General features: G+C 42.4%; 1 long non-coding RNA gene, 2 other non-coding genes and 1 pseudogene across 3 annotated transcripts; 1 reads left to right on the top strand and 3 right to left on the bottom strand.

The window, feature by feature from the left end:
- Nucleotides 1–24,926: 24,926 nt before the first annotated feature.
- Nucleotides 24,927–46,032, bottom strand: LOC113265889 (60S ribosomal protein L10-like; annotated as a pseudogene).
- Nucleotides 46,033–51,907: 5,875 nt separating this feature from the next.
- On the top strand, nucleotides 51,908–70,811 carry LOC130543517 (uncharacterized). The gene is made up of 2 exons (XR_008958905.1): nucleotides 51,908–57,800; nucleotides 70,006–70,811. It is a non-coding gene; the product is annotated as an uncharacterized LOC130543517 (long non-coding RNA).
- On the bottom strand, nucleotides 60,484–60,591 carry LOC113266010 (U6 spliceosomal RNA). Its single transcript, XR_003320213.1, has one exon. It is a non-coding gene; the product is annotated as a U6 spliceosomal RNA (small nuclear RNA).
- Nucleotides 62,159–62,264, bottom strand: LOC113266005 (U6 spliceosomal RNA). The gene has a single exon (XR_003320207.2). It is a non-coding gene; the product is annotated as a U6 spliceosomal RNA (small nuclear RNA).
- Nucleotides 70,812–72,089: the final 1,278 nt, after the last annotated feature.

The raw sequence follows: 72,089 nt of genomic DNA, 5'->3' as shown, positions 1-72,089 counted from the left end.
ACTCTCCCTGCTTGTGTTCCCTCTCTTGCTGGCTGTCTCTATCTCTGTCAAATAAATAAATAAAATCTTTAAAAAAAAAAAAAAAAAAGAAAGAAAAATCTATCCTCTGGACAGAGCAGGCCTTCTCTCTTGACTTGAGAGAAGGTTTCAGACACAGAGACACAGAAGCTAGCCATCGGAAGTCAAGCCAGGGTGCACTAAGATTGCTTGAGCCTAGGGGAACATGAAAAAGACATGGACAGTCTTTGCTACAACTGAACTGATTCGGCAAATGTGCTAATTTTTCAATGTTTTAGAGATCATTTTTGGTTGTGGAGCATTTGTGGTGGATAAACTCTAGGATGGCCCCCAATTTTCCCTGCCTCTCGATATTCACATGTCTGTGTGATGTCCCTCCACTCTAGTGTGGGAGAGACCTGTGCCTTTCTTCCAACCGATAGAGTGATTGGTGGGATGTCACTCCCACGATGAGGCCACATATGATTGTGACTTCTGTCATCCTAGCAGGTTTGCTCCCTTTCTGGCTTTGATGAGGTAAGCCACCATGCCAGAGAAGTCCATATAGCGAGGAAACGAAAGTGGCCTCTGGCTAGCGGCCCCCAAGGAACAGAATCCCGTTGCGACCACACATGCTTAGAAGCAGACCCTTCCCCATTTGAGCCTCAGATGAGACTCTCAGCCCTAGCCAACACTCAGGCCTCACGAGTGACCCGGATGCATTGGACCTACCTAAGCCACACTGGATTTCTGATCTATAGAAACTGAAATAATAAGTAAGTGTATGTGGTTCTAAGCTGCTAAATTTGTGGTACTATTGTTATATAGCAATCGATAACTACTGTAGCATCCAAGAGGAGGCGTGGCTAAGAAGGTTGGTGAGGGGACAAGATGAGCCTCTGGTGAGAGTTAGGAAGTATCAGTGTAAAAATAAAAGGCTCTGGAGAATAGAACAGGCTGGAGATCAGGTGCAGACATGGTGATCTGGGCAACAGGAAGGGCCTTGAAATCCTACTGCCAAGTTCAAAGATATTTTTAGGAGATTGCAACTGGAAATGCTCAAGGACAAGAATGTTCAATGCAAATGTGATTCACGTGTTAGAACCAGAGTCCACAAGACACTGAAGAAGAAACATGTTTGCACAAAGTTTTGCGTGTAGTAAGACTTCCCCAGATGGTTTTGAGTGGCCTGTGTCTTTTTGCTTTCAGGAATTGTATGGTTATGATAATGTGTAGCTGGGTTGGGAGTTAAGTGAAGCGAAGATTTCTCCAAGCCCACACCCTCTGTGAGACACGGAAGAAAGGGAAGTGCAGTCGTGAAAGTAAACTCTATGTTTGCTACCTGTGAAGGGAGAGAAGATGGAAGACTCCCACAGGACACATGGGGTCCAACCTCATGGCCCTGAAAGGAGATGGTACGATATTTGCAGTGATCTTTTCTGCATTCGAGAGTAAATCACTGGTCTCAGAAAAATGTGTCTGGTGGTCAGGATCATGAGGGAGTATTGCTTTATTCCGGCTTCCTTTAGTCATAGAATCCAGTAGCGATAGGTATTTTATGTGTTCAGAAGGAGAAAGAGAGAAAGGGGAGTTTGCCCATCTGTAATCCATGCTTTCTACATACAGGCTGAAGCGTCCTCTGGTCTCCGCCATGTTGTGATGGCTAGATTTCCCAGACACAGTTCTGATGCGGAAACTGCAAAATCGTTGTTTTGTGGCTAAACGGAGGATTTAAGAATGACTGCATATGGTCTCCACGGTTGACGTGGGGCTAAGGGAGTGGACTGAGGTGGAGTGTTCTAAACCCCAGAATACAGTGCTTTATTCCTACCTCTAAGACGGAGGCTGGAAGGGCCTGCTGATAAAATATCTTCAAAATTACGGAGTTCCTTCTGTATTTGAAAGCACTGTCCTGGGTCTTCTAGAACAATCAAAGAAATAGCTCAGGAAGAAAAAAAAAAAAGCTTAGCACACACCTGAGGCACTGAGCTAACACCATCAAAACACTTTGGGATAAAACAATTGGTGGGGAAATCTTCCCCAGAACAATTGATTTTTCAGTGCATTCAACAACTGCCTAATAGTTACACCCATCAACTTAAGGGGGAAAATATACACTACCATATCAACCTCTGAATGTGCTTTACAATAGCTACAATTGCAGAGAAATGAGACCTTATTTTAAAGATGGATTCTTAAAGCTGTTGCAATTTTTGAGTAACACTAATGGGCAAGGCAGGGGCTGGCTTCGGTAACAGTGCTTTACTTTTTTTGTAAAAACTACTACTTAACAACCTACACCCTGTTGCTCATTCCAGATGATTCTTGCTACCCAAGGCTGAGTGCAAGGGGAGAGGGGGAATTTGAAAAATCAAGCACAAAGATCGAATCACAGAGTGCCCCAGCAAACAGGACCCTTCCTGACACTCTCGTTAGCCAGCAAACTTCTTATCCAATATTATTTTTTTTAGTGTGAACCATGTAAAAATGTCTAAAAAGGAAAAAAAGAAAAACCAGTCCAAAGGCTTCAAATGTTCCCTTTACTATTTCTTATTATGTTATTTAAATATGTAGGGACAGAATGCGAGGTTATGATAAGCCACTCACATGTATGTTACTGCACAAATATAAATCAAAACAGGCTTACAAATGAAACATGAGGAAAACTACAAAGTGACAAAGTACAAATTAACAACATTAATGTGGGGACGGACACCTGGGGGGCTCAGTCGGTTAAGCATTTACCTTTGGCTCAGGTCAGGATCCCAGGGTCCCGGGGTTGAATCCCACATCAGGCTCTTTGCTCAGTGGGGAGTCTGCTTCTCCTTCTGCCTGCCACTCCCCCTGCTTGTGCTTTCTCTGTCTCTCTCTCTCTCTATCTCTTGCTCCCCCCCAACAAATAAATAAATAAAATCTAACCCCCCCCAAAACATGAATGTGATAAATAAGGTGGATGTGATAAAATTAAACTAGTACTTGCAGTATAAATATTCATTCATGTATGCATTTCTTTATTCAATCCACGTTAGTTGAGGGCCTGTTATTTTCAGTGGCACTCTTCTAGGGGTAGCAGATACACCAGTGAACAAAACAAAAGTCCCTGTCTTCCTAAAGCTCACATTCTACTGGGATGAGACAGCTGATAACCCAAATGCCTGAGTGAAATGTAGAGTGTGTCAGATGATGACGAGTGCTAAGGAGAAAAATCTAGGGAAGGAGAGGTAAAGACTTTGAGAAAAAGGGAATTGCAGTTTGTAATGTAGGAAGGGCCTCGTGCAGAAGGTGACATTGGATAAAAGCTTGAGTGAGTATTTGGGCGTTATTGGGGGTGGAGTATGGCGAGTGTTCCAGTCAGAGGGAACAGTGGGTGCAGAGGCTCTGAGGCAGGGGTGAGCCTGTTTCTAAGTGGTTCTTCTACAGGGCAGGTTCTTCTGAGTTCGGCAAACTTTTACTACCGTGTGCCATTTGACAACTCAATTTTCCCACCATGTTTCCCTCTTGCAAACTATTGTGAAACTTCTGCTCCCAGCCGTGTTGGCTGTTAGGTCATTCGTCTTTTACTGGAGACTGAAGACATCTTTTATATATTATATCTACCTCCTTTTGTTTAAATTCTGTAATGTGATGGTTAATTTTATTTGTCAACTTGACTGGAATAAATAATGCCCAGATAGCTGATAAAACATTATTTCTGGGTGTGTCTCTGAGGGTGTTTCTGGAAGAAATTAGCATTTGTTTCAGTAGACCGAAATATCCACCCTCTCCAACGTGGGTGGGCATGATCCAATCCACCGGGGCCTGAACACAGTAAAAACTCAAAGAAAGGGAAAATTTTCTCTTCTTGAGCAGAAACATCCATTTTCTCCTGCCCTTGGACATCAAAGCTCCTGGTTCTCCGGTCAATGGATTGGGACTTAACTGATGGCCTTTTTGTTCTCAGGCTTTTGGAATCAGACTGGATTATACCACTAGCTTTCCTGGTTCTCTGGCTTGCGGATGGCAGATTGTGGGACTTCTTATTGGTTGGCTTATGGCCATATGTTTCACTAGTGGGTACAGACATACAGGATATCTCCACTTCAGCCTTTGTGATGTGCCTGAGTGATTGGACACACGCTTGGGGAATTTGCGGGGCGCCTGGCTAGAAAATAAATCCAAAACAACAGTCTTCAGTCTTTTGTTGTCATACCCACCTGTGAGAAGTGCTTCTGTGATTTAGACTGTGTACCGCCTAGACCCTCTGCCCACCGTCATCTGGGCAGGCAACAACTTTGTCAGTTTTGCAGTATAGAGAGGAGATTAGAGTCTAAGCAAGTGACATCTGTGCCATGTCTGTGGTACCTGGAATCTTCAGCTCAGCCAGAATGGAAGGCCCGAAAGCAAATTTTATGATGCTGTGTCCTCAGTCATATGGCAATGGAGCTCAGGCAAAATGGCTTTCTGCCCATGTCTTAGGGCGTTGCACTGCTCTCGGTGACAGTTCTGAGGAAGCCCTTTTTTAAAAAGCATAACACAAGAGAGGTAAATAGGGCCCTACCATCAGAAATGAATGTAGATGGCATTATCTGTCATAGTAACTGGCGTGCATCTGACATTTAAGGTAAAATTGGAAGAACTCCAAGATATTTTGTAAAGGAATGGAGCATAGCAAAAAAAAAAAAAAAAAATCTTACTATGGTCTGGAAAAATGATTATATATTCCTGACCAAAGTTGTTTAGTTAATCTCTCATGGAAAAATAGATTGCTTTGGTAGGCTCTCCTGACTAAACTGGACTGGATGGAACAGCTTTAGGTTTCCATTCTTACATTTTTCTCATCAGGAGTAATTTTAGACCACCAGCCCAGTCTTCCTAACTCCTGGTGTAGACTTCCATGATAATCTAGGATACAATCTTGGCAGAATAATATGATTATTGCCTCTTAGAATAAGAACATTAGTTTCCTATGTACAAAAATCTTTTCTTTTCTATTCATACTTTCTGCTTCATACCCTTATGACCATGGGCAGCACTTCCCTTTCAATACACACACACACACACACACACACACACCCCATATATGTATACATATTTAAGAGGCAAAACTGTCTGGAATTCCATGGGATTAATAAATTGTTTAGGCAGCTTCAAGAGGTGAGAAATGGAGTTTTGACCCCTAAGATCTCTTACATCATCCTTCATGTGGGGTTTTGGAAGACCCATGGCATCAGCATTTGATATCACAAGGGAGCATAGCTTTGGGTATAAGGAGCAGGGACTCTAGAGGCCGGACTCTCTGGGTTGAAATCTTGGCTGTACTAGTAACTGGTTGTGTGAGTTACTTGACCTTTGTGCCTCCATTTGCTCATCTGTAAAATGAGTTTAATAATTTAACCTAACTCACAGTGTTGTTATGAGAATTAAGTGAGTTAATATTGGTGAAGCGCTTGGAACGGTGCCTGGCACATAGGAAACACCGTAGAACTAGTAAATGGGAAAAATTAGCAAATAAATAAATGAGGCTTATTTTAGAAAAAAATAGCAAAGGGATTATCATGAATTGTGAAGACATGACAATGAGGCCGTCAGAAAGTGTTAGAATCCTAAAATAATAGCAGGTCTTCATTTTCCAATTTGTGTGGGATTTTGGCTATGCAGATGACATCGTTTTTGAGTAGAAAGCAATCAATGCCTCAAGAACTATCTGGCATTTTCTCCCCCTTAGGTGAAGCATGAGTTGTAAGGAAAAGTAATACATATTCATGAAAACGCACTGATAGGTTGAGAAATCAACAACTGCTTGACATTCCTGAAACGTCTTTTTCAGTATTATCATGAAGGAGCTCAGGAATGAGCGCCATTTGTAGAATAAAAACTCAGTAGACGTTAATAACTGGAAAGACCCAAATGTCTTTAATTGTTGCAGGAGTGCTTGCTTTATATATTCCGAACACTGCGGTGGGTGCTGCAGGTTGAAACACTCATTTCTTCAGGGTGTGAGAGTGTTGGCAGCTGCAAGCCTTTTATCTGTTCACCCTCTCTAGAAATTGTCCTCTGCTGAAAAGGACTGCTTCATCCAAGGTCATACCTCCCCTCCCATGTTGAACACATATCCAGTGACTGCTCAATCTGGGTATAGAAAGACCTGCCCCATGTGGCCCAACTTGAGACAATTTTCAGGGCCATCCCAGATCTTTGTAGTAATTCTCAATTCAACTTTTCCTCTACAAATCCTGCTTCTTTCACTCTCCCATAGTTATCAATCCCAAAAGCACCTCCCCAATAAACCTCCTGCGTGCAAATCCCTGCGTCAGAGCCTAGTTCTTGGAAACTTGACCTGCAACAGGTACACGCTGAGTAGAGTGTATACCAGCTACAATGATATGAAACCATGGGCACTCTGATATCTCACTTCCTTTTGCATAGGAAGACCTTTATGTGTTGCCATCTTCTTTAAGGGCTTCCTTAATTTCTTCAACAAGGTCATCCTCTGTTGGTCCCTGGATCAGACTTCATCAAAGCACCCGGCTACAGTCAGAATCCAGGAATGCACTATCTCCATAGAACAATGGCCAAGTCCAGGGCGAATAGAATTGTCCAACCAAAAGTCCTACACTTAAACTGATCTTTGATGAATGGGTGCTTAAATGATTCCATTATAATTGTTAAAGAACAGGTGAAATAATATCGGGTGAAGTCAAATCATGTAATACTTTCCCCTCAGAAAGAGAACCAAGGAGTTTATGGAACACTAGAGGAAGAATGTAAGTGCTGTTTAAATGCCTTGTTTTTCAAAGTACTCGTGTGATTGCATAATCGGCGTAGCCAAGAAAGCTTCGACAATTTGTTTTGTTCAAATATACCTTGTCTGATTAGATGGTAAAGATCCTCTTTATTTTTCATCTTAAGCTTAGAGGAACAGGTCCACTTTTATCCTTAATGTGAGGTGGGTCAAGATCTGGATCCAGCTTAAATGTTTGTTTATCTTTGTGAGTTCCTAAGTTCTCATACAGTGCCTTGAGAATGCTGTTACAAAATCCCTGATGATATGTAATTCTAACAGTACTAATGGCTTGAACACGGATACCCAGTATGATAAACCAGCCAGGTCCCAAGTTTTCTTGCTGTGCTTTTTTTTAAAAACACACAGTAGCAAACAGTATGGCTATATTGGATCAATACTCACTGAGCAGATAAAAGAACAGGGATGGTAGCAGTTAATTATGCAAATTTGGTGTAGATTGTAGCAGCATGCTGCATTCATAGAAAAGTTATCGTTGTTATTTTGATGACTACTCGGTAATTCTAACAACATTGGCAAATGGCATTTCAAAAACAAGATCGGAAGTGTTATTACCAGTTATGGATTCCACACAACAGAGACACCTCCATTTTGAATTCAGGGCCATACTGCACATGGCCGCAAATGCCACATGGCGGAGAAACATGTTGATCCTGAAGCCAGGTCACGTGACCTGCTCTTGTGGCTCCTGAGCTGAGTTTAACAGCCTTTAATTGCCATAGTCTTTCAAAGGTAGTCCAAGTTCAGGCACAATGTGCGTTTAGCATCCTCGAGTGAGCGCACCTCCACGTACTGTGATGGTTGACGTGTGCCCAGGATGATCAATAGACCTCCCTGTGTTAGGCCAGTCCAGATGACAAAGGGTCCACGTCTGTGCCTTCTGTACCATGTTTATTCCACAAAACAAACTGTGTCTCATCTCTGATCCCTGTCCTCAATAGATTTCGTATTATTTTGAGAGTTATTTCAAATCTTGGTGAAGAATGGGTCTCTCTTGATGGATACTTTTCTTGGGCATCAAAAATGATGAAATTTTATTCCATCAAGAACCACCATTGGCCTGCTTTGTTGTAGACTCAATGCATAGGACATGTTTTCATATATTATGTAAGGACACTCTCTTAAATTACAGTGCTAAAATAAATGACACAGTGCCATGAGGTAAACAGCAATTCCTTTACCAGATTGATTCTGTTTGTGACATTTAAGTCTCTAAACCATGACTGATTGTGCTGGGAAAGGAGGGTGTGGTAGATTACATTTTTCAAAAGTGGCCCACCCCACATGTTGTTCTGCGATGTGAGCTTGCTACCACCCCAGCGACAGGTGGAGTCTCTTTCTCCACCTTTTAAATCTGCGTAGGCCCTGCAAATGCTTTGACCTTTAGAATATGGTAAAAGTGACACAGTGCCAATCCCAGGCGTAATCATTAGTTGGCTTGGCAAATTCTTCTTTCTGCGTCTTAGAAGCCAGCTGCCAGGTTACAAATGTAACCACCCTGAAACTACCATACCGTGAGCGGCCCAAGCCACACAGATGGTGAGATTCCATAGGAGGGGAGACGGAGGGAGGGAGGAGGGGAAAGAGGAAGAGGGAGAGAGAGAAAGAGAGAGAGAGAACAGTGCACCAAGCATGTATGTGAAAAAGTCACTTTGGCAATAGCCCACCCCGCCTGGCGGGCTCACCCAACTAGGTGTAGCTGAGGCCCTTCCTGAATTCTGGACTCATAAAATCAGGAAGAAAATAAAACGATTTCTTCCATCCACGAAGTTTTGTAGTAGTCTGTTATGTAGCCATCGATAACTGAAACAAAGGAATTTGCTAATAACCTGACTAAAGAATCAAATATGCTGGCGAGTAGAGGAGGTCAAATGCATTTTCGAGACCGTGAAGCCATATACCATCTGCCTGTAGAGACAGGCTCTGCCACTTAAGAGCTCTGCGATACTGAGCAACGCATGACTCCGTTCTCTCATCTGTAAAATGGAGGTAATAATAATCACTGCCTCACAGGGGGATCCTGAGGGTGGAATTAGTGAAAACTTACAACAGTGCCTGGAACTTTAGGAAGCCCTTGCGTAGATTTCAGTCATTATTACTGTGACGCGGAGCTGGGCCTCAGCAGTGTTGACGGGTGCACTGCCCTTCTGTTCCACACAGTGGGAGTGAGCCTTTAGAGGCAGACAGAATGGAGACTAAATCCTAGATCAACCATCTATGTGGCATTCTGGAACCTTCTCTGGGCCTCGAGCTCCCCATCTGTGGTAGGCGGATAGTTAGGCTTCTCAAGGTCGGGAGCGTTAGATGAACGCACCAAGTAAAGTGCCAGGCTCAGAGACTGCCAGGCAGTTCATGTTTGGTAATTGTGGACCCCTCGGCACCACAGCCTCCCTTTTGGTTCCACGCAGGATGAAGCTCTCAGCACAAGAGAAGAAGCCGACTGGTTTTCGGTTCTTCAGCAATGTTAAACATGGAGCGTACTCAAGTTTCAGGGTGAAGCCCTAGCTCGGTTGTTTTCAAGAAGTACCTGGAAGTGTATATATTTACAAGAATAACCTCCTGATATCCAGGTTGTTGTTGTTGTTGTTGTTGTTAACAGGATGCTCTTCTTGTCATACAAAACTGTATGGTTGGGTAGCGGTAAGTGGCTGAGGATGAACGGCATCAGTGATCTATTACAACTCCAAGCTGTCAATCAAAACACGTGTTATTTCCTATGCCCCAGGCAACCCAAGGCATCAAGCTAACGAGAACTCGGAGGAGCAGAAAACATGAATGTTGAGCTACAACGTTCCCAGGAACACACAGAACAACAGCAGTCCCTATTCCCATCAGCTCACTCTAGCTGGTCCCGGATACAGCTGGAAACATAGAGGTGGTGGTCGAGGGGGAGTGGGGCCCCCCAAATCCCAAGATTGGGGCTGATATAAACCCAGAATGTAATGTAAACACCGACTGTGCTGCGGGGGGGAAACAAAGCCTCATCAGAATAGATGCAAGAGGGCTTGGCCAGTGATTTCTGGAGACTTGCCCCCTGGACAAAAGCAGTAAGAAAATTTAGAGTGATGCCTGCTCATGAGAAAGCAATGGCAAAGTCAGAAAAAATAGAGAAGTTGATCAGAATAAATCACCTTTTAAGTGAGCAGAGTCAGGGACCAGGAAGGACAAAATTCCCAATACCCGTTTTAGATCAGCGTGGGAAACTAGCTCATTTTAACCTGTCATTGTACATAAATCACTCTTCAAGCTTGGTGAAGGCAGGAATTCTTCTAATACATCATATTTACCTGCAGAGGGGTTGCCATAAAACTATAATGGTGGTTTTTGCTAAGGAATATGTCAAAACTATAAGGATTGCCCCCCCCCCCACAAGAAGATAGGTGTTAAGGGGAAAGTGTGAAACATATTCTTAAAGGACATTAAAGCATGATCAAATTGTTGGTATGTAGGGGGGAAATAAAGGAAAATGTTCTAGCATAGTGTAGAGAGTTTGAACTCATGGTAGAATGAGCCCGGAATTCCAGATTCGTCAATTAGAAGTAATCTAGTGACTTCTGCCCTACATCGGGTATCGATAAATGATATAAAAACATGGTATTTATTGACTACCGACTGTGAGCCAGGCTCTGCTCCTCTTTTCAAATGCGTGGCTTTACTTAATGTGTATGATAACCCTAAGATGCAGGCACTATTTTTGATCCTCATTATGTAGGTAAATAGAGACCAAGAAATGAACTTATTTGCCCGAAGTTGTACCCCTGCTAAGTGGTTGAGTCAATATCTGAATTGAAACCTCCTTGATTACAGAGTCAAAACTTTCCACATCTATGCTCTATTACTGCCGTTAACTCTAAATATTTATGTGCTCCCGAAGACTTCGCCGACGTGATTACCTAGGATAGATTATTCCATGTCCTTGGATAACTTTTACTTTTCTATATTCTCTAACTGTAAATAAAGAAATAATAAAGGCCCCATGTACTGGAACAGGAGGAGACAGGGCAAATATTTTAGGAAAGATTCAAGCATATTTTATACTGTTTGAGCACCTAACTGACTAGTTACCTCCTACGTAGAGAAGATACACAACACATACTGTTCATTGACTGACAAACCACTGACTGATCCTGGAAGAAGGGTTTTGCTCTGTTTTGTTTTTTTACTAGGCTTCTAAACAAAGTGAGTTAAATGCCTGCCAATCAATGAACAATATTTGTTGTGTATCTTCTCCAAAAGGGTCCCCAGTGGTCCTACCGCCTGGTATTCATGCCCTTTGTGTAATCCCCTCCCGAGTGGAGGCTGTTCCCCCAAAACTGAATCCTGCCAATAACTATGTCAGTGAGCTTGGAGGCTGATCCTTCCCGAGAGACCGAAGTCCCAGCTGGCACCTCGATTGCGGCTGTGTGACAGACCTTGAGTCTGGGGACCCCGTCTAGCTGCTCCCAGATTCCCAACCCACAGAAACTGGGAGATAATAAATGCTCATGGTTTTGAAGCCACTAAATTGTGGGGGCAATTTGTGATACAGCCATAGATAACTAATACAGCGCCCCTCTATTCTTGTGACGACCAAAGGGTGGTGGGGGGTAGATGTTTCCATTTAAGAAAATCCAACGGGGGAACGCCTGGGTAGTGCAGTGGTTAGGCGTCTGCCTTTGGCTCAGGGCGTGATCCCGGCGTTCTGGGATCGAGCCCCACATCAGGCTCCTCCGCTATGAGCCTGCTTCTTCCTCTCCCACTCCCCCTGCTTATGTTCCCTCTCTCGCTGGCTGTCTCTCTGTCACATAAATAAATAAATAATTTTAAAAAGAAAGAAAGAAAGTCCAACGGGGGTGGGCGGGGGGAGGTGGAAATCTCAGAGGAGATCTGGTTGCCATGGCAACGGGTTACTCTTTTCTTAACGCCCAGTGTAAACACTAGCTTATAGTCCTGAGGGTTCTGAGCCCACAGATTTCCTCAATTAAAAGAGGAATTCGGTGTTGAGGGAGACATAGGTAGTGGGCCATTCACATGGCCTTCGGTCCAGGAATCGTACCCCAGTGGCCTTTTTGGCATTCCGGTGGTTGCTTCAGGACTGAGTGGAAGGGACAGTAGGGGGAGTAATTACTTAGTCTTTGGCAAGACAGATGGTAGTAAAGGGAGGCCAACTAGATGCCAAATGGAAAGGACATCGCTTGGCTTTCAGCTACTTTCAGCAGGAGAAATAGTAATGGGGGAGCAAACTGAATACTTAGCATTTGTTAAACACTCCATTCTTTTCAAGAAAGCCACTGCCATGAAGGTATCGTACTGGCACCTCGCAATGACCTACTCAGATGGGCAAGGAAGGTATTGATTTACGTTTGATGGAGTAAAAGTGTTTGTTTTTGTTTTTGTTTTCCTGATTCTTGCTTTGGATTTAAAAGATACCACGTGAGTGACTATCAGAGAAGTGAGTCTTCTGATAGCCCAAGGCCACCGGGCAGCAGCAGAAGCAGGGTGAGAGCCAAGTGCTCCTTTCCCCAGTGCTGAGCCTTTTCTTCCCCCTGCCCCTCTCCGGCTGCTCAGACAGTCTCCCTTGCAAACGCTTCTGTCCTGCCCTGGGGATACAGCAGCCCTGCTTCAGAGGCCGTACCCCTGAGCCACCACAGGCACCGCAAGCTTCTGTGTCTTTCCCAGCAGTCGTGGAAGGCCATCTGTCCCTTCACATTTTAAGAGTTGAGGTCATTCTTGTAACTTGTTCTTACAGCAGCACTTCTGTAAACCTGACATGCACAGAGTCCTCTAGGAACCGCATTCATGGTCAGGTTCACAGGCCCCACCTCCCAGAGAGTCTAATGAGTTAGACCTGGACTGGGGCCTAAGACTGCATTTTTTCCAAGTCCTTCCATGGGATTCTGATGGAGGTGATACACAGCCAGCTTTAATAAATGCTGCCTGACAATCTCCTCTCTATCAGTACCGTGCTGCAGCAAAGAGCTGGAAGGCACACGTGAGCGCACACGTGAATACACCCACAGAGGAATCGCTTGCGTTATGTAGTACACTGTTTTCTAAAAGGTTGTATGTGTATTACATTTTATCTATCACCTCACATGCGAAAGACTAAACATCCACATAGTATTTTTCTTCAGGGAAAGGACTGCACCTTAAAAGTGTTTTTATCTTCAGCACCCAAACACGATGCCTGATGCTTAGCTTTGGTTGAATTGAATATTGGTCCAATGACTGACTATCCGGTTTGCTCAAAGAGGGGGTAGGTCTTAACATCTTTCGCTCTTAACATCATTCACTCTCATCTCCACTTAACGATCTGTAAAAGCCCTGCTGTTATCTGGCAGTTCAGAAGGATGAAAGACAAAATATAAGACAGATACTGAAATAGCTCTGTGAATGAGAAGCTTCTAGACACATGGTTACCTTAGTCTCAGGGTCTTTCTAACCTGGGAAGTTATAACCTCAGCTTTGCCAGGAGACTTAATCATCTATTACATTTGTAACTCCAAGAGAAGGAGAAGAGACGTGATAAATGGAACCAACACGAGGTCTCGGATTCCCCTTTCCCAAATAACAGAGAAGATGAGCTTTGTTCCTGAGTCAACGAATCACAACGTATTATTTAGCAAAGTGAATTAGAATCTCCTCGAGAGGTGTGACACAGAGGTACAGAGGCTCACCGGAACAGAAGCTGGCGAGGGTGTGGCTGGCCCAACCTAAGAGGTCAAAGCGCAGCAGATTTTCGGTATGGCTTCGGCAAGCCTCCAGAGCAGGCGTTTTTCCTGAGCTGCTAAATGAAGGTTTTCAGCTGATTTGTTTATGTGACAGCTTGCCTGTTAACAGCAAAATATCGATTCCTCTAGCTTAGCAAGGAGGCTCCTAAAACATTTCATCCCTAAACTCATAAATTGGTAATAAAAAAAATTAAGCTTTCCCAAGGAGTTTGCTTGGCCTCCAGTGTTCGATCGGACAAGGCACAGATATTTTTCCTGATTCTGCAGTTAAAAGCCAGACTTCCTGCTTTCTCTGGTTCGACTTATTGGATAAGCCTTTTGAACAATGGAACTCGTTCTTAGTGTGTTTTATTTTAACCTCAGTGATGATATACATCTCAGCAGTAAATTTTTAAATAGCTGTGTTATATATGCTGAATAAATGACGAACCCAGTTGTGCTTTCAGCTATCTCATAGAGCATCTGGAAGGTAATCAGGGTCAAGATTGAGAGACAGAAGGATAGGGAGGGAGAAAGATTTAATATATGTCATGTTCCGACAAGTAGGAGAACTGTTGATTTATGCCAAACTAGGCTTAAAAGAAACAAAACCATCATCTATGGTAAAATCGTTAGGGACACACTCCCCACATACCAGGAAGGGTCTTATGAACATTTGTGTAAGTAAACATCATCAACACATAACAAAGTTGACAAGATATAGGCACAGATCGTAACAATGGCTCACATTGTACACGGTTTCCAAAGCCCTTGTCTCATTTCAGTATCATTATAGTCCTCCCCTGTAAGAGTTATGATCCTTCTGTTTTTGCTTTTTAGTCTTCGACAGCTTTATTGAGGCGTAATTGACATACAATAAGCTACACATGTTTAGAGTATATCATTTGTAAGTTTTGACCTACGCAATGTATCACCCCCCAAAATTTCCTGGTGCCCCTTTATCATCTCTCTCCCACCCCTCTCCCAAGCAACCTAGCAGCAGATTGGCTTCTGCTTTCTTTTCTTCTTCTTCTTTTTTAAAGATGTTATTAATTTATTCATGAAAGAGAGAGAGAGAAAGGCAGAGGCAGAGGGAGAAGCAGGCTCCTCTCAGAGCAGGGAGCCCGATGCAAGACTCAATCGCAGGACCCCGGGATCACGATCCGAGCTGAAGGCAGACGCTTAACCAACTGAGCCACCCAGGCGCCCTGGTATCTGCTTTCTGTCACCATAGATGAGTTTGCACATTCCTAAATTTTCTATGAATGGAATCATTCACTATGCATTCATTTTTGTTGTTGTTGGGACTCTTCCAGCATAATTATTTTGATTTCATCCATGTTGCTGAATAGATCAAAGTTCATTCCTTTTCATTGTCAAGTAGCATTCCAGTATATGGCGATACCAGCAGGTTGATGTGTTCGTGCGCTCAGGACACTTGGGTTGTTTCCAGTTTGGGCTTATTACAATTAAAGTTGCTGTGAACATTCATGCACAAGTCTTTGTATGAATATGTTTTTCTTTTCCTTTGGGTAAGTGCTTCCACGTGAATTGCTTGGATCATATGGTAGGTATGTGTTTAATTTATTCTTTTTTAAAAATATTTTATTTATTTATTTGTCAGAGAGAGAGAGCACAAGCAGGGGGAGCAGCGGGAAGAGCAGGCAGAGGAGGAGGCAGGCTCCCCACTGAGCAGGGAGCCTGCTGTGGGACTCGATCCCAGGACCCCAGGATCATGACCTGAGCCGAAGGCAGACACTCAACTGACTGAGCCACACGGGTGTCCCAAGTATGTGTTTAATTTCTTTAAAAAGTGCAAAAATGTTTTTCAACATGTTCATATCATTTATATTCTCAGCAGCAGTGTATGAAATTTTCAGTTTCCTCTACTCACACCCAATCTTGGTATGGTCAGTCTTTATCATTTCAATTTAATTTTAATTTAATATAATAGATGCGTAGTGGCATCTCATTGCGGTTTTAATTTGCATTTCCTTACTGACTAATTATGTTGAACATCTTTTCCTATGCTTATTTGGCATCAGTATATATTTGGTGAAATGTCTGTGAAAATCTTTGGCCCATTTTTTTTATTGGGTGGTTTGTTTTGTTATTATCGAGTTTTGAGAGGTTTTTAAAAAATATATTCTGAGCGCAAGTCCTGTATCAGACATATGCTTTACAAATACTTTCTCTCAGTCTATGGTTTGTTTTTTCATTCTCTGAACACTGTCTTTTGAAGAGCAGAAGTTTTTAACTTTGTTGAAGTCCAGTTTACCAATTTTTTAATAGATTGTGCTTTTGCTGTGTTATTCTAAGAAACCTCTGCATCATCCAAGATCACAAAGATTTTCTCCTCTATGTTTTCTTCTAGAAGTTTCTAGTTTTCATTTTTATATTTAAGTCTAGGATCCTTGTTGAGTTAAATTTTGTATATGGTATGAGATATGGACTGAAGCTTTTTTTGGGGGGCACACGGTTTTTCAATTGTTCAGACTGTTGAAAAGACTACCTTTCTCCACTGATTTACCATTATACCTTGGTCTAAAATCAGTTGTCCATATAGGTATGAGTCCATTTTTGAATTCTCTATTATGTTTTGTTGATCTCTTTGTTGATCTTGGTGTAATCCTATATTGTCTTGATTACTACAGCTTTAAAATAAGTCTTGAAATCATTTAGTATCTGTCCTCCAAAATCAGTGTTCTTCAAAGTTGTTTTGGCCGTTCTAGGTCTTTGCATTTCCATATGAATTTTAGAATTGATTTTCATTTTCTACAAAAAAGTCCTGTTGAGACTTTGATTAAGATTACATTAACTCTATAGACCAATTTAAGGGGGATTCGTGTCTTAATTATATTAAATCTTTTGACCCATGAACAAGGCGTACCTCTCCATTTATTTAGGTCTTGTTTAACTTCCCTCAGCAATGTTTTGTCATCTTTGGTGTACAAGTCTCTCACATCTTTTGTCAGATTTATCCCTGAGTGTTTCATATTTTTGATGCTATTTTAATGTTACTGCTTATTTAAGTTCAATTTCTGATTGTTGCTGGTATTTAGGCATACAATTGATTTTCATATATTGATTTTGTGTCGTGCAATTTTGCTAAACTTATGTTTTAGTTCTAGCAGCTTTTTTTGTAGATGTAATCATATTTTTTACATGGACGATCACGCTAAGAATAAAGAGTTTCACATCTTCCTTTCCGATCTGAATACCTCTTAATTATTTCCTTGTTTGATTGTACCAAGTAGACCTCCAATCCAATGTTGAATAGAAGCGGTGAGAGCGAACATCCTTGTCTTGTTGCTGATCTCGGGGCAAAGCATTTAATCTTTCACTATTAAGTACAATGTTAGTAGTAGATTTTTTGCACATGCCTATATTCATTTTCATTGCTGCATAATGAATAACCCCTAAACATAGCAACCTAGAGCAACAAACATTTTTTTAAAGATTTTATTTATTTATTTGAGAGAGACAAAGTGAGAGAGAGAGAGAGAGAGAGAGGGCGCACAAGTTGGGGGAGGGGCAGAGGGAGAAGCAGAATCCCCATTGAACAACGAACCAACCCAATGTGGGTTCCCAGGACCCCAGGATCATGACTTCGGCCGAAGGAGACACTTAACCGACTGAGCCACCCAGGTGCCCCTGGAAACAACCATTTATTATCTCACAATTTCTGTGGGTCAGGAATCCGGACATGGCTTAGCTGGGTTCCTCTGCCTCAGGGTTTCTCACAGGACTGTGATCAAGGCATTAGCTGTGGCTGTTGTTTCATCCAAAGTCTGAGTGCAGGGAAGATCTGCTTCCAAGCTTACTCATGAGGTTGTTGGCAGGATTCATTTCCTCACAGGCTGTTTGATTGTGGGTGTCAGTTCCTCTTTAGCTATTGACCTGGGGACTCCATCAGTCCTTTGCCACATGGGTCTTTCCATAGGCAGCTCAGCTTCCCTCAGAACAAGCCAATGAGAGAGCATGAGAGAGCAAGCAAGATGAAAGTCACATTCCTTTTGTTAACTAATCTCAGAAGTGACATCTTATCACTTCTGCAGAATTCTGTTTGTAAAAAAGTGAGTCATCACTCAGTCTGGCCCATACTCAGGGGAAGGGCTTATAGAGGAGGCAGGGAACATCAGAAGCCATCTTTGAGTCAGCCTACCACAATGCCTTCTAACAAGTTGAGGAAGTCACCTTCGGTTCTTAGTTTGCTAAGAGTTTTTACTCAAAACTGTATGTTAGATTATGTCAACTGAATTTTACTTCATGTGGATTCTTTTTTAGTTTGTTCATATGGTGACATTTTAAAAAAGATTTATTTATTTATTTGAGAGAGAAAGCGAGAGAGAGGGAGAGAGAGGGAGAGAGAGAGAGAGGCGGGGAGGGGCAAAGGGAGAGGAAAAGAGAATCTCAAGCAGACTCCGAGCTCAGTGTGCAGAGCCCAACGTGGGGCTTGATTCCACGACCCCAAGACCACCACCTGAGCTAGAATCAAGAGTAGGTCGCTTAACTGACTGCACCACCCACGCACCCCTGTATGGTGACTTTTTAAGGTTTGTTTATTACTGATTTGATTTTCAAATGTTAAACCAAAACTGAATTCCTGAGATGAACATCACTTGCTCAGGATGTATTATCCTTTTTATAAATTGTCTGACTCTACTTGATAACATTTTTTTATAATCCTTACACCTGTGTTAATGCTATACGAGAGATACTGGTCTGTAGGTTTTTGTTTGGTTGTTTGTTTTCTCATGATATATTTGCCTGGCTTTGGTGAGAGGATGGTAGTGTTGGCCTCCTAACACCAGTTGGGGAATAATTCTTCCTCTTCAGTTTTTGGGAAGAGTTTGTATAATACTGGTACTGTTTCTTCTTTCTGTATTTGGTAGAATTTATCAGTGAAGCTATGTGGGCCTAGAGTTTTCTTTGTGGAAAGACTTTTAACTACAAATTCAATTCTTCTCATGGATATGAGCCTATTCAGGTTATCTATGTCTTGTTAAGTAAGCGTGGCAGTTTGTGTCTTTCAAGGAAGTTTTCCATTTCATCTAAGTTTTCAAATTTATTAGCATCAAGTCATCCATAACATTTCCTTCTTAACCTTTTAATATATGTAGGATCTGTAATGTCATCTCTCTTATTCCCAATATTGGTAATTTGTGTCTTATCTCTCTTTTTCTGGCAAGATGTTTATCAATTCTGTTGTTTTATTTTTCAAATAAAGAGTTATTGGCTTCATTGATTTACTTTTCTGGTGTTTTGTTTTCTATTTTGTTGATTTCAGCTTTGACTTTTATTAATTCCTTTCTTCTACTTCCTGTGCTTTTATTTTTTAGTTTCTTAAGGTAGAAGTTTAGATCATTGATTAAGACTATCTTTTTAAAAAGATTTTATTTATTTATTTGCTTCTTTGTTTATTTAGAGCATGAGTGCAGGGGAGGGGCAGAGGGAGAGGGAGAGAAAGCTCAGAGCCCAGCAGGGGACTCAATCTCACAACCCTGAGAAGATGACCTGAGTTGAAATCAAGAATCCCTCACTTAACTGACTGAGCCACCCAGGCTCCCCTGAGACTATCTAATGTAAGCATTTAGTGCTATAAATTTCTTCCTCAACACCACTTTGGCTGCTGCCCATGAATTCTAATTTAGAATTAGTACAAAATACTTTATAATTTCTCTTTTGATTTCTAATTTAGAATTAGTACAAAATACTTTATAATTTCCCTTTTGATTTTTTCTTTGATCCATGGGCCACTTAGAAGTGTGCTGTTATTTGGTTTCAAAATATTTGGGGATTTTGCAAATATTTCTGTTACTGGTTTTTAATTTAATTTCCTCATGGTTAGAGAATCTAATTTGCATGACTTACATACTTTTAAATTGTCTGATGGCCCAGAATATGGTCTATCTTGATAAATGTTCCTTGTGTCCTAGAAAGGGAGATGGTTTGATGTTCTTATTGAATGGATGGTTCTATAAATGTCAATCAAGTAAAGTTGTTTGATCATGTTGTTTAAGTCTTCCATATCCTTGATGATTTTCCATCTACTTGTATTAATTATTGAGAGGGAAGTATTAAAATCAACTATAATTATGCATTTGTTTCTTTCTCCTTACAGCTCTATCAGATTTTTCTTCATGCCTTTTAAAACTGTTTTATTAGGTCAATAAATGATTAGGATTGTTATGTCCTCCTGACGCATTAATCCAGTTTTCGTTATGAAATGGCCGTTTCTATCCCTGGTAATATTCCTTGCTCCAAAACCTACTTTGTTATTAATATAGCTCCTAAAGCTTTCTTTTGACTAATGTTAGTATGATTCTCTTTCATCATTTGTTTACTTTTAACCTATTGGTGTTAACATATTTAAATTGTATTTCTGTTGGTAGCATCTAAGTGGGTTCTTGTTTTCTTTGTCAATCTGATAACCTCCCTTTTAACTGGATTGTTAGATCATTTATATTTAATGGGATTATTGACATTCTTTGGTTTACATCTACCATCTTGCTATTTGTTTTCTATTTATTTGTCCCATCTGTTCTTTGTTCCTGTTTTTCCTCTTGTTCTGCCTTCTTTGTATTGAGTTTTTAAACTTCATTTTACATCCTTTGTTGACTATTTTACATCCTTTGTTGACTTATTAGCTATAACTTTGTTTTATTGTATAAGTAGTTGCTTTAGGGTTCGTACTATGCATCTTTCACTCATCACAGACTACCTCCAAATGATACTCTATCACTTCACACATAGTATGAAAATCCTACAATAGCATAGCTCTGTTTCTCCCCTCCCAGGTTTTACGATATGGTTGTCATATGTTTATGTTTAAAACTCTGTTGTACATTGGGTTTCTAAAATTTGTTTGTGTTGTTTTTTTTAAGCAGTCAATTATCTTTTCAAGAGATTTAAATCATACATAAAATTCTTACAAATTTACCCAGGTAGTTACAACTTCTAGTGCTTTGCAGTCCTCTGTATAGATCCATATTTCTTTTTGGTATCATTTTCCTTCTGCCTGAAGACTTCCTTTAATATTTCTTGTACTGATGGTATGGTGGTGATTAATTTTTTCAATGTTATATCTTAAAAAGTTGTTATTTTGCCTTCATTTTTGAAAGATGGTTTTGACTACACATTGAATTGTAGGTTGACAGGGTTTTTTTTTTAGTACTTTAAAGATGTTTTTCCACTGCCTTTGAGTTTGTATTGTTTATGACAAACGAATATGATGTCATCCTTACCTTTATTCTGCTGTACATGACATGTCATATTCTCTCTGGCTGCTTTTAAGATTTTTCTCTTTATCACTGATTTTGACCACTTTGATTATTATGCACTTTGGAATAGTTTCCTTATTTTTTGTGTGTGTTTGGGGTTCATTGAGATTCTTGGATCTCTGGCTTTATAGTTTTCATCACATTTGGAAAACTTATACCTATTTCTCCTTCAAGACTTTTTTCTATTCCCCTCCACCTCCCTTAAGGACTCCAGTTACATACCTTTGTGTTGCTTGAAGTTGTCTCACAGCCCATTAATGCTCTTTTCTTTCCTTCCTTCCTTTCTTTTTTTCCTTCTTCCTTTTTTCCTCATTCTTTCTTTCCTTTTTTTTTTTTTAGTCTTTTTTTCTCCATGTTTTTCATTTTGGATAGTTCCTGTTGCTATGTCCTAATATTCACTGGTCTTTGCTCCTGTTATTTCTAACCTTCTGTTAATCCCATTCGGTGTTTTGTTTTGTTTTTGTCTCAAACACAGTAGTTTTCATGGTACTTTCCATGTTTTCTCAGGTAAGGAAGTTTGGGGTTTTTTTTCCTGCTTCTACATATAGAATACAGTAATAATAACTATTTTAGAGTTTTTATCTGCTAATTCTAACATCTAACATCTGCCAACACTGGGTTGGATTTGACTGAGTGAGTGATTGATTATTCTTCTCATTATGGGTCTTATTTAACACCTTTTTTTTTTTTTTGCCTGCCTTGCAGTCTTTGATTTGATGCCAGCTGTTTTGAATTTTACCTTTTTGTGTTCTAGATATTTTTATATTCCTATAAGTATTCTTCAGTTTTGCTCAGGAATGTAGTTATGTTATTTGAAAATAGTTCGGTCATTTCAGGTAGTGTTCTTATGATTCGTTAGGTAGGTCTAGAGCTAATTATCCCTACTAAGGCAAGAACTTCCCGAATACTCTACCTATGCCCCATGAATTACAACTTTTCCTGGCCTGGCTGGTGATAACGTTATTATCCTGGCTCAGTGTATTAGGCACAGTTATCTCTGATTCTCTCTGATAGTTCTTTCCCCAATCTCAGATGGTTTAGTCACACACATGCTTTGATCAATACTCTCCTAAGTACTTGAGTGGAACCTTTTGAAGATCTTCACAGAACTCTCTCATTGTGTACATCTCTCCTCTCTGGTATTCTGACCAGCTGTCTCTAGTTGCCTTAGTCCCCTCAGACTCTCAGATCTGTCTCCCCAGCTCAGGGAGACCTCGAGGCTCTGCCTGGGCTCCCCTTTCTGCACCGCAACCTGGAAACACTCTCAAACCGTAAGGTGGGGGTGATCATAGATTCCATCTCATATCTTTCCTTCTCTCAAGGATCACTGTCCTTTGCTGTCTGATTTTCAGTGACTTGAACACTGTTGTTTCAAATATTTTGTCTGGTTTCTGTGGTTGTTTCAGGCAGGAATATAAATCTGGTCCCTCTTGCTCTACCCTGACTAGAAGTGGATATATGGATATATATATGATCATTCCATTTTAAAATGAAGAAATGATCTCAAGAGGACTTAGTGCTATAGTAAGTGGGAGAGCTTGGATTCACGCCCAGTTCTTTTCACTCTTACTTCAAAAACATTATCTTAGAAGTATCTGTATGGCTAGAGAAACTGTAGGGATTTCCCCCTCCCCTTCCCAACCTGTGGCTTTTAAAAATTGTTCATTTATGTTTAATCTTTAGTTTTGTCTGTTTGTTTTTAGGAGTAAAGGTGAGCAACTATTTGGGACTGTATATCTACTCTCCATCTCTCTTTTCAGGGACAATAATGTCCTTAAAGAGCTGCATTCTCTAATGCCTGGTATTTATTGTGAATCAATAGAGAACCTTTCTTTTTTTTTTTAAGATTTTATTTATTTATTCAACAGAGATAGAGACAGCCAGCGAGAGAGGGAACACAAGCAGGGGAGTGGGAGAGGAAGAAGCAGGCTCATAGCGGAAGAGCCCGATGTGGGGCTCGATCCCAGAACGCCGGGATCACACCCTGAGCCGAAGGCAGACGCTTAACCGCTGTGCCACCCAGGCGCCCCAGTAGAGAACCTTTCTATCTGTGTTTGAACCTTGGGTAAATGTTTAGCTTCCGTTCTTATTTCTTAGTCTCACTTATAGGTCATGTGCTTGCTCAGTTCAAGACCTTTGTTTCTTCCTCTGGAAGAGTACCCTTCTGTCATTCTCTCCATCAAATTCTGTCCCTCATTTCAACCCCATCCCAAGCTCTATTTCTACTAGGAAAACTTCCCCACCTATGCAATTTCTACCTCTATAAAATCATGCTTAGTTTGTTTGGACAAAATGCTCCCAAGGTCCCTTCCAGTTCTGAAGCAAGTTTTGTGGGGGCTGATATTACTCTCTCCCCTTTCTAAATTACACTGTTGGGCATAAATTGATTCTGAATTATATTCTAACTTCTATTATATATCTATTAAATTCTATGCACTCTGTCTGGCAAGTTGCCCATCATCAATAAGTTCCAAATAACTCTTGTTGAAAGAAAGGACGAATGGCATTTTTTCCCCTAGTCATTCGATGTGTGCCTTTTTTCCCCCCTTCTTAACCAGAAAATAAGTTTCCTGAGGGCAGAGTTCATATATTTTGCTTATTTGATATTACATACAGGACCTACACTATGCTAGGGGCATTGTTGAGTGTTTGCAAGGACTCTGATTCCATGGGACCACCAGCAACCTGATTTTCCAGAATCATGCTACCAGGCTCAGGTGATAATACATAGTCCCAAAGTAAATACATGTTGAATGAACAATGAGGTGGCTCGGGAACAGAGAGTTTAGCAAGACATCCGTGCTTACACAGAGAAACAAAGATGCAGATAGTGCAGACACACTCAAATTTTATTGTTTGTTTGATACGTCTGCTGCTTTGAGGCTTATACTTAATGGGAGTCTGTTGAATGATTTACAGGCATACTCATGCTCCGAGATGAAGGGCTTTATTATAAATCTCCCTCCTCGTGCTGTAGGATACTGTGCATTTTTCAATGCTGTAAACATAAATAGAAAAGTGTTTTGTCTGTGACAAGGACAAATGTCAGTTGGCGAAGCTCTTAAAGATGCGGACTTTTGAATTTGAGTTCTCATTATTATCGTGTCCTGATTCAAGAAGTAAGCATAAAAATGCTTTATACTTATACATTTTATTCCATAAAGCTTTGTAATAAGGAAAAAAACAATAAAAGTTATTATATAAAAGTAATACACGTGGAAAGTGGTGTTAAGCAAAAATAAGAAAATAAAAGCCATTCCTGTCTCCAACATAGATAACCACTGGTAACATTTTAGAGCGTATCCTCTCAGTCTTTTTATACACATATTTAATTCAAAAATGTAATTATACTGAACATATTATTTTCTGCATGCTTTTTCATCTAGTGACATGGAAACTATTCAGTATATATTCCTAAAAATTCTCCAGATCATCATTTCTCCCTGCTGTTTAGCACTTCAATGTATGGATCTGCTGTAATTTATTTATCCAGACCCCTAATTCGGGTCATTTTTGTCATTTTCAGTATTTCTGCTGTCATGAAATTAGGGGAATAAGTGTCCTTGCAGCTAACGCTTTATGTACATCCCTAATTATTTCCTTAAAATAATTCCCTAAAAGTGGAATTCTTGGGTCAAGAAGTGTGCAAAAATCGAAGGTTTTTGACACCCAAACTACCTCCATTCCAATTTAATCTTCCAGCAATGCATGCAGTACTTTTTAAATGTGATTTCATGTGTACTTATAACCTTTATGGAGGAAAGGTTTAAGGCATCCATATTTAGCAGTTGAGGAAATCAGGGTGCAGAAAAATCAAGGGCATAGAGCATTAACACCACAACTGTAAGCCCGCTTTCTCCATTCCCTGCGCTCTTGGAACAGCGCTCATTGCGTCTTTACCAGTGGTATTTGGAAAAACTGAGTCTGGGTGATTCCTTGATCAAAATTAGGATTTCTTAGACAAACACATATTGAAAACAAAGTTCAACAGGCTACAAAGCCTATGACGGTAATAGGATGTGTCACACCTTTAAGCTGGTCCTTGCAATTTAAGTTATTGGCCATCAATAGAAAGTCATTCCCTCCCCCCCCAGGAAGGAAGTGTGGTTTTTCTGAGAAGCTAGTCTTTCTCTTTCTCTTTCTCTCTCTCTCTCTCTGTTAGGCAGGAAGTAGGATTTATTGGCAGCCATGAATAAGGAGAGAGCAGTGCCAAGGTTCTTGTGAGTGCAGAGCCCGCCATCTGTCCAGAGGGCCACGATGAGGGATATATTTGACCCCACAGCCATGTGGAAAGAGCCACTTTTCAGCCACCATGTCTTCAAATTCGTCTGCATCAAACTTAGTTAGGCCCCACTTCTTGGAAATGTGGACCTTCTGGCGGCCAGGAAACTTGAACTTGGGTTCTGCGTAGGGCCTCAGTCACATGCTCCTTGTTCTACAGCTTGGGACAGATGGACACGATGACTTGGCCAATGTGGACCCTGGCCCCTGTGCCCTGGGGCTTTCCAAAGGCACCCTGCATGCCTGTCTGGAACCAGCATAGGACATCTTGTTGATAAGGATGAAGTGGAAGGGGGGGAGCCACGCTCAGACGTGAAAACCGTCTTTGCCACAGCTTTTCACCCTGTACTTGTCCACACAAATACAGCCTCCACGGCTTCAGAGGAGAGCTGCTGCTATTCATCTGACACCATGTGGCCACATAGTGGGCACTCATCCACCTTTGTCTTCTTCTACCCCAGGTCAAAGGTGCCGATCCCGGCATCAGGGACACTAGCTTGTTCTTCACAATACCCATAACATCGGGCAGCGTGCAGCCCATGGTGACACCAGGATCTTCAGTGGCACGCCAAAGGCAAAGAGAAGATAATCTCTTTTCTATCTCGCCACTTGTTGCGTAATCACAAGCTACAAAACTTTGCTTTGTATCCAAATAGAAATTTATGAAATTAGGACTTCCAGTTGCATTGGCTCAAATCAAGATTGAAAAGTTTTGTAATAGTTCTGTATATTTCTTCATGAAATCTCAGCTCTTTTAAAACTTTTTTTTCCCCCATGGATAAGGGATTATCTCACTATATGCTCTGGGCTAGACTTAAAGAAGTGGATTTCTTTTTTCAAACGAGATTCTAACTCCAGTATAACTTCTGGCTCTTGATCTAGTTAAGTTTGTGATCTCTAATTTTGCCGGATGCCACTGTGAAAGAAAAAACCAAAACCAAAAAGGCATAGCTGGATATAATTCTTCACTACCAACCAACACCTTAATTTTTTCCAACCTAAGAGACGCTCCCTTAACCTGATACCCGCTTTTCAATTTTTAAGCCTCCTATCCCAAGGTAGATTGATTGCAAAAGATGGCACAACTGTCCACGCCCCCCTGAACCCATGCCCTTTGCAACCTGACTTGGAAACTTCTCCCATCAAAGGTGGAGTTCGTATCCCCATCCCGTGAAACTGGACTAGCCCTGTGATTTGGTTTGCCAATACAATGCAGTGGTGTTGCAGTTCCAAGCCTAGGCTTCATAAGGTCCTTTGTACTTCTGCTTGCTCTCGTGGACCCTGGACATCTACGTGAACAACACCGGACCAGCCTTCGGGGACGTGAGCGGTCACAAGGAGGAGAGCTATCTCAAGCAAGACCATCACAGACCAGCCAGGCCTCGCTGCTCTGCCTACCAACTACTGACACGTGAGTGTTTCCACATGCGATCATCGTAGCCTAGCCCAGATCTGAAGAACCACCCAGCTGATCCACAGATTTATTTTTGTTGGGGGGGGGGAGAGAAATTGTGTTGCAGCATTATTTATGACAATAGATATCTGTTACTTTGGGTCTAAAGCAATTGAGCCGATCATGATTGTTACTATTCCCCTGCCTGGAATTCAGAATGAAAGAAGTCTGGGAGAGAAAAGATTCTGTTTCTGATTTGGCAGGTTTTGTGGATACAGATCAATGAAGTGGTCTGGCTGTATTTATATACACTGGTGATTTACCTCCTGGTACTCTTACTGATTCCCACTACTAACGCTTAGGAATTAATTTAAAAACATTTCCTTGGCCTGGTGTCCAGCCACTCCCAATCATATGTCACAGCCACATTAAACCATTCCTTGTTCCCCAGGCACACCCCAAACACAATAACACTGGCCTGCCTTCACTTAGACCGGATCATCTTTCCTTCCTTCTCTCTTTATCAAAATATTTTGGGTAGTCTGTGAACCAGCTGATTTCCTCACAGTTTCTCTCCTCTGTGAAACATTCTTGATCATGGGTCTTCATCCTCCAGTATAATAAATTTCTCTTTCTTCTCTGCTTATTTTTTTTTAAAGATTTTATTTATTTATTTGACAGAGAGAGAGACAGCCAGTGAGAGAGGGAACACAAGCAGGGGGAGTGGGAGAGGAAGAAGCAGGCTCCCAGTGGGGCAGGGAGCCCGATGTGGGGCTCGATCCCAGAATGCCGGGATCACGCCCTGAGCCGAAGGCAGATGCTTAACGACTGTGCCACCCAGGCGCCCCTTCTCTGCTTTTTTTAATACCTGTTTTGTAATGCTTGTTTCAGTTTGACTTATAGTCAAAGATCTAAAATTCTGCCAGTATTAGCTAATCTTGAAGACTAAGAAAAAACAAGGCAATCTTCAGATAGTGTTTTCGATATTTCCTTGTAGAATACAGTTATGATTTTCTGCTTCGGGGGAAAAAAGAAGCCAGTCATTTTAGCCACGTTGAGGGTTCAGAAAGTGAATGTATTTTGGCTTAAACTGTACCGTGGAATCAGAATTAACTTTGTACTGGTCATTATGCCATAGCTCAAGAATTGTTCTTATTTTTACTATTAAATTCTCTTTTTTTAAGAAGAAAAATGGAGTAGACCTCTACTCGAGAGAGAGAAACAGAAAAGGCCTGGCTCAGTTCCGGTCGAGAGGAGTGATCAGTGGAGAATCTCATCAGTGTTGAGAGATGCTACAGCTGGGATTCCATCCATCTTGTTAAGGGACCTAAACTCAAGCCCCTGAACCCCCTTCATGCAGGACCCGCACAGCTAAGCCTTGATCTCACATAAGACTCGAATATCTCCTTTCCTGTAAACCACTTCTATCCTGAGAGGAAAAGGCTACAGTTTATAAACATTTTTATTGGCCATATTTTACCGTATGGCCGAGAGGGAAGAGTTGGGGGGGGGGGATGTTTGATGCTGGTTTGTTTAAAACGCACACCTAAGTGGGTTTCTTTTCCCTTGTTAGAGTACTTTTTCTGATAATGCTTCATTTAATTGAAACCCGTTAGCGAGCTGAGAAGTGAAATCTGTTGATGAGTCAACGAGCAAAGCTCGAAGCCATTTAGCGGCGTGGAGTCACGGCCGTAAGGCGTTCGATTCCAGTGGCTAGTATAATGTCTCCCCCATAGAATAAACTCAAAAGAGGTTTCTGTCTGCAAAACAAAATGGATACAATTGAGTTAACAGGGTTTTAAATGACATTGACTGGAACATCAATAGAAAGAATAAAAAGAAAACTGATTTTATTACAAAGTCATTGTGGATCAATAATACATAATAACATGGGCACGAGAAGCAGTCAGTGACAGAAGACATTCAATGATTCATGAGCGCATTAAGTTCGTGAAATAATAAGCTCACACTCTTACATACTATCTTTTTCTGAATCAATAGCTATGGAACTGAATAAGAAAGTGGCATGTTTTCAAAAGGTGCAATAGTAAGGGTGACACAGCTGGGGAGAGTTGCTTTTCTGGAGGATATCTCTACATAAGAATAAAGAAATTCAAAGGTTTAGCATGGAATAAACCCAGTCATGTTCCCCATGACAAATTTAGTAGACACATTGGTGGACCGTGATTAATTATTAATTATTAATTATCTTGTGTCGAGCATCTCTTTTCTAAGATGGAAAAATCTTCTATGCTGACTTCGTTTCCCCCCTTCCACTGGGTCATCGAGGAAGCAGCGTGATAACAGCGGTGCGAGCCCCCTAACCACCGTCCCACTGCAGGATTCTGACTAGTGTGAGCTGAGGACAGATAGATGACCCGGATATCCAAGGAGAGAAACGACAGTCAGTGGAACCTATTTTCCGACCCTCCCCCGGACAATACCATGTTGTCTCTTTCGGCAACCAAAATAAGTTTGCAAAGGGATCCATTCAAACTCTCAAAATATTCCCTACCTAAAAGAGTCCCTACTCTGAACAAAGGTTCTCATCATACCTTCTATGCCAATTCCTTTAGGAAGTCATTTCCTCTCTGTTTGTCTGTCTCTGTCTCTCACTCTCTCACAGAGACACACATACACACAGACCGCAAACATCAGTCTCATAAACTCATACACCAGAAATGGAGATCTCAGAGGTCAAAAATGAAGCAGGATTTTAAAACTCTTTATTAGCTTATTCTAAAACACAAAGTGGAGATTCTAAGCCATATGGAAACCTTGATCTGGGTCTTTATTTGAGTGTGTCTTTTTCTAGATATGTTTGTGTGTCCCTGTGGGTTTACAGGTGTATTCCTCTATCTTCTGTTAATGCATCTGAAACCTCTCCAATCCATCTCTTCCTCTCTCTGTCTCTCTCTCTAATCTTTCTTACTTATTCCAGTAACTATGGACAGGAAAGAATGGAAATGTGTACACATTTGATTTGTTCTATTTATTGAATTTTGTATGTTCTCTGTTCCTTTTGCATAACTCAGAAAAGTCAAATGTTATACATTCCTCTTTTAAAAACAATCAAAACCCAATTAAATTGCCTTTTCTGTATTGATTGCCAATGGTTTCTACCTCCCTTGAGCCACTGATCCTGAAAAGAAGCAAGCTTCACCTTCGTTCTGAACTTCTCTTTATAAAGTCACAGTTTTCCTTTTCAGAAAAAAAGGAAGGAGGGCTTCCAATTTTTTTCTCGCAGTCTGAATTTTGGTTGTCACTGCTTTTGGACTTCCGTTCTTGACTTTGCTCTGTTATGTTTCTGTGTCTCTATAATTTTGTGTATACATTTTGTATACAGCCGGCCTAAATTCCAGTCCACCCCTGGCACCCTTTACCTCACTCTTTTAGATGAAGGATTCTGCTTAGGAGACATTCTTTTTTTTCTCTTTTAACATTCTCATGTAGCCAAACAATTATCTTGCCTTAGAACCTCATTCACTTCCTGATGTAAGCAGAAGACAGCACGTTCTAAAATTACAACATCTTGGGAATAGAAGGGATTAGTCAGTGTATCTAATTTAACTTAGTTGGCTCCCACTTGTATTCTCATTGGTTTAAAGGATAAGGCAAGAAATAGGGCTCATTAGTTGTTCAGCTCTCCAAACATTTATCAAGCCAGGCATTGGCAGACACCAGAGATTCAGAAATGAATATGTGCTTCTTGTCTTCAGGAAGCTCGTAATCTAGTGGGTGGAAAAGAGAAGTAAACAGTTACCGATGATGGTCATTTGCATGAGAGGGAGATACGGTGGGAGCAGAAAACCCAAGCTGGGGGCATTTTTTTAAAATATTGTTTAAAAATTATTTATTTGACAGAGAGAGAGCATAAGGGCGGGGAGTGGCAGGCAGAGGGAGAGGGAGAAGCAGGCTCCATCCCAGGACTCGGGACTCTGGGATCATGACCTGAGCCGAAGGCAGACTCTCAACGACTGAGCCACCCAGGCGTCTCATCCCAGGCTGGGGGCGGGGAGGCATTTTTAGGAACGGATCGCCTGACCTGGGCCCTGAAGGACGAAGCCTCAGAGATCCTCAAACTCTGGAAGAGTCTCTGTGTGAGAGCGTGATACTCCAGATGCAGTTGCAGTCGGAGAAGTTACTATCGGAATAACTGTAAAAATGTCACCTTTATACTCAGGATAGCACGGCATGGTGTCCGTGTGGTTTATCGGCAATGGCAGGCTTATTACTTTTAATGCTGTAATTTTCCCAGGGTCACCGTTCTACTTTTTCTGTTATATGTGTTACATAAAACTGTACTTCTTCGCCTCTATTGGAAAAAGCAAAAATGCCTATAGAGGAGGTTGCTTTTTGAGAATAGCAGATTTTCCATGAAGGAAATGAAACCCTCGCACATTCGCTTCATTATGCTTTGCTCCCTCCGTCATGGCTTGCCCCTCTCACATCAGCTCCTTCTTTCCTTCTACCCTCCCCCTGCTCTCGACAGTCCCTCCTCTTGCCCTGGCATGGTGATCCTGGCCTGACTGGGAGGCCCTAGCCTGTGCTCTTATTAAAGTTACAACTGAAAGCATAGATTGATCATTTTCTTTTTTTTTTTTTTAAGATTTTATGTATTTGAAAAAGAGAGTGCACAGGAGTAGGGGGTGGGAGGCAGGAGGGACAGAAGGAGAGAGAATCTTAAGCAGCCCAAGGAGGCAGAGGGCTCGATCCCAGGACCCCGAGATCATGACCTGAGCCGAAGTCAGCCACTTAACCACAGGAGCCACCCAGGCGTCCCCAGATGGATAATTTTCTAATTATCTTTCGCTACTGGATATTTCAGCCAAAAGAAGTCTGTTTTCATGTAAGGCCATTAGAAGTGTCTGGAAAGCTAAGTCGCTTCTGGGGTCCTTGTAGTCTGAGAGTAGGGACTGCCTGGCTCTGATGAAATGTATTCTATACCCAGAATGGGAAGGAATAGGAACCCATTCCAGGGGCCCAGAGAAAGAGGGGAGTAGGCCGTGGGGCCCGAAGAGGAGCCACGGAAACAGCTGAGTGGAACAGTGATTAGAAAACTGAGCCTTGTTGCCAGACTGCCGTGTTGGCCGCAGTCTGGGGAGGAACAAAGACACTGGGCCGAGTAGGCGCAGAAGAGGGCACTAGGGGCGCTTGACAACAGGGTCTGCTAACTTGGGCCCCCTGGCACACCTCGCGCGCCTGTGCAGGCTGCAAAAGCCAACTCGCTCTAAAGAGTGCCAGTTTTGCAGCCTCGCACCCCCCTCGCTGCCAGGGCCATGCCTTGGCCCCCATTCAAGCATAATGAGAAGGTTTCTATAATTATCGCCCCAGCGCTGGCATTTGCACACAGCTGCGCGTTCACACACGGATCCGCCCAGGGCCCCGAGAGGGGGTTCCAGAACAAGAGGGCTGCTGTGCTGGACGGCGCCGAGGCCTTCGGAGCCCTCAGACCTTGCCCAGGGCCCCACCCGGACGCTGACCCACAGCCTGAGGGGTTTGCGTTTTGACTGTCTGGAGGGTTTAATTTTAAAAGGAAAAAAAAAACAAAAAACAAAGAAACAACCCACCAGTGAACTCGCCTAATATCCTAGACCACAGAGCCAACTGTGAGCAGGCCTGAAGGTCCGAGGCTGGCAGAGCTCTTTTCTGGAACTTGCCATGGCCGGCGCCCCTCCTACGTCATCTGGGCCTAGGGAAGAGCGCAAACACTAGAGGCCTGTATAGTCCCAGAGGCTCCAGTCTGGACGTGCATCCTGCTCTCTAGGCCCCCGGCGTGGCGCGGAGGGGAGGCTGGGAGGGAAGAGAATGACTCCTCACTGCCAGTTTTGGATGACAGTGAATGGATTCTCTAACTTTGGTGCCTTCTATCCCACTGCGAGGCACGGGGCTGGAGCAGAGGAGTCTCAGAATCTTCAGAATTAGAAAGGGCCACAGATGTTTGCAAGTCCAACTTCCCACTCAGTGTGGCTTCCCCCTTGGAACTATCCTGAAGCTGTCAGCCAAGAAGAAGAAGGCTCTCCTTGGCTGCTACCAGGAACTGGCTGCTCACTCCTTGGCGAAACAGCTCTGATCCTTGAGCATTCTTGCTCCCTTCACTCTACCACGGAAAGAGAAAAATCTTACTAGGGATCTCCGTGGCTTCACACCTATCAAGGGGCTCCCGGGGCCCTTGGGATCAAGTCCAAGTTCACAACAGCTCTGCAGGTTTGGCCCTCCCCATGCGTGGCCTCATCCTTGATGATACCCTCTCATCCACTTGGAAGAGAGAGACACTCGACATCGGGTTTCCTTTCATTTTCTGGAATAAGCCTCTTTCGCTCTCAGCCCTCCAGCCCTCTCACCTATGAATTCCTCTTCAGGGAACAATCCTGGCCAGGTGGTCCTTTCTCTTCCTGTTCATCTTGCAAGTTTTTTTTCTGGGAGGCCTCTCCAGCTTCGAACCTAGATGAACTCCCTTTGCTCTGAGCTTTCGAAGCACAATGCTTGGCACGGAGTAGAGGCTTAATAAGATTAGCTAAATGAGTACCTGAACCCAATCTTCCTGTAACTTCTACTCTCTTGTGTTAATTCCACCCTCTTCCATATGACAGCCCTTGAAATATTCAAAGGCCATCATCCTCATCTTTCCAGCATCAGTATGAATCTGGTCCCAGCAGGACACAAATCACACACTCAGACAGGGTGATTGAGGACAGCATGATAAAAGGGGGTTTACAAAGATGGGAGCAGGGTTAAGTGAATCTTAGGAGCACCCCAGAGCTCACAAGAGCAGGATCTTAAGCCTGAAGGGTCAAGGGGAAGGAAAGCTTACCCGAGGCCAGAGAGAGTAGCTGAAGCTGGAGAAGAGGGCCACCCAGCAAGCCAGTAGGGAGGCAGCCAAGGGCATAAATAACCACGTCACGCTCCTCCCACCCTCTGATCTCCCCCGGTGCCTCCCACTGACAGATACAGGGCAGGGAGCCTCCTAGGATGCAAAGCCCAGTGGAAAAAGATGGAGAATAAATGAATAGGGAGAGACAAATGAAAAATACCCGGTAGAATCATCCAATCCCAACAGCTACCCCAAATCTACTCTTGCCTGACTAAACAGCTTGAGCTGGTTCTACGGCTGGTCAAAAGGTAGTGTCTGCTGACCTCCTTATTATCTAAGTCAATGCCATCAGGATAGGTTCTGGATTGCCTTTCGTTGCCTGTCCCGAAGCACATGGCCAGGAATACCACGATGTTCCGGGCATCAGCCAGAGTTACGGATACCGATCTCTGCCACTCTGAACGCAACTTTTACATTAATGCAGGTTTATTTATTTTTTTTAAAGATTTTATTTATTTATTTGACAGAGATAGAGACAGCCAGCGAGAGAGGGAACACAAGCAGGGGGAGTGGGAGAGGAAGAAGCAGGCTCCTAGCGGAGGAGCCTGATGTGGGGCTCGATCCCACAACGCCGGGATCACGCCCTGAGCCGAAGGCAGACGCTTAACTGCTGTGCCACCCAGGCGCCCCATTAATGCAGGTTTAAAACTGTAGTTCCTTGCTTGTTGAATGCGTTCCAGTTGTTTTTTAATTGGGTTTATGATCAATTAAATCCGCCAGGCTTCCTCACACAAACTACTGTGAAGTCAGGCTTTCTCTTAAATTGTACTCCTGTCATTGATTTTTGTTTTAACCTAACTGCAAGATTTTACATTCCTCCCTGTCAAATCTTATCTTATTTATTTCTGTCCATTGTTCCAGATTATTAAATCCTTATTTTGTTACCCAGCATAGCAGCTTTTCCTCTCCACTTTGAGTCGCTAGCTAATTTCATTAGGCCGCTCTCTTTGCTTTCATCCGTATTGATGATGATTGAACAGAATCCCGGACAGCTGGGCACTGAAGACTGGTTAGGCGGTTGAGAGACTGAGTAGTATGGTGTGACATTTTACCAAGGGTGAGGGGAAGAGGACACCATTTCTGCAGTGGGTTGGTGGTATAATGGGAAGTAAAAGATCACGACGAAATCATTTTTGGGAAAACCCCGGGTTGCGCAAGTTGAACAAGTTTCTTTCTTAAAGTATCCCTTAGAGCTATTAATATGCTAATATCTATGGACTAGGTCTGGAATCAGATATTCAATGCTCTACCACATTGATTTGACTATGGAACACTTACACGTGTTTGTGTGTGTGCACACATTTGCACATGAGTATATATATATATATATATATATATATATATATATATATATAGCATTGCCCAGGGTAGTGTTTCACGGACTGCATCTTGGGAAATGTGGACTGTGGAATGAACAGACCTGGGTTTCACTCCCAGTTCCACCACTTACCAGTTTGGAGCAAGTTATTTAATCTCTCTAATCCTCAGTTTTCTGAGCCACGCAGGTGCCCCGTATTTTTTTAAAGATCTTATTTATGTATTTGAGAGAGAGAGAGATCATGAGCAGGAGGAGGGGCAGAGGGAGAGGGAGAAGCAGACTCCCCGCTGAGCAGGGAGCCATGGGGGGCTCCATCCCAAGACCTGGAGATCATGACCTGAACCTCAGTCAGATGTTTTAACTGACTGAGCCACCCAGGCACCCCAGAAATTTCTATTTTTAATGAAAAGGATTCACTGCTAGTGCCAGTGTGAAATGACAATCACCACCACCACAGTAACAATAGCTAATGAGAATTTAGCATTTAGTATATACCGGCCACTGTCCTAAGCATATTGTAAATATTTACTCATTTAATTCTCACAATGAAAACTGTAAGGTAGATGTTTTTTGTTTTGTTTTGTTTTTTTAAGATTTTATTTATTCGACAGAGATAGAGACAGCCCGTGAGAGAGGGAACACGAGCAGGGGGAGTGGGAGAGGAAGAAGCAGGCTCATAGCGGAAGAGCCTGATGTGGGGCTCGATCCCATAACTCCGGATCACGCCCTGAGCCGAAGGCAGACGCCTAACTGCTGTGCCACTCAGGCGCCCTGATGTTTTTTTAATTCTTTCCACTTTATAGATGAGAAAACTAACTACAAAAGATTAAGTATACCATTTCTGGAGCAATTTTTGTGAAATTGTGAAATTTTTGATGGTATCCATTGAGAGCCTTAAAATGGGCATATGCTCTGAGTGGAAATAGTAGAAGCTGTGATGCTTTGCCCAGATCCTCTTCAGGGCTTATTCCTCTAGCTGCTGCCATGCGATGGTCCTCAGCTCTCAGCCCTCTCTAGATATTGTCCTCAGCTGGAGACATCTGCCTTGCCAATGTATGACTTTGGACTTGCCCATGTGCCATGACCGGATATACAGGACAATTCTTTTGGGCCATCTCTGCTGCAGAGCTTTCCATGGGGTTAACTGAACCTTTGTTGCGGTTCTATCACAACTGAACTTCCCCCCTGCCCAGTCCTGCTTTTTCCCCCTTCCCTTGCAGAGGTTTTGATTCTAACCAAACTTCCTAACAAACTTCTGCAAGGTAATCTCCATCCTAGAGTTGGCTTCCTGGAGAACACACACTGCAACGCCCAGTCATTTAACGTCTAAGACTATATCCTAAGTAAAAGCCTACTGTGAATGTAAATAATTACATATGAGCCCTAGTGGATGGTAAAACCACAAGAGGAAGGAACCTAGGTCCCTGAATCAATGCGTGAAAAATTTCATCCACCAGTTTCAGTGCGGATCTCCAAGCCATAGAGAGCTGGATTGAGCTTTGCTCTCATCCCTTCAACAACAACAACAAAAAGGTAAACAAACTTGAAAGCAATGGCATTGTATTGAACACGGGAGACAACTGAGGTCAGAGGGCAAACAACTCACCTGAAATCTAGAAATAGATAGGTGACAGTAGGGAAGAGCCAGATGTTAGCATTTCCTTACCTGGCACAGGATTTGCCTGAGGCCACATAAGCCAGGAAGAGGATTTAGCTAGAATTTTTTTTTTAAATCAAATTGCTAAAGGCTGAGTGTGGGCTAATCTGAGAGTATAAAGCCCCTTAGCTGCAGACATAGAAAAGTTCACACCTTCTTGAAGAATTTTCCTATTGGGACCCAGAGGTGCTCACAGAGGGGGGTGGGGAGAATTAGAGCACCTGCCCAAGATGGAAGCTAAAGCAGAACATCAGAGAATGCCCCCCCCCCATGCTGCCATGACCGTGCTAACAGGTGCCAAGTGAAAATAATAGTGGGCCAGAGCTGGGAGAGCTGCAGAATAAAAATTGTCTTTGAGGAGCACGACAACGAGAAGACCCAAAGCCAAATGGAAAGCAAACTTGAAACTCAGCCCATCTCCCGATTATGTTACTACAAACTTTCAGACTAAAAGCACAGCAGAAGGAGTAGCATGCTCATCTCTGAGCATTAAAAACGTGTACCTTAGTATCTGCTGTCCAACATAACATGTCCAGCTTTCATCCAAAAAAAAAAATTGAGAAGCATACAAAAAGTCAAGGGAAAATACAGTCTGAAGAGACAAAGAAATGATCAGAAATAGTTCCAGTTATGTCACAGATATTGGAACTAGTAGGGAATTTACGATGATTAACATGTTAAAGGCTGTAATTGAAAAGGTAGATTACATGCAAGGAGAGTTGATGTCATCAGAGAGACACAGACAATAAGAAGAAACAAAATGGAAATGCTAGAAATGAAAAGCATGGTAACAAAGATGAAGAATGTCTTCAAGGGGCACATCAGTAAACTCAACACAGCCAAGGGTATAATCAGTGATCTTGATAATACATCAGCAGAGATTATCCTAACTGAAATACAAAGAGAGAAAAAAAGAGCAGGAAGAAAAACAGAAGATCCAAGAGATAAGGGACAATACCAAACGATACAACACATTTGTAATGAAATTGCAGAAGGGGAAGAAAGAACAGGACGGAAGAAATATTTGAACAAATAATGAAATAATGGCTGATAATTTTCCAAAATTAGTGGCAGACATCAAATTATAGATCCAAGAAGTTCAGAGAAGACCAAGCAAGGAGAAAACAAAACCTAGGTGTATTGGTTTCCAGTGGCTGCTATAAGAAATTACTATAAACTTCGTTGCTTAAAACAACAGTGATCGAACTTTGCATCAGAAACCGGGGATGTACTGTATGGTGACTAACATAATATAATAAAAAAACATTTAATAAATAAATATTAAAAAAAAAGCCAACAGTGATTTTGTTTATCATAGTTTTGGAAGCCAGAAGTCTAAAATCAGAATCATGGGCCAGAATCAAATTAAGGCATACTTTCTTTTGAGATTATGGGGTGAATCTTGTCCTTGCCTCTTTCAGCTACAGGTAGCTGCCGACATTCCTTGGCTTGGGGCTGAATCCCTTCAATCTTGAAGACCAGCATCTTGAAATCCCTCTATTCTCTCTTCACAGTGCCGCCTTCTTTGTATGTGTGTCAAAAGTACAGGGGATGGGAGGATGAATTAGAAATATACTGTTATAGGGTTCTGACATTACATGTGAAGCAGTGTAATAGTCTTTGAAGGTAGACTCCAATTATAAGCCAATAAACATGTTTTTAAAAAGGTATAAATAATAATTCAATAGAAGAGATAAAATATACTCATAAGAATGTTAAATTATACCTAGAGAAAGGAGAAATGAGGAAATAAGAAAGAACAAATGGAGCAAATAGAAGACAGCTAACAGGGTGGTAGATTTTAATCCAACCATGTATAATCCCATTCACTGTGAATGGTCTAACACACCAGCTAAAAGACAGAGATTTTCATATTGGATTAAAAAAATTAGGACTCAACTATGTACTGTCTATAAGAAATCCACATTAAATATGAAGACATAGGTAGGTTAAAAATAAATGAGTGGAGTAATGTATACCATGAAAACACTGCACAAAAGAAAACTGGAGGGGCGCCTGGGTGGCTCAGTCGTTAAGCGCCTGCCTTCAGCTCAGGGCGTGATCCCGGCGTTCTGGGATCGAGCCCCACATCAGGCTCCTCTGCTGTGAGCCTGCTTCTCCCTCTCCCACTCCCCCTGCTTGTGTTCCCTCTCTCACTAGCTGTCTCTATCTCTGTCAAATAAATAAATAAAATCTTTAAAAAAAAAAAAAAGAAAACTGGAGTAGCTATGTTAAGTACAGCAAAAGTAAGCTTTAGAACAAGAAGTATTATCAGGATAAAGAGGAACATAACAGGGGCGCCGGGTGGTGCAGTCGATTAAGCCTCTGACTCTTGATTTTGGCTCAGATCAAGATCTCAGGGTCATGAGATCAAGCCCCACACGGGGCTCCACGCTTAGCGTGGCGTCTGCTCGAGTTTCTCTCTCCCTCTCCCTCGCCCTCTGCTCCCTGCCCCCCGCACTGTCTCTCTCTCTTTCTCTCTCAAATAAATAAATACAATGTAAAGAAAAGAGGGACATTACATAATGATAAAGAGGTCAGTTCTTTAAATAACCCTTGGTATGTGTGGGCCTAACAATAAAGCTTCAAAATATATGAGAAATAAAAAAAGGTAGATCTTAAAGGACAGATAGACAAATCCACAATTCTAATTGGAATATATCGATTGATATTTTGCCTACAAAATATCGGTACACCTGTAGATGATCTGAACAACACTATTAACCAACTTGACCTAGTTGACATTTATAGAATGTGCCAAACAACAACAGCAGAATACACATTTTTTTCTAAGTGCACATGGCAGATTTACTGAGATAGACCACATTCTGGGCAATTACACAAGCCTTACGACATTTTAAATAGAAGTCTTACGAAGTATGTTCTTGGACTATGCCAGAACTAAACTAGAAATCAATAATGAAAAGCTATTTATGAAAATGTCAAATATTTGGAAATTAAACAACACATTTCTGCATAATTTATGAGTCAAAATGGAAGTCTCAGTGGAAGTTGAAAGTATTTTGGCTTAAATGAAAATGAAAATACAGCATTTCAAAATTTGGCTGATTCTAGGACTCCGGCAGAAAATCACCCTAAAGCATCTTGTAGTAACAGAAAGTAAGGAAGTTCTCAAACATAAATTAATTAATAAATAAAAGTAAATAGAAAAGAAATTTTGAAATTTGGAAGCATGTCAAAAAGATACAGGAGCCAACCTGAAAGTGTTCCCAGTGATCAAAGCTGGAACGATTTGAGCAACAAAATAAATAACATTAATTTTGGATTATAAACCCAGAGAGCAAATAAATACCCATGATTTCACACTGATATAAATAATTGAATAAAAAATAAGTGGGGAGGGAAGGAAAAACTTGTTATAATACAGTTCCAAAGAATACATGTTGAAGGAATGAAAGAAATAGAAAATCAGCTTTAGAACACCACAGCAGTAATTCCTACAGGAAGACCCCTGATGGATGCAAAAATTAATGGGAAAAACTTTAAGGAGACGCAAAATATTTCCCTGACCTCAAAGTATCTCCCCTAAATATTTATTAATTATGGTTGTGGTTTTAACACATGTCCACAAAGTCCTGGCTCCTCCTCCCTCCAGAAAATCAAGCTTAGTTCTCCTCCCCTGGCATACGGGCTGGTCTTGGACTTGCTTCCAAGGTGTATGAGATGGAAAAAATCATAACTTTATATTGGAGAAACTGGCAGACACTGCTTTAAGCAACGAGGCTGACATAATCAGGGATAAGTCATGTGGGTATTATGTAACCTCTTATATGATGTGGTAAGAAGGTGTTCTCCAAAATCCATAACCCCAATCCAATCACGGGAACACATCAGACAAACCCCAGTTGCAGGACATTCAACAAACCACCTGTCTTCAAAAGTGCCAAGGTCATGAGAAGAAGGGAAGACTGAGAAACTGTCACAGATTAGAGGAAACTAACGAGACATGACAATTGAATGCAGCATGGTATTCTGGGTTAGACCCTGGGACAGAGGACATTGGTGGGGAAACCGATGACATCTGATTTACGTCTGTAGTTTCGTTAATAGAGTCATACTGATGTTAATTCCAGAGTCTTAATAAATACACCATGATTATATAAGATGTTAACATTAGGAAGAGCTGGGGAATGGCTATCTGAGAGCTCTCTGTACCATCTTGGCAATTCTTCCGTAAACCTAAAATTATTTCAAAATAAAAGATTTTTAAGTTATCCATAATACTGAGTACTCCCACACTGGACTTGTATGTGAGAAATTAAATTCTATTGTGTTAAGCCTTTGAAATTTTGAGGGTTTTTCTTAATTGAAATTAGTATTCCTAATATACTGCTAATCATAATTATCAGGCAGAACCTTTTCGAAGTAATTCTATTCCATGAACACATATTTGACCACTCAATCAAGAAAGGATTGCATATTTGTTATAAGTTGTTCTAAGAGATCCAGAAAAAGTTGACCAGCTGCTTTCCTTTTGTAATTAGCTCTTCAAAATTAAACCCTAAATTCTTCTCCACTTTGTCCTATGTTTGTTATTTTTATCTTTACAGCTATCCTATAAGCACAACGAGATGCTGGAGATGAGAGTGCCTAGAGAACTCTGAACTTGAGCAGGACGTCGAATGACAGGGAAGATCTGGCATGGTAAGTTCAGATGCGTCGGGGACAGGCAGGTAATACACACGTTTGAACGGTGCCTGCTAGGAACGGCAGAACGCGTGTTCACCTAGGGCTCTTTCATTATAGAATTTTGAACATTATTTATGCTGATCGAATGAAAGAGGTCTGCCATTTAGAATGGTCCAAGGGAAAGAGGCAACGCCTAGTGATGCAGATCCTATGGGGAGGAGAAAACAGAATGCCTTTCAAGTAGGAGGCCTCTCGAGGTGAAAGGTATACGGAGAGCAGGTCCAGAGGATGATGGCAAGCTAGCTTGGTATTTAAGGAGAGAAGGTAGCATGCCTAGGGCATTAGACCCAGAAGGGATTTGGGGGGTCACGTAGCTAAGTAGTATGCAGTGTGACTGTGTGTGGCCTAATGGTTCATAGAACCCTCCTGAAGTCTGGGGAGAGGGGCTTCCGAAGTTTACCTCCCAGACCTGTTTAATTTGATCTGCACGTGGTACTTCCCTGTGACCATTTATTTGAATAAATAGTTTCACATCGAAAAATTGGTTTGAAAACCTAAGAGCCCTAAGTCTTTTCATATTAGAAAGAGGCCCAAAATGTTGAAGTGACTTGTCCAAGGTTCCAAATTTATATGGCTTTCCTTAGATTTGACCAGCACATCTGGCCCCAAAGCCAGTCCCCTTTCCACTATGTGGCCTCATTGTGGAGGTCTGCATAGGCCTGGAATAAATTTGCTCCTTGGGATGACCCCATATTTTTATTTTATTTTATTTTATTTTATTTTATTTTATTTTATTTTATTTTATTTTATTTATTTTTTGCCCTCTGAGCTTCATGTTAAGTGCTGCTCTGGAATCAAGAATTTAAGAAGGAAGGTAAGACTTTGAATTCTTTTCCTCCATTCCCTAGGTGAATAAAACATCGAAAGCAGGTTTTAACAAAGAGTAGAGAGCAATGGACATTTGAGAGACAGGCAATAACAACAAAAACAACAATAATAATACCTTGTGTCTATTGCTTGTTGCTATGTGTTCAGCACTGCTCCAAGCACCTTACAAAAATTTTCTTACCTACCTTCACAGCAACCCCAGTAGGTAACTAGTATTATCCCCATTTGATAGGAATGAAAATAACACCTCCTTAGAGAGGTTAAGTCATTCTCCCGAAGTCTAACTACAAAATTATTAATCTGTTATTGGGACCTCTTCAGTAGCAGCTAAGCATGAATAAATCTATGCATTCCCCTTCACTGTTTTGTCCAGGGCTGTATTTGCTGCTGTGAGAACTCTAGCCTTTCTGTTGATGGAATAGTGGCTCCCAGCAACCCCCAGCCCACCATCCTCCAGATAAGCTTTAAAAAATGGGATCTTCCTGAGTCCAGTAAAAAGGGGTGAGCAGATGGAGGTAGAAATGTTCCTGTAGAGCTAGCATCTCAGTGTCGAGGCAGTAGGCCACGTGACGCTGAGAATGAGGAAGCCCAGCTGCAGTCTGCCTCCATCAAATGACTCGGTAGTTCTCAGATGTGGTGGGTGGGCTGAAGCTCAAGGCTTGTTGGACTTCAAACACTTCCCCCTCTGTTTAATACATCCTGTGTGTTCTCCAGGGGAAATGCAATCCTTTATGCGTCTGTGGTTCAACACAGTTGTTGCTTTTAGGTATATTTGAAATCCCAGAGGTCCCTTGGGCAAATCCTTTTAAGTGAGAAAGCTACATTTTACTGAATCAGATAACTCAGTTTTGAGTTCCAAGAAACTTGGGATGTGATTTGAAACTTCCAACCATTAAAGTCTGAGCGGGCGCAAAAGGTGGAAAAGCGCATCTCATCTTTGCTTGTCTGACAGCAGAGGCTGAGAATGTTCCCTCACTCACCATTTCTATGTATAGGTGGGCAGGGAAGGGAAAATATAGGACAGGAGAAGCGAATTCTCCCACAGCCAGGGTAGGAGACTTATTCCTGCTCCTTCTCTCTCATCCACTGGAGAAGGAAGTCACAGGATTACAACCCCTTGGTTGAGGCTTGATAGCATCTGGACCACAACTCCCCATGGTACCCTAGCAGTGGTTACTGTTTGAGTTTGAATCCGGTCTCTGCAACTTTCAAACGGTGGGACTTCTGGATCCACTTAGTCTCTCCATGCTTCAGTTTGCTCACATCTAAAATGAAAATAATAATAGTTCTAACCTCATTAGCTTGTTGAGAGTGTTCGGCGTGTTAATCACGTAAAGTGCATAGAACCATGCCTGTCACATTCTAGGAACTCAGTAAAGGTTAATGGTATTAAGGCTATAGTAATCTGTTCCTACGAGGTTCTGGGGGCCCAGAAGAATCCTAAGGCTCTAGAGCTCTAGACATGATTTTGTCTCCCAACCACTCTCCAAATCATGGGGGGGGGGGCTAGTTCACAATTAGACTGGCCGTTTCGAGGACATTCAAGAATGGTCTGACCCAGGGTGCCTGGGTGGCTCAGTTGGTTAAGCGTCTGCCTTAGGCTCAGGACATGATCCCTGGGTCCTGGAATCAAGCCCTGGGTCAGGCTCCCTGGTCAGTGGGGAGTCTGCTTCTCCCTCTCCCTCTGCCCCTCCCCCTTCTTGTGGGCATGCTCTCTCTCTCTCTCTAATAAATTAAATTACATAAATAGATAAATTATATATATAATATATAAAAAATAAAATTATATAAAATAAATAAATAAAAAGAACGGTCCATTATGACCACTGGTGTGGTCTCAACCCTATTCCTCCAGGATCACTGTAGAGTCTCCTGAAACTACTTCAGACTCTAAATGTGGACATGAAAAGAAGAAATGCTGAAACACAACGTGTCACTGTAATTCAAAGCACGCGGTCAGTGTGGGCAGAACGCTAGCTGATGGTTGAGCAGGATGGTGATACACCCCAGGTAATGCTAATGGAAGCAGCACTTGAGGAAGATATAGAAGCTGAATGTAGATCATAAGTTATGGTTCTAAGATTCTAGGGGCAGAAGAGGTCCTGCATTGGATTTCTGGTCAGTGAAGAGAAGTCACACAGTATTTGATAAATACTTTCTGAACGCCTACTATGCACTGGGTTTCTTGTAAGATGATTATTTCCACAAAGATTTATTGAGCACCTACTACGTACCAACATATTTCTATGTTCTAGGTATATAGCAGTGGATAAAATAGGCCCAAATCCTTACCCAAATGGAAGTTATATTTTAGTGGAAGAGACAGATTACCAATAAGTTAAATAAACTAAAATATTGAGTATGATAGGTAACAGTCAGTGCAGAGGTAAAGAAAAGTAATAAAAATGAAGCAGGGAATGGAGATAGAGTCAAAGATGGAGTAATGATGGCCTTTTGGATAGGCCAAAGGAGGTGAAGGAGTATGCCATATGAATATTTACAGGAGGAATACTCCATGCCAAGAAAAGAGCAGATGCAAAGGCCCCAAGGCAGCAGTGTGGCTGGAATGGTCAGAGAATGGCAAGAAAGCTTTAGGGTCTCGAGTGGTAAGAGATGAGGTTAGAGATGGGGTGACTGACCAAATCATGTAGGGCCTTACACATTATTTTAAGGACTTTGGCTTTTACAATGTGGGCTGGGAAGCAAAGGAATGATATGTTCTGCCTATGTTTGATGGGATTACTTTGGCTGCTGTGTTTAGAATCAAGATGAAGGAGGTGAGGACAGAAGAAGACCAGTAAGGAGGCTATGGCAGCAATCCAAGTGAGACACAACCGTCGCTTGGGTCAGAGTTGTAGTAGTAAAGCTGGTGAGGACTGGTCAGATTCCAGATATATTTTGAAAGAAGATCCATCAGGATTTTCCGATGAATTTGCTGTATAGTGTGAGGATGAGAGGAGTCAAGGATGCCTTCAAGGTTTCTGGCCTGAACACCTGGAAGATGAGAATTGTCATTAACTGATTTGAGTGGTGTGAGGGAGACTTCAAGACAAGGAGGTCTGGAGAAGAAGACCGGGAGCTTGGTCAATTTGCACATGAAATGCCTATTAACATCCAGATGGAGATGTCAGGCAGAGGCCCTTGGGTGTATACATCTGAAGCTCAGGAGAAGGTCTGAGATGGAGATATAACTTAGGGAATCGTGAGCATATAGAGAGTAGAGAAATCGAGGAGATTGAATGAGATCATCAAGATGGTGAGTGTACCCAGAAAAGAGAAGATGTCCAAAGATGAAGTCCTGTGGCTTCATTTAGAGGTCAGTGGGATAAGGAGGAAGTAGCAAAGGATGGAGAAGGAGCCACCAGTAAGATAGGAAGCAAGCAGGAGAGTATGGCATCCTGGAAGCCAAATGAGGGAAATGTCTCAATGGGAAGAGTGATCAGTTCAGTAAAAGGCTGCTGATCTATCAAGTGAAATGCAAATGTCAAATGGACCCTTGGATTTAGCAATATGGGGGTCATCCAAGCTGTGTGCTTTTAGGGAGGAGTGAGGAGGAATGACCTGGAAGAGATAATGAGGAGGAAGGAAGCCACTACCCCACGTCTAGACCCAGTGATATCAACGGAGGGTCTGGGAGAGAAAATGGCTACCATTTGAGGAGGCAGCCAGGGAAGCAGGGGCCTCTGAGGAAAGGTAAGTTTCAGTTAGAGCAAAAAAGTGAAGGGAATAGTCAAGGAAGGGTTATGAGGTATTTGGCTGATGATTGATAGATGCTTGGCGGAAAGTTCCTGTTCTTTCAGGAGATGGGACAGAAAGAGGGGAGATGGTTACAGAAAAGGCAACGTTTAGAGCCAAAAGGAGAGGTCAAGGGATAGGGGATGGCTTGGAGCCCTAGATTTCTTCCGGTGAATGACAGGAACAGGAATATAGGACATGATGTTCCAAAGCAGACTGTGCTAGGAAGTGTCAGGCAGTTTGAGAGGAGTGATGGGAACACACAGAATCTGGGAACTACTGCTTGACTTCTACCAATGGAGGATGAAGTCTGCGTAAAGGAAACCTTGCTCCTCCTAGCATGTGGACTTCCTCTTTCTGATGGAGGACTAGGGACTAAAGGAGGGGTGACCTTACATTGAACTCACAGGAAATCTCTCGACCCCTGGGGATGGTTGATTGCCCAGCCAATGCCAGAAATACTCTTTCAGGCATGAGTGCAGCCATCGTAACCCCTGGCATAGACCCCACCCCCAACTTTAGCTGGTGAGGGGTCGTCCTCACCATTGGCACACCAGGCAGCCACTTTTGCCCAGTCCCCACTCCCAGGCTTCTGTGACCAAAAGTCAACCCAGAGCCATCCCCTAAGTCACAGGATCATCTCTGTTTTATAGGAACATTTCCCATGGTTGTTCTCTGCTAGCTTTGTTCCAAACGTGTCCAAATGTATTTTCCTGTGGCTGAAAGTGTTTAAACATTCTGACATTTCAATCATGTAATACGGCTGAATGAACTTCCATCGTATTTGGCACAGCAGTGTTGCTTAATTCTTTTCTGACTGTGATCGCCAAGCAGGAACCTAAGAAGTGGCAGGTACTCTCGAGGGAGATACAGAAGGCATATGTTGGCTCATGATTGCAGAACACCGTTGATGCAAAGATGTTCTCTTGAGTCCAGAGGCAAATGGCGGGCATTATTTTGCTGAAAATCAGAAGAGACTCAGAATTTGAGAGTTCTGAAGCCTTGAGGACCCTCCTACAACTTTTTTAAAAAAATTTTTCCCCAGATGTTTCCCAGCGCCTTGGAGCTGATTCTCCTTCCTTGAGTTTCAACCCTACCATCAACAGACCGCCAACACAACAACACATAAAGGAACTTATCCGAATTACATTAGAGAACTTACATGGGTCTACCACCTACTCGTTTAGCAATTAAAGGCTTGGAAGTATATTTTCTGGTTTGATAATAAGGGCACGATATCATCACTTTCATTTTACAGATGAGCAAATTTCTCTGTCACTCAGGTGGGACTTATTTTCACCCAACTATACCATTTATTCGTTCGTTCATTCATTTATTCAGTACACCCTTATTTAGCCCTCGTAAGGGCTCATCAATATTTTCACAGCCAATACTTCTTCTTAGGATTTGAACATTTGAACATTTTAAACACATGCTACTGAATTCTTATTATATGTGATAACTCCTTCAAGAACTATTTTGAGGAGGATACAAAGATAGCTAGAAGAAGGACTCTCCCTACAGGAGCTCAAAGTTATGTTTACATAATTTACTCTGAACTTCTCAGAGGAGACCCAAGCTGAGATGTCTCTCAGTCCAACAACTTTTCTTGGTGTATTTCTTAAGGTAACCCTAGGTGCTGTGACATACAAATCCCAACATATGTAATGTTTCAAACGCAATAGAAGTTTCTTTCTTGCTTGTGTGAAGTCCAAAATGAGTGGTCCAACGGGTCGGCAGCAATCTTCCAAGTAGCGATTCAGGGACCCAGGCTTCTTCCGTGATGTTAGACCCTTTTCAGCATGTAGCTTCCAAGCATGTTGGGCTCATTTGCATCAGGTCGGTAGAATGGGAAACAACATGGAGGGTAGCATGTGGGAGGTTCTTATGGGCCAGATGTGAAAGTGCACACAACAGTTGGCAATTCATTCTGTTGGCTAAGACTCAGTCACGTGGCCACACCTAACCTCAAGAGAGGCTTGGAAACGTGGTCTAGCTGTGTACTCAGGAAGACGAGAAAAAGGGTTTGGTGAGCAGCTGCCATTCTCTGCCATTTTGTGTGTGTTTGTGTGTGTGTGTGTGTGTGTGTGTGTGTAGCTTTGGGCATGAGAGGGTTTATCTGGGGCAAGATGGATATAAGCAGGGCAGCAGAAAGCTAGGCAGGTGTGCTCCCTGGTAGGCTTCTGCTGACAGGGATGAGTTATGGTCATTTCCAAGGTGTATCTCTTCCTCATGAGAGGGATGCATGTTTGAGCGAGGGGTGTGAAAGAATCCTCCAAGATGGGGGAACTTTGCTTTCGCTACAAGTTCTTCTTGTCCCGGGTGCATTCCTTGTTCTCCAGTTCTGTCTACCCACAAGATTAATCCAATGATCTCCTGCCCTCTGTCTTTAGTACTACCTCTGGCTCCTGAAGGCTTTTACAGAAAAGACTTTCCTTGACTCTTCTGATCTTGGATCGCATGCAGTCTTATCCTGCAGATCCATCTAAGCCTATGGGCTTGTGGGACAGAAAGAAATGCTTAAATTGAATTCTGTCATATGTTCGTCTCCAGGCTTAGTCCGTTGGTTGATCACACAATAATAGAGTTTGTTCTCAAGTTCCAACAACTCATTACTGTCTCCAGGAAAGCCACTTCCTGTTTCTATATCTCTAGTTCTTCTTCTGGGGGTGGGGGAGAAATGACTTTTTATACATCATAGCTATCTTGAGGGCACACAGTGGCTTCCCGATAAATGCTGTCTGCATACCAGCTTTCAGTAAAAAGTGATTCTGAAGTCCTCTGCAAATCCCAAAATACCAGCCAAGGGTTCCTTATTGCTGAGTCTGTGGGCACTTCCAAGTTCTGGCTGAGGGGAAAAAATAGCCTCCTCACACTTTTTACTTTGTAATTGGATGTTAAAATAGAAATTTCTGCTGAGACACTAATAGACACCAGATACCAAAGGGACCTCTGAGATAAACCTTCCTATAGGATTTGCAGAAAGAAATGGCAAAAGCCCAAAATGATGAGTTTTGTGACTCACCCACAACGTGGGGGAAAAGGGTTGAGGGTTAGTGTTTAGCAGAAGATTTTTTTAGACGTGATTTATTTGAGAAAGCTCTGTTGAGAAAGCCGGGAAATGCTTCTCTCTTTACTTCAGATCATGAGAGAGGGGCTTCGGCGAAATCATTTGGCGGGGTGATAGGTGTTGCCCATCGTTCGAGGGGAGACGCAGTCGATGAATGTCTACTTCATACCTGGAATGGATAGACTGACTGTTCTAGTGGGTGGTTGCACTGGGTGGACCAGCAACCAACAGTTCTGGAATCTACTGGAAAAAAGGATGCATAAATGTTTCCTGTGAAACAGATTTGGACGTTTACGTGTGTGTGTGTGTGTGTGTGTGTATGTGTGTGTGTGTTCGATTGGAAGAGAGAGAGAGACAGAAACAAGCAGCAGTAGGATCAATTTAGGAACTATCCAGCAGGACCCACTTAAAACAGACAAACTGAGGGCTACAGAGGGGAGGGGGGTGGGGGAATGGGATAGACCGGTGATGGGTAGTAAGGAGGGCACGTATTGCATGGTGCACTGGGTGTTATACACAACTAATGAATCATCGAGCCTTACATCGAAAACCGGGGATGTACTGTATGGTGACTAACATAATATAATAAAAAATCATTATTAATTAAAAAAAAAAAACAGTGAAAAAAAATCTTTGGAGAACAGAGCTGACAATAAAGCCAAGGGGACAGCCAGCGACTGAGAAAAACAGCAAAGAGATGAGACAGGAGAGAGTCCATCACCTGGGGCAAGAGGACTGCAGGTGACAGAGCCCCAGCATTTGGTGTGAGGGGGGAAACATTCCTTTTACGAAAGGCCTCTCCCCCCGCCCAACTACATACTTCTCCCTCTTCCCACAGGGCGGGGCGGGGGGGGGGAGGAGGGTGGAAGGCGTGAAGTACCAGGTGAACGGCTGGGGGAAGAAAAACAAAGCACTATTTTTTCTCCAGATCAAAAGCTGACCATGTCTCTCCCCACCCTACCCCCCAGCAGCATCTGGTCATGTTCAAAATTTTGATCATTGCACAGACCTGGAAATTTCAGTTCCTGGTAATTACCGAAAAGAGAATGGGTTTGGGACTGAAAGTGACCATAAGAATTTTTATTACCTAAGCTCTCCAGAAAAGAAACGGGGCTCCCTAGGATTTGGTCTAAGGTCTGGGAAGGAATTATCCTCCTGAATAATTGTAAAGGAGTAGTAGGAGACAAAAAAATAAAGTCACCTTGTATTTATGTAACCATGTGGTGATAGCCCCTTTGGAATACGTTGGGAATGTTCACGATCCCCCTCCATGACACATATCCTGGGAAGAGGCAGATGATTGTTTTCGTTTATGGACATATTAAATACCTCCCCATGTGCATCGTATCCCTTTTCCTCACCCTGATCTCAGAGGAAATGGAGACACCCTCATTTCCGTTACCTGCACTACTGTTTTTCACGCAATGCTTCAAGGCATTACCTTGGGGTCGATTCCTAAATTTTGAGATGCTTCATTGAATAAATACATGCAAATTCTAGGTGCATTTTTTTTTTCTGCTTAAACATACGGCGACAAATTTAGTGCTTCAAAATTGTGCTTCGCTCCAGCATTTAGCCATAGTTGTGAGCATATTAGCATTGCACTCCGAAATGACATAATCATTTAAGCATCGGGCTCCATTTCAAAAGATACTTCAGAAGCCAGGAGGTCTCCAAGGGATTGATTTCCTCCCTCTCCTTATTTACTTATTTTCTTTCTTTGTATTGAGTAAAATTCAAGGCTGAGGAAGAGCTAGCTCTCTGAATCCCAGGCTGGGAGTAAATAATTCAGCACAGTGTGGCATAGAAAATGCTTCCCTCTGCCTCATTTTTTAAAAACTTGTGTCTGTGTGGATTCAAGATCCTGCTGAGTGCTCTGATGGAGAGCAGGGCAAGATGTCCTGGCTGAATCGAGAGAGACGAAGTCAGTGAGGTGTAAGTCATGGGACGATGGGCCGTTCTGAAACTTGATGGAAAATGACACCACTTTTGAAGTTTTTGTTTTTCAGCGGACTAAGCACTATTCGGTGTCTTTTGCAGCCAGGTCAGAGCAACAAAGAAACGTACTATGCAGAGCAGGGGGAGTGCTGTCTGGCTACTTTCCTTGCCTACTGTGTTCCTCTTTTCTTTTGGGTTGACAGCTCAGAGTCCTGGGTACACATCATTGGTTAACTTCCAGCAGCTATGTTAGCTGCACTGATTCCCCCACTGATATGGCAACAGGTCTTCCCCACACCCCCCTTCCCCAGAACCTTAAAACATTATCAAAATTTACCTCCTGCCTTTAACTGCAAATTCCACTGCCCAATATGGTGTCTGTCCAACAGTGCTATAACCTTCAAAACAACCGCGCTGGCTTGATTTTGTGCGTGATCGACTAGAACTCTGTTTGGACACAGCAGTTGAGGGCACTGTATTAAGTGAGTAGGGACGGCAGAGCTGATGAGGACCGTCCTGCAAATGACAATGTAGCTGGTGTTGTCGAGGCCCCGCCCACACCCAGTTCACTGCACTCAGAATGACTTCCAACTGCCAGCGTCTCCATCTCTGGGTCAGGAGGCCGTGACCCAAACCACGGATGGCCACTCTGCCTGTGCATGGGGCAGTCTGGAAGTGTCTAACGCTCCGCAAGATTAGCCCTCCATCAAAGACACTCAGGAGCCGGTGTACAAATGTTCCAGGTCCTTTGCCTCTCAAGTGGGATGCTTCTGAGATGTGTGTATTACGCTGGTTGCCCGAATTTACCCATGAAACTTAGTGCCAGTCACTCACTGTGATGACTGGATTGATAATACCTCCTTTCTTGGTTTATCTCCCTCACTTCACTATTTCCCTGCCGGTGTCCCCCTGGACCTCCGGAATAAACTACGGAGACTCAGATCCTTATCCCTCTGAGTCTGCTTTTCAGGAACCCAAACCAAGAACAAAAGACCAGTCATACCCCACGTAAAGCCTGAAAAGGTCTTCAAACTCAATATCGAATATCCAAGTATATTAGGATAATTCTTTTATTTTTTTAAACTTTTATTTATGTATTTTTCAGAGAAAGAGAGAGAGAACAAGCAGGGGGAGTAGCAGAGGGAGAGGGAGATGCAGACTCCTTGCTGAGCAAGGAGCCCCACACGGGACTCGATCTCAGCTCCCCAGGATCATGGCCTGAGCTGAAGGCAGACGCTTCACTGACTGAGCCACCCAGGCACCTAGGATAATTCTTTTATTAGTTATTTATTTATTTATTTATTTATTTATTTATTTATTTTTTAAAGATTTTATTTATTTATTTGACAGAGATAGAGACAGCCAGTGAGAGAGGGAACACAAGCAGGGGGAGTGGGAGAGGAAGAAGCAGGCTCATAGCGGAGAAGCCTGATGTGGGGCTCGATCCCATAACGCCGGGATCACGCCCTGAGCCGAAGGCAGATGCTTAACCGCTGTGCCACCCAGGCGCCCCAGGATAATTCTTTTAAACAAACATGTCCTAATGGAGGAGTGACACACCCATGCACAATCCTCATATGTCTTTCCTTGCCTGCTCTGGCCAAGGCCACTGCAGTGTGGACAGAAATGGAAGATGTTCTAAGTTCGACACCATCCTCTGAACTCATCTGCACGCCTCCAACTTCCCCTCCATCCCATCTGCCCCGTTTGACACTAGCAGGCCAGTTCTTTCTGCACCCCATTTTCAGACATCGCTCCCTGTTCAGAAATCCACAGCGGCCTCCCAATCGGACAGCCACAAGGCGAAATGTCTCTCCCTCATCCTAAGCCTCTCTCGTATTCTGGCGAGAGAAGCTGGTGGTTTATTGTCCCAACCCCTCTTCCTGCGGCTCCGTGGATTGGCGGTGCCTGCATTTGCCAATGCCTGCATTTGGCCACTGAAGGCCACAGCTCCTATTGGACACCCTCCTATAGCTACAGTGGTTGCTCTTGTTCTCTCTTTTTACAAATTTTTTTTTTTATTTGTCGGAAAGAGCAAGAGAGAGTGAGCACAAGCTGGGGGAGCAGCAGGCAGAGGGAGAAGCAGACTCCTCGCTGAGCAAGGAGCCCCACGCGGGACTTGATCCAAGACCCCAGGATCATGACCTGAGCCGAAGGCAGACGCTTCACCAACTAAATCACCCAGGCGCCCCTCAAGCTCTCTCTGCAGGTTACTTAACCACTCTATCCTCTTGAGCCTCCCGGCTACCTTTTCATCCTGGGGTACTTGACTATCGCTTGTTAGTTTTTCTGGTAAGCTCTCTCCACTTATCCCTCTGACTGTGTCGTCTGTTTTCTGCCAGCAATCCCCATGCTAACGGAGAACTCAGGAGTTCTGGGTCCCAGACTTGTCCCTGTCACGTTCTGCCTTGCGTGACTTTGGATCTTACTTATCTGAGTGCCTTTGAGCCCTCTCCTCGTTATCTGTGAATGGGAACAATAAGGCCTACACAGCACACCTAATAGGGTTGGTAAGTTAATAAAATTTAGTTTTGTGCTGGAAAAGATACTGTTTTATAAATGTGGAGAACTCCATAAACCTCAGGGTTTGTTACTAGCGTCTTAGAGAGAAGAATCTTGAGTAAGACTCGCAAAACACCTTCCCAGAAAAGGGGAAAAAAAAAAAAAACAGGAATAGGGACACAGAAGGAAGTAGACAACTCGAGAGAAACATCCATGCCACTTATAAGTCACGTATGGCAGTGATTCATCGGGGGCCGTCCTCACTCAGGGCCTCAAGCACAGGGCAACCCTGTGTGTGTTGCCATAGCAACTGCCAGCCAGAATCTGGAAATTCCAGCAGCTTACAACATCAATCATCGTGCGAAAAGGGATCAGAGCAAACTGCAGAAAATGTGTATCATGGAGGCCACAGAAAGAACTAGAGTAGAGACGGTCTGTAGAAGTTGTTCTCAAAGTATGGGCCGTGGACCCGCAGCATCAGTATCACTAGGAACTTCTTAGACATGCAGAGTCTTGAGCCCCACTCGAGACCTACTGAATCAGAAACTCTAGGGGTGGGACCCAGCACTGTGTTTTCATAAGCCCGCTAAGTGATTTCAGTGCACGCTAAAATTTGAGAACGACTGCCCTAGGGCTCGGGAAGTTTGCCTTCCACTCCCGGTGTCCAAACATGCACAGCGTGAATAATGAAGAGACTGAAATAAAAGTTTAAAAGTGGAAGGCAAATATGATCTCATCATTTCCCCGTGGTTTACCTGAGTAGGAAGGGTGACCGAAACACAGCAGTGGAAAGTCTGACCGTGTGCGTTCTCCGGCTCTGCATGACCAATGACCACAAATTGACTAGCTCACGACAACACACATTCATTATCACACAGTTGTCTGTGGGTCACAAGTCTGGGCATGGCTTAACTGGGTCCACTGCTTTAGTCGCTCACAAAGGTGCAATGAAGGTGCTGGGCAGGACTGGGTTCTCATCAGAGGCTTGCCTGGAGAAGGATTTGCTACCGAGTGCCCTCATGTTGTTGGCAGAACTCCCTTTCTTGTGGCTGTAGGATTCATGGAAGCTCGCTTCTTCAGAGCCAGCCACGGACAGAGAAACCTCTAGCTAAACAGAATCTTCTGTAACAGAACACAGTCATGGGAGTGACCATCCATCACCTTGATGTATTCTATGGGTTCGAAGTAAGTCACAGGTGTCACCCACTCTCAAGGGGAGGATAGGGGATTATGCAAGCGTGTGAACAGAGGGAAGTGGGGATCATAAGAAAAGAAAGTCTTCTAGAGCCTGTCCTGTGGCCCCCAGGATTATTCATGTTTCTCTCACATGGGAAATACATTTACCCCTGTCCAAAGGTTCCCAAAAGTCTCATGGCATTAGAGCATCCGCTCAAAGTCCAAAATCTCATCACCTAAATCAGGTCCAAGTGTGGAGGTGGCCCCTGGTGTCACTGACGCACGGCTCTGGGGCTCCAGTTGCTTTCCATCTGTGGGCCCATGAAACTAAAGAGACACATTATCTGCTCCCAACACAGCCAACATACAATGGTGAGAGGAGCACAGCACAACAGCTGTAGACATCCCAGTTCGAAAAGGGACAGAATGGAGGAAAAAAGGGGTCAGTGGTCCACAGCCTTTCTGAAATCCAGTCAGGCAAACAGTGGGAGTTACTTGATTCCATTTCAGAGTGGGAGTTACTCCTTGTGGCTCTCAGCTCCACCCTCGGGGCTCTTGGTTCTGTGTTAATCGTCCTTCCGTTTTCATGAAAGGTAGCCTATGTTTGCCACGGAAGTAGTTTTATCAGCCTGCTTCCTGCCAGTGTAATTTTGGGGATCCAACAGCCTCTCCATTTTGTGCTCTCTTTGTCCTTTTCAGTTCAAGCTGGTAGTGTTTATTATGAAACGGTTTTCTCAGAAACTTTGTGGGTGTTCCATGGATTTCAATGGGGTTTGCTCCATTAGACAAAAGCCACACCCACAGATTCCCCCCCCCCCCAAAACAATCCCTTCTCTATTTGGACCTCTTGTTGAGAGAGCAGAGAAGATTTCTAGAAAGCCTATGGTTTGATTGAGAGGGTCTATGAAACAGAGTCTCTTGAAAGGGTCCTTTGTGTGACCGAACACTCTGACTTCTTGACCGTTCTGATTTTTTAGCGAAAGCTTGTAGGGCTACACTCTTCCTAGACACTCGTTGTCTAGACCGAGCTATCTTAATTTTAGCATCTTTTTGCCATCTGAAAAGACTGCATTTCCAAAATCATCAAGTCCTCTTTCTTTTTTTTTTTTCTTCCCTTAATTTATTTCTCTCCTCTCACATTTCACTCCAAAGAACAAGAAGAAACTAGGCAGCACTGTTAATACTTCACTGGCAAATCTCCTTAGCTAGATAACCGAGTTCAATCTCTTCTAAGTTGTGCTTTGCCCGTAACAGCAGGAGATCCTTTTTCTGAGCCTTCGTTCCCTACATCACAAGGATTCTCCTTCCTTCCGTTAACATATTCCTCACTTCATCTGCGCCCTCACCCACAACATCCTCCAAATCCAGACTTCTACTGCTGGAGGCAATTTAGGCTTTCTCTATAGTGTTCCTCCAGATTCTTCCAGAGTCTATCTACTGCTAAGCTGCAAAGCCATTCCCACTTTTCCAGGTATTTGTTACAGCAAAGTCCTACTACTTGTACCAAAATATGTTAGTTTTCTATCACTGTGTAATGAATTACCATGAAATCAGCAGCTTAAAACGAGATTCATTTGTTATCTCAGTTTCCGTAGGTCAGAAGTTATAGTATTGCTTAGTTTGGGCCTCTGTTGAGGGTCTCACAAGGTTGAAATCAAAGGATCAGCCAGGAGTCGGAGGGTTGAGTGCAGAAGAATTTGACTCCTAGCTCCCTCAGGTTACTAGAAGAATTCATTTACTTGGGGCGGTAAGATTCATGGAAGCTTGCTTCTTCAGAGCCAGCGAGAGAGAGATGGCTAGGAAGATAGTCTTGTATATTGTAACATAATCACTGGGATGACATCCCTCACCTTTGCCATAATTTATTGATCAGAAGCAAGTCACAGATTTCGCACACATTCTAAGGGAGAGGATTATGTAAGGACATGAACACAAGAAGATAGAGATTGTTGGAGTCACCCTAAAATCTGTTTGCCACGCTGACCTTTTTCAAAATAAACAGAAAAAACAATTTTCGGGAGAAGAATCCCTTCACATTAAGAACATATGTAAATTAAAACCCAGGAGCTCACCGGTGGGTGGGAAGGGAAAAGCAAGTATGGAAAGAAGTTTTTTAAAAGATTTTATTTATTTGTGAAAGAGAGTAAGCGAGAGCATGAGAGTGTGTGTGGGGGGGAACAGCAGAAGGAGAGGGAGAAGCAGACTCCCCACTGAGCAGGGAGCCTGACATGGGGCTTGATCCCAGGACCCTAGGATCATGACCTGAGCCAAAGGCAGACGCTTAACCAACTGAGCCACGCAGATGCCCCTGGAAAGAATTTTTAAAAAAAAGTTTCACTATAGATGGCTAAGAGAGGTGTGGGGGACACTTTGCTAATAAAGGTGATGCAGAAAGAAGGGAAAGATCCCGAAGGATAAACTGGTTAGGGAAAGATATGTAGGTGAGGTAAGACCTAAAGTGGACTTCAGATAGCGTGTGGTATTTAGAGGTGAAGAGAGCATTTCATTATGTAGTGAAGGTGCAAACACTAGTCAGAGTTGGTAACCAGCACGGAACATAGAAGGGACAGCCGGGAGACTGAAGTGATTCAGTGGTTCTCTACCGTGGCTACACATTTGAGTCACCTGGAAACTTTAAAAAAATACTGATTCCCAGGCTGATCCCAGGTGTCCCATTTCGGCTGGTAGGAGGAGAAGCCCAGAAGTCAGTGGTTGATAAAAGTGCTCGAGCTAATGGCATTTTGGTGTTGAACTTGTAGCCTCTGAACTGTGAGAAAGTAAATATCTGTTGTTTAAGCCAAAATACATACATACATACATTCATACATAAAAGTGCTCAAGGTAAATTTCGTGTAGAGCAGGGCTGAGTGCTGCAAGACTGATTAAAAGAACATACTCCCGTGAAACAAAGCAGTGGGTCACGTTATGTCAAGTAGGATGAACTGCAGGTTACGTGTATCGCCTAGGACATAGAACAAAAAACTAGTGTAGACTCACCCCACTTCCGCATAACCACAGAATGTAGATGTGTCAGACATTTCTGAGGCCTAGTTCAGATCCTCTTGCTGTCCTCTGTTTCTTTTTGTTTTTTTCTCCGCTGTTGTGGTGATGGGAAGTTTGATGACGGCTACCTTCCTCTGGTCCCCATCAGAGTGCCTCCCCTCCCAACTGAACCTGATGCTTCTTTCCTTGGTGCTCTGCCCCGCACCTTCACCCTGGCCGGCACAAACCGGAAGTGTAGGCTGGTTCACATCCCTTGGTGTAAACCTTTGACCAATGGGATCCAAGAACCAGTGGATAAATCTCTTCCTCTTTATCCGCACACTGTCCCCAGTGGAGTCCTTGAGTGCTTTTTATAGCGGTATTTTCTTGGGAGTCAAGTGTCACAAATCTAGAATTCTGTTGCGCTTAACAACAGCGGGCTTAACAGCACCGATTTATGTTTGTTCTACATCAGCTGTCCCACTCTGTTCCTCTCCTGCTTCCTGGAACAGTATCCTGATCAAATACAAGCACACGAGCTTCAGGAGACTTAGGCTCTGCTCTCTGCGGAACCCACATTACAAATGTAAGTACCTTGTACTAGATCAGTTTGGAACTTGTACTTCTATCCTAAAAATTATATTTAAAACTTTGTTTTCAGATTTAAACACTTACGACATTTTATTTTTTTATTTTTTATTTATTTTTTTTTTTAAGATTTTATTTATTTATGTGACAGAGAGACAGCCAGCGAGAGAGGGAACACAGGCAGGGGGAGTGGGAGAGGAAGAAGCAGGCTCCCAGCGGAAGAGCCCGATGCGGGGCTCGATCCCGGAAAGCCGGGATCACGCCCTGAGCCGAAGGCAGACGCTCAACGACTGCGCTACCCAGGCACCCCAGTAAACACTTACGACATTTTAAAACATACTACCGTGTGGGAGAAATCTTAATTAACATACAACTACAAATCTTAAATACCGTACAAATCTTAAGTAAATACAATTGGTGGAACATCGTCATATGTGGAGAAGACATTTTGAAAAGGGACAACAGAGGGGATGCAAAGCCAGCGTGCTGCCAGTGCTAAGAAAAGCTAAGTAACCACAAATAAAACAATTACTTAATTTTTTTTTAAATTTTTAAGTAGGCTCCACACCCAGTGTGGGGCTTGAACTCATGGCCCTGAGATCGAGAGTCACTCTCTACCAGATGAGCCAGGCAGGTGCCCCCAAACCAATTACTTGTTTTTAACAGCTTTATTGAGGTATAATTGACATACCACAAACTGCAGATATTTAAAGAATGCTATTTGTAATTTTCGACATATGTAGATATGCATGAGACCATAACCACAATCAAAATAATAAACATCTCCATCACTCTCAAAAGGTTTCTTGTGTCACTTTGGAAGAGCTCCCCCATCGCCCTCAGCTCTAGCCTCCCTTCCCTGGGAAACTTATGATCTATTATCTGTTATTATAGATTAAATTCCGTTTTCTAGAATTTTATATAAATGAAGCATACAATATATATACTCTTTTTTGGGTCCAGCTTCTTTACTCAGCATAACTACTTTAGAGTCCTTTACATTGCAGTGTGCATCAATAGGTCATTTCCTTTTATTGCTGCGTAGTATCCTGTTGAATAACTACATCATGATTTGTTTATTCCCTCACCAGCTGTTGGTGGGTACTGGGTTATTCACACTTGAAGGCTGTGTTCTGAAAAGGTGCTGTGGACTACCTGTACAACTATTTGTATGGATGTACACTTCTTTCTCTCTTGGGTGATTACTTAGGGTGGAATGGCTGGGTCATATGTCATAGATGTGCATTTCACATTTTAAGAAACTGCCAACATGTTTTCCAATGTGATTTTACCATTTTACGTTCCCACCAGAAGCGTATGAGTATTCCAGTTCCTCCAAATCCTTGCCAGCACTTGGTATGGTTTATCTTTTCAATTCGAGCCATTCGAATTGTAGTAGTATCGCATTGCAGTTTTAATTTGCCCTTCCCTAATGACTGATGAAGTTGAGCGTCTTCTCATGTGCTTGTTTATTGTCACCTATTTTAAGAAGAGTTTGTGAAGAATTGGTGTTATTTCTTCGTAACATGTTAGAATTCTCCAGTGAAGCCATCTAGGCCTGAGGATTTCTTATTTATTTATTTATTTATTTATTTATTTATTTATTTAGAGACTGGGGAAAGGGGCAGAGGCTGAGGGAGAGAGAATCCACGATCTCACGACCCTGAGATCATGACCTGAGTTGAAATCAAGAGTCAATTGCTCAACCGACTGAGCCACACTCCACTATATATCTAATTTTTATTTATTTATAAGATTTTATTTACTTATTTGAGAGAGAGAGATTGAGAGAGAGAGAGAGAGAGCACAAGCAGGGAAGGGGAAGAGACAGAGGCATAGAGAGAAGCAAACGCCCCGCTGAGCAGGGAGCCCAACATGGGGCTCCGTCCCAGGACACCGGGATCATGACCTGAGCTGAAGGTAGATGGTTAACTGACTGAGCCACCCAGGGGCCCCTACGTATTTAATTTTTAAAATGGACAGATAACCATTAAGATTATCTATTTCTTCTTGACAGAGCTTTGGTAGTTCGTGTCTTTCAAAAAAAATTTGTCCGTTTCATCTGTTATCAAATCGATTGGCATAAAGTGATTTGTCGTACACCATTTTTATCCTTTTTATATCCATAGAATCTGTAGTGATGTCGTCTCTCCTTCCTGATGTTGGTAATTTGTGTTCTTTCTCTCTCTCTCTGCTGATAAGTCTGACAAGAGTTCTATCAATGTTACTGATTTTCTCCAAGAACCAACTTACGGTTTTATAATTTTTTTCTATTGTTTTTATCCTGTCTAGTCCGTTCATTTCTGCTCTAAATTTTCTTTTTTATTTTTACTTTCCTCAGTCATTTTTTTAGTTTCTTTTTTCCCCCAAATTCTTATTTAAATTCCAGTTAGTTAACATTCCTGGTAATACTGGTTTCAGGTGTACAGTTTCGTGATTCAGTACTTCCATACAATACCCAGTGCCCATCACAAGTGCGCTCCTTAAATCCATCACCTATTTCATTCATCCCCCCCACCTCCCTTCCCTGGTAACCATCAGTTTGTTCTCTATAGTTAAGAGCCTGTTTCTTTGTTCGTCTCTTTTTTCCTTTGTTCATTTGTTTCTTAAATTCCACATGAGTGAAATCACATGGTATTTGTCTTTCTCTGACTGACTTACTTCGCTTAGCGTCATACTCTAAAAATATGGAAACCCTTTAGGAATGTGTGTGCCATCCCTGTGCACGGGCCGTGCTGATCTTCTCTGTATCATTTCAATTTTAGTATCTGTGTGGTCAAAGTGGGCACTCTTTTTCCAGTTTCTTAAGGTTGAAACTGAGGTCATTGATTTGAGACCTTTCTCCCTTCCTAATATAGGTGTTTAGTGCCTTTTCTTTAAATATTGTCTAGTGACATCTCACAAAAAGTTGCATTTTAAATTTTATGTGGTTCAAAATGCTTTTTAACTTCTCTTTGTATTTCTTTCTTTTTTTAAAGATTTTATTTATTTATTCGACATAGATAGAGACAGCCAGCGAGAGAGGGAACACACAAGGGGAGTGGGAGAGGAAGAAGCAGGCTCATAGTGGAGGAGCCTGACGTGGGGCTTGATCCCGTAATGCCGGTATCACGCCCTGAGCCGAAGGCAGACGCTCAACCGCTGTGCCACCCAGGTGCCCCTAAAGATTTTATTTATTTATTTGACAGAGAGAGAGGCAGTGAGAGAGGGAACAGAGCAGGGGAGTGGGAGAGGAAGAAGCAGGCTCATAGCGGACGAGCCTAATGTGGGGCTCGATCCCATAACGCCAGGACCACGCCCTGAGCCGAAGGCAGACGCTTAACCGCTGTGCCACCCAGGTGCCCCCCTTTGTATTTCTTTTTTGACCCACGAGTTTTTTAGAAGTGGACTATTTCGTTTCTAAATAGTTGGGGATTATCTGGAGATTTTCCTATGATTAATTTCTAATTTAATTCCATCGTAGTCAGACAACATGCTTTGTAGGTCTGAACACTTTAAATTTATTGAGAGAACTGATTTCGGGCCCAGCATATGCTCACCTTGGTAAATGTTCCATGTGCCCTTGACAAAAATTGTTGTCTTTGGGTGGCGTGTTCTATCTAAACATCAGTCTGGTCACTTTGGTTGCATCGTTGTTAGGCTTTCTTCTATCTTAGTGATTTTCTGTCTACTTGTTCTATCAGTTATTGAGAGGGGGATATTGAAATCTTTTACTGTATTGGTGGATTTATCTAGCTCTTCTTGACATTCTATCAGTTTTGTTTCGCGTATTTTGAAACTCTGTTATTAGGTGCATAAATATTTTAGATTTTTATGTACTCTTGATAAAGTGATCCTTTATCATTGTGAAATGGTGTTCTTTATCCATGGCACTATTCTTTGTTCTGAAATCTACTTTGTCTGATATTAATATTGCCACTAAAGCTTTCTTCTTTTTTTTAGATTTATTTATTTATTTGACACAGAGAGAGAGAGAGAGAGAGCACAAGCAGGGGGAGCAGGAGTGGGAGAAGCAGGCTCCCCGCTGAGCACGGATCCCGGTGCAGGGCTCGATCCCAAGACCCTGGGATCATGACCTGAGCCGAAGGCAGGCACTTAACCCACTGAGCCACCCAGATGCCCCTAAAGCTTTCTTCTTATTGGTGTTAGGATGATACATGTTTTTCTATCCTTTGAAACGCATATTTGATGTGTTTTCTTATAGGCAGCATATAATCAAATTGAACTTTTTATTTTTTTGATTTTTATGTATTTATTCATTTTTATGTAAATTCAAATAATTAACATATATTATTGGTTTCAGAGGTAGAGGTCCATGATTCATCAGTCTTATATGATACCCAGGGCTCATTACATAAAAATACGGAACACTTCACAATTTGAGTGTCATCTCTGCACAGGGGCCATGCTAATCTTCTCTGTATTGTTTCAATTTTAGTACGTGTGCTGCCAAAGCAAGCACCAAATCTTTCTTTTTAAATCAAATCTGATATCTTGACCTTTTAATTGGGGGATTGAGACTATTTACACTTCATATGATTATTGGTACAGTTAGCTTTAAATTTATCTACTTGCTATTTGATTTCTATTTGTTCTACCTGGTCTGTGCTCTCCTGTTCCTCTTTTTCTGCCTTCTTTTTTTGGATTAGTTGAATATTTTTGATTCCATTTTCTCTGCTGAGTTGGCTTAACTCTTTGTTTTCTTTTTTTTTTTAAGATTTTATTTATTTATTCGACAGAGATAGAGACAGCCAGCGAGAGAGGGAACACAAGCAGGGGGAGTGGGAGAGGAAGAAGCAAGCTTATAGCGGAGGAGCCCGATGTGGGGCTCGATCCCAGAACGCCGGGATCACGCCCTGAGCCGAAGGCAGATGCTCAACCGCTGTGCCACCCAGGCGCCCCGACTCTTTGTTTTCTTATTTTAGTGGTTGCTTTATAGTATACAACTTTAACTTATCACAATTTACCTTAAAATGATATGATACCACTTCACATATAGTGTAAGAACTTAACAATAGTATATTTCTTGCCTCCCAACTTCTGTATCGTCGTCATACATTTTACTTTTACATGGGTTATAAACACCAAACTACATTGTTATTATTTTAAACAGTCCATCGTGACTTAAAAATCATTAAATGACAAGATAGATATAATTTACCCATGTAGTTACAATTTACAGGTCTCTTTATATAGATTTCTTTTTTTTTTTTTTTTGAGAGAGAGAGAGTTCTCTCCTCCCAATTTTTTTTTTTTTACAGTTTTATTTATCTAAGTAATCTCTACACCCAATGTGGGGCTCGAACTCACAACCCCAAGATCAAGAGTCACATGCTGTACCCACTGAACCAGTCAGGAGCCCCTCTTTATATAGATTTCTATTGCCATCTGGTATGATTTACCTTCTGCTAGAATGACTTCCTTTAACATTTCTTACAGTGCATGCGTCCTGGTGATAAATTCTCACAGCCTTTACATCTGAAGGATTTTTATTTTGCCTTCATTTTTTGAAAGATATTTTCACTGGATATGGAATTCTAAATTGACCTTTTTTACGTCTAGTAAAATATCGCTTCATTGTCTTCTCAGTTGGTTGTTTCCCACAAGAAATTGGCTATCATGTTTAGTTTTGCTCCTCTGTATGGAACCCATTTTTTTTCCTCACCGTTTTTAAGATTTGCTCATTATCGTTGTTTTTGTAAACTTATTGTAATGTGCTTTGCAGTAGTTGCTTTTTATCTTTCTTGTATTCGGGGTGTGCTAAGTTTCTTGAATCTCTGGGTCTATATTTTTCAAAGAATTTGGATTTGGAGGCCATTATTTTTTCGAATGTTCTTTATTTCCCTGCTTCCACTACATGCAGATTAGCACACTTGCTGTTGCTCGCAACTCCTGGGTGCTCTGTTTACTTTTTAAAATTATTTTATCTCTGTGTGTTTTATTTTGTATAGTTCCTTTTGCCATGTCTCTGAGTTCGTGAACAGTTCTTCTACAGTAACTGATCTGCCATTAATCTTATCCAGCGTATTTTGCATCTCTGACATCGCAGTTCTTATTTCTAGAATTTTGATTTGGTCTTCTGTTACAGCTTCCATATCTCTACTTAACTTTTTGAACATATGAAAGACAAGTTATCTTTTTTATTGTTTTTAAAGATTTTATTTATTTATTTGTCAGAGAGAGAGAATACAAGCAGGGGGAGCAGCAGGCAGAGGGAGAGGGAGAAGCAGGCTCCCCGCTGAGCAAGGAGCCTGATGTGGGGACTCAATCCCAGGACCCTGGGATCATGACCTGAGCCGGAGGCAGATGCTTAACCGACTGAGCCACCCAGGCACCCCGAAAGACGGTTATAATAACAGTTTTAATGTCATTGCTTATTTATTCTAATCCGTTTACCTGTTCTGGGTCAGTTTTGATTGTGTGATTATTTTTGTCATTATAAGTCATGTTTTCCTGCTTTTTTGCAAGCCTGGTAATTTTTTATTAAATGCCCGATATTATATTCTGAGTTTTGCTTTTAAATGTACTAGCTGGGGCTGGAAGAGTGTTGTCTAGTACTGATTATCCCTTACTTCTATGGTAAAACCCTTCTGTGTACTATGACTGATGCTTCATGAATCATGGGGTTTTCCAGTCTAGCTGCTGGGATTACTCCCAACTCACTATGAGCACCAGGCACTGTTACTTATAATCCTTTTGGGTGGTTCTTTCCCCAGCCTTAGGATTTTTCACACTTGCGGCACTGATCAGTGCTCTGCTAAATACTCGAGTGATCCCCCTGCAAATCACCCAAGTCCTCTCTGTGTGAGGCTATCTCTTCTCTGATACTGTCTGGCAAACTCTAGCCATGTCCTTCTTTCCAGACTCTCATGCACCTCTCTTTAACTCGGGGAGTCCTTCTGGCTCTGCCTCAGTTCCCCTTCTCTGCACTTCAGCCTGTGAATTCTTCCAAATCAGTAAACTAGGCTATTCATTGGGCCTACTTCATTTGTTTTTAATTTCTCAGGAAACACTGTCTTTTGCCACATGATACGCCATGTCTTAAAAATCATTGTTTCTTAGGTTTTGTCCAATCTGGGGTTGTTTTTGTTGGGTAGCTAATCTGGAGCCTATTACTCCATTTTGGCTGGAATTGGAGTTCCTGCCATTTGTTGCTAGCACATTGATTGTTTGCCTGTCAGAAAGGGATGGGTTGAGCATTTTACATCTCTACATGTTGGTATTTAACTGTGTTTTAGTTATGTTTTAAGAAATTGGTGAGCTGGGGCGCCTGGGTGGTGCAGTCGTTAAGCGTCTGCCTTCGGCTCAGGGCGTGATCGCAGCGTTCTGGGATCAAGCCCCACATCAGGCTCCTCCGCTGGGAGCCTGCTTCTTCCTCTCCCACTCCGCCTGATGTGTTCCCTCTCTCGCTGGCTGTCTCTCTCTGTCAAATAAATAAATAAAACCTTAAAAAAAAAAAGAAATTGGTGAGCTGCTTTTGGTTGACATTTAACCTATTTTTTTTTTCTCATTTAAATAATGGGAGCTGAGAGGCACCTGGGTGGCTCAGTCGGTTAAGCACCTGCCTTCGGCTCAGGCCATGATCTCAGGGTCCTGGGATGGAGCCCCATTTTGGGCTCCCTGCTTGGCAGGGAGTCTGCTTCTCTCTCTGTGACTTTCCTCTGCTCGGGCTCTTTTCCTCTCTCTCAAATAAATAGGTAAAATCTTTAAAAAAAAAAAATGGGAACTAGGTTTCCAGTTAGCATTTTTATGTAGTACGTCTTATTTTCTGTAATAGATTATTGATGTTAACTAGGAAATGCCTATAAATGTTAGACTTTTAGGCTTAGGCTTTTTTCTCGCACAAAAATTCTCCTGGAAGTAGCCTGTCTAGAGCTGTCATGGCAGCTCCACGAAGTTTTCAGAGACAAGTGCCTTCTGTCTTTCTGCTCCTTAATGCATGAATTTCATCTCCCTCAGAGTTACCAGATGGAACATTAGTCATCAAGTCCACATTCTAACTCCTCCTAGCTAAGTCAGCCCTCTTTTAACAGATTTTTCTAGGGGCCTATCCCTTGCTTTTCTCTTACTGTGATGGGTAGGCCAACCATATCGTCAAGAAACCGCTTACAAATGTAGTTTTTTCAGTGGCGCCTGGCTGGGTCAGTCTGTAGAGCATGCGACTCGTGATCTCAGGGCCGTGAGTTTGAGCCCCATGCTGGGTACAGAGATTACTTAAAACATAAATATAATAAATAAATACATACATAAATAAACAAAGCAAATGTAGTCTTTTCATTAGGCATCTTGTTGCCCTGAATAAAACCAGAGTTCTGTTGTTAAGCCATAAAGAAAAAAGGGGCACGGAGAAGCTATTAGGAGTGCTACACATTTGACAATGCACATTAATGACAGGCTAGGTATTGTGAATACATTTTGAACATGGACATGACATAAGGTTTAAAGAAGATTTTTCTGGAAGTGTAGGGCAATGGACTGTAGAATGGGAGAGGCTAGTGACAGTCTCCTATTTGGTCTCTCCATGGCAATAATCCAGGAAGGCAGTACTGAAGACCAGCAATGGAAAAAATAAAGGAAACACTCTAAAATACTTATCTAAGGAAGAAACCTTAGAAAGTACTTGGTGGTAGATGGGTTGTAAAGGGCATGTACAGAAAAGGGAGTGTGTCGCAAAGAAAGACAAAATTATGAAAGGAGTGTCGGAAAACTCACGGAAGCCACTAATCTGTACATCTGGCAAGTTCAGCCCTGCCCAGGCCTTGACACAATGATATCTGCATAATGCACTGAAGACTTCTATTGGCAGTAGGGGTGTTGAAATAGTTTGGCACTAACACATCTGGGGTCTGCAGTGATCTCAGATGGGCAGAGTACAGCTTGATATGCAGACTAACCCCCATCAAAGACGGCCAGCTCACTGACATCATGAATGTCCAAGCCTTTGCTTCCATGTCCCCACAGGAGTTCCCTCTAGGACAAAGAGCTAACCCTAAACCCCAGTCCTGAAGTCCTTAGAGCCTGCCAGCTTCTGTACCCAAAGCCAGTTCTATCTTTTGCCATATCAAAGATAGAACAGGAAAATAATAAACATGCTGTAATAAAAGAGTAAATAATCTGGCATCAGACAAGTGAGGACAGAATTATTGTTCAATATTTTCTTAGTTGGGTGACCCTGGGCAGTTACTCTTTGTCTCTGAGCCACATTTACTGATCTGAACAAGGAGAATTATTATCATACCTGCCCTATGTAATTGTTTGTGAGCCTTAGTTGTGTTTGTCAAAGAACATGGCGGTTGGAGAGCTCAGGCTCTGGCGTTGGCGCAGTCCATTTACTTGATGTGTCAATTTTGAAGTCACCCCGTTGGGTCTTGGTTTCCTTATTTGTCCTTTTACAGAGCTGCAAAACCAGTTTCTGGCATAAAGTGTCTGCTCAATAAATATTTGTTTAAAAAACTTCTGTTGGATCTATAGAACGAAGGTTTCATTTAGATGAGCATTTTCCAAAGTATGTGTCACGAGATGCCGATAATTGATAATGCATGTTGTAAATGCTTGTGCTTGAGATGATGCAACAGGAAAACCCAAGAAGATAGTGTCATCGATGACACTCACGAAGTCACCATACCTATTTCTTTTCTAGTTCTGAATTTAATGTTATCTGAAATAAAAACAAACCCCCTGTATTTGATAAGCTTTTCTTTTTTTTTAAAAAAAGATTTATTTATTTATTTATTTATTCGACAGAGAGAGACAGCCAGCGAGAGAGGGAACACAAGCAGGGGGAGTGGGAGAGGAAGAAGCAGGCCCACAGAGGAAAAGCCTGATGTGGGGCTCGATCCCACAACGCCGGGATCACGCCCTGAGCCGAAGGCAGACGCTTAACCGCTGTGCCACCCAGGCGCCCCTTGATAAGCTATTCTTATTTGGGTGTCTGTTATTGCAGCCAAACTGAATTCTTGACTGATCCAAACAATTAATATTTACCCAATAGTATTTTATAGAAAAAGCCACTATTCCCCCTCAACGCCCTCTCATTCGCTTCTTTCCATTTTCAGTCAGTTCATCAGTGAAAATATCCCCAGACATTTATTATGTGTGTTGTGTGCTAGGCACCACACAGAAGTAAAATCCCAGTTCTTGCCACTGCAGTCTATTTGAATATCAGTGGACATTGACTTAGCTAAATCGTAATTAGATATTAGTTGATAGCCCTAAATTGGGCAGCAATTTTTCTGAAGGCAGGGACACATCAACCTGTGGGCTTGTCCTTGCCCCTGATGTGGAGTATAATGGGAGCATGAGACATGCTTGCTCCACAGATGGTTTAATTTGTACACCTTGTAGCCCAGTTGCTCAACCAATTGGCTTCCTTATTGAAATGACAGCTAATTTAAAAGAATAAATGGCTATTTAATAGAATGGAAAACCATTAAACTCAGAACCTTCTAATAAAGACTGATTCTTATGTAAGTCTTATGAAGTGTTAATTGCTGGCTCCTGAGAAAGGGGAAGAATGAAAAATTGCTTGTTACCTCAGTGAACTCGGACTCCACTCTGAATAATACTGACAGTTCTAATAATAATAAAATGCTGACAGTTCTAATAATAATAAAAATGGTGCTGCTGCTCCTTTATTTTTCAGCAGGACTTTGTGGTTTAGAAACTGTGTAAATTCGGAGAAGTAATTGAGTATAAAGGAAAGAGAATAGGCTGTGGATTCTGTTAGATCTGGGTTCACATCCAACCTCTACTGTATGTGTTCTCAATTCCATCACCTGAAAAATGGGAATAATAATACATATTATCAATGTTAGGGACTAAATTTAAGAGCCCCCTAAAAAATTGAAGGCAAGGAAAATAAAATCATGTCTGAGAACTAACCTTAACCATCAATACCATGACTTCATTGCCCAGTAGCCCTAAAAATACAAAATGGCTGTAAGACCAGGTAGCAAAGGCAATCAGAGTAGGAGCTGCAGTTAGCCAGAGAAACATAGTGGAACATGACAAACACAGTTGTCCAAATATTGGGAAGTAGATTGCAGTAGATTGAAAGCTCCTCGCATCTATGGAACATAAGAACTAGGAAGATCGGTAGGGGAAGAAAGGGATAAAGAAAGGGGGGGTAATCAGAAGGGGGAATGAAGCATGAGAGACTATGGGCTCTGAGAAACAAACTGAGGGCCTCAGAGGGGAGGGGGGTGGGGGAATGGGATAGACTGGTGATGGGTAGTAAGGAGGGCACGTATTGCATGGTGCACTGGGTGTTACATGCAACTAATGAATCATCGAACTTTACATCAAAACCCAGGGAGGTACTGTATGGTGACTAACATAATATAATAAAAATATTGTTATGAAAAAAAAAGAAGAAAGCTCCTCCCATCAAGAGGTAGAGTCTACTCCTCCACCCTTGAACCTGGATTTATCCACATGACTTGCTTTGGCCAATGGGTCATTGGCAAATACGGCACAAGCAGAGGTTTGAATAGTGCTTACATAGTGAGGCTTGCCTTCTCTTGCTGCTGATAACTCTTTTCGCATGATGTGAACAAGCCTGGGCTAACCTTCTGGAGGATGAGAGCCTACCTGTAGAGAGGCCTCAGCTGTTCCCAACTCAGCCATCACAACTGAGGCCCTATACATACGAGTGAGGCCATCCTAGACCATCTAGCCCCAAACAAGTTGCCAGCTCAGGAGAACCGCAGAACCACAGCTAACCCACAGAATTATGAAAAATAATCATTTATTGTTTTAAGGCACCAAGTTTTGGGGTAGTTTGTTATGCAGCATTAGACACCAGAGACTTCTTGGCTTTCAGTGTTCCAGTCCCAGGGGTGAGGTCATCCCCTCCGTATGGATGTATACGGATGTATCAGGCAATTTTTTTTTTATTTTCACATTTTATTTTTATTATTTTTTTATAATGATTTTTTATTATATTATGTTAGTCAATTTTACATCGACAACATCAATGACTCCATTCTCCTGACTTCCCTTGCTCTGAGACCATACTCACCAACAAATGTCTACTCATGGTCTGGCCTGCCACATAGTTTGCCTACAGTGGGCGATGGACTGACCACGTGAACCCCAAGGATTCCTAGCCCCTGGCTTCTGACCAAGGTTTGGCTTAAGAAGCAGATATTCTGTGTGTCTAAACATTCACTCTCCATTCTTCTCTACCCTGCTCTTTACTCCAGAAAGCTGATCTGCATAGATTGCCTGAAGGAACAGTCTTGCCTTGTGGCTTCTTACTGGGATTCACCAATGGGAAGTTCTACCTGGAGACTGGAGAGAAAGAGACTGATTTCAGAGGATTGATTGATCCTTACAGTCCCGCCCTGTAAGGTTGGTTTGGGTAAGCTGAGTCCCTGGACTGAAGATTGTAGCTCCTGTTAAGATGATCCTTTCTCTGCAACTCTCTCTCTTTGAAACCAGTCCTTCCCCTCATCTTTTCAGGCCTGGAAATAAAAACAGAGCAATTTTTACGAGGCTCCAGTTCAGCGCTATCCTCTGTGGTTTCCTTACTCCTGCCTACACTTTTGTAAATAACTCTTTTATTAAACCCTTCCCCAATTATCCTGTTTTCAGCATGCCATCTGTCTCCTGTTGAGCCCCTGACTGATACATATGCTAAGCATGTGGGTTTGAGTATCTGGTTTGTCTGATGGTGATTTCTCCTTGGCTTATGATTTACCCCTGAGACATGGCTCCGCATTCACTGAGCCAATATAGTCCAGTTTTTAGGCCCGTGAGCCCGAAAGTCAGGCTGAAATTCACAAAGGTAACAAATTCCTCTAGGAACCAGCCAGCTGGCCTTTTCCTTCTGGAGTGGAGAACAAGAACTGTACTTTTCTGTATTTCTTTAGGATTAGATAAACTACATGCAAATTGCTTTGTACCTGCCATCTTATAAATTCTCAGTGTGTTAAGAATTGCTGTTGTTTTGTTTAATGTTCCTTTGACAGTACAGTATGGTCTTTACCAATTAAATGATGCGTAATATTTTTCTTGGACTCCTTTGTTGGATGCTTTTGTAAATGTGGCATGTTGAGATTATGGGGGCTGGGATGGAAAAAAAAAAAAAAGAGAACGTAGGCGAAGCATGATTTACACATGGTGCCCAAAGCCTCTAAAGCCTTATGACAAGCCACCAAGTGGAAAGTATTTTGATTTAGCGATCGTCACGTGAACATGTTCAATGAGTCAAACGCGGAGCAAAAAATGGCATTCTAAGTAAAACAAATAGTTTTGCCAGTTCATTATAAGTAAGCATTCATGGAGCACTCGATTCGCTTGTACCGGGAAGGGTTGATACAAGACAGTCAGGGGGATGGCGGGTGGATCCCACTCTGGGACATGGCATGGGAGCAAGACGTGTCCGTTCCCTTATTACTTACTAAGAAGTAAGGAGAGTCAAGTAAAAAGACTCTCCAGCATTCGCTCGTCTTCAGGAAAAGCCAGCATCCCAGGTGCCAAGTAGGGAGGCCAAGTAAAGAGGGCCCTGGTAATGTCACTCAAATCTCTTCCCATTATGGGTTCAGACTAGCCTCAACATTGTCGGGTCCTGCCTCTATTTCTCTCCAGGAAGCGAATACTCCCTTACTCACCTACACACATGCACACGGCCCCCCAGCAGGTGTAGAGGGCCATTCAAAATCAATCTTCATCATTTTTATTCTCTACAAATGTCATTCTTCTCTGATGGTTGTTTTTACTTAGAGTTGCTTGTTTATTTTAGATGATTTGTTTGGGGGCTCAATTTCATGTCGTTATCATTCAAAATAGGAGGTGACCTCGGAGGAGCACTAAGGCAGCTCAGGAAAAGGCAGCCGAGGAGCCATCACGCATGGGCACAGAGCCAGCAGAGATTGGACGAAAACGCGAGTATGATTTGCATAGGGCCACATTCCTGTGGAATGGCCAGTGGACAGGACATAGAAACAGACAGTAAATCATAAGGTGGAGGTGACGTTCAAGACGGAGTGTGAGCCTGGGGGCAGTAAATAAAGGAATGGCATCTCAAGGTCATAAGAACCTTAACAGCCAGGGAGATGTAGCATAGAAACTTGACTCATAAATTCTGAGACAAGACATAACTATGTGAAGTTGAAATCAGGTGGGCAGCAGGTCAAAAATAAATTTAGAGGAAGCTAATTTAGATGTGCAGTTAAAAATTTTAGCAATAATGGTCATTTTTTAAAAAATCATCAGATTACTTCCTAGTTGGAAATGTCTAAAAATCGTGTGAAGAGTTGACTGGAGGCTGTGTTAACTGGGGCCG

Source organism: Ursus arctos, chromosome X, assembly GCF_023065955.2.
Source record: "Ursus arctos isolate Adak ecotype North America chromosome X, UrsArc2.0, whole genome shotgun sequence".
NCBI lineage: Eukaryota > Metazoa > Chordata > Mammalia > Carnivora > Ursidae > Ursus > Ursus arctos.
This window is presented reverse-complemented; position numbering and strand designations above follow the sequence as displayed.